At 44.3% G+C, this 72,089-nt stretch overlaps 1 protein-coding gene, 2 long non-coding RNA genes, 1 other non-coding gene and 2 pseudogenes across 6 annotated transcripts in view; 3 read left to right on the plus strand and 3 right to left on the minus strand.

Moving 5' to 3' along the window:
- Nucleotides 1–7,122: 7,122 nt before the first annotated feature.
- On the minus strand, nucleotides 7,123–7,723 carry LOC136487422 (uncharacterized). Its single transcript, XR_010767252.1, has 3 exons — nucleotides 7,583–7,723; nucleotides 7,320–7,493; nucleotides 7,123–7,235 (listed from the first exon to the last, which is right to left on the minus strand). It is a non-coding gene; the product is annotated as an uncharacterized lncRNA (long non-coding RNA).
- A 9,946-nt stretch (nucleotides 7,724–17,669) lies between these two features.
- LOC136488091 (cation-chloride cotransporter 1-like) lies at nucleotides 17,670–23,752 on the plus strand (annotated as a pseudogene).
- A 1,997-nt stretch (nucleotides 23,753–25,749) lies between these two features.
- LOC136488092 (uncharacterized) lies at nucleotides 25,750–28,993 on the plus strand (annotated as a pseudogene).
- A 719-nt stretch (nucleotides 28,994–29,712) lies between these two features.
- LOC136487461 (uncharacterized) lies at nucleotides 29,713–41,729 on the minus strand. Its single transcript, XR_010767269.1, has 3 exons — nucleotides 41,585–41,729; nucleotides 29,880–29,907; nucleotides 29,713–29,788 (listed from the first exon to the last, which is right to left on the minus strand). It is a non-coding gene; the product is annotated as an uncharacterized lncRNA (long non-coding RNA).
- An 18,387-nt stretch (nucleotides 41,730–60,116) lies between these two features.
- LOC136490408 (small nucleolar RNA R71) lies at nucleotides 60,117–60,223 on the plus strand. Its single transcript, XR_010767701.1, has one exon. It is a non-coding gene; the product is annotated as a small nucleolar RNA R71 (small nucleolar RNA).
- An 11,537-nt stretch (nucleotides 60,224–71,760) lies between these two features.
- LOC136487769 (putative F-box/FBD/LRR-repeat protein At2g05300) overlaps nucleotides 71,761–72,089 on the minus strand; it is a 4,332-nt gene continuing 4,003 nt past the window's right edge. For all 3 annotated transcript variants that reach the window (XM_066484881.1, XM_066484880.1, XM_066484879.1), the window contains one exon: nucleotides 71,761–72,089. This exon is cut by the window's right edge. The gene's annotated coding sequence lies outside the window, so the exon portion shown is untranslated.

The following is a 72,089-nucleotide window of genomic DNA, read 5'->3' on the forward strand; positions in this document are numbered from 1 at the left end:
CCCGATGGCACATTGACACGCAGCCTACACACAAGGGGACAGAGGCCGCTCTATACCCGATTCGGCAAGCTATTCTTACGCTAATAAAGGTAACCTCTAAGAAGCTAGAAAAGGTCCTCATACTGTGCTAAAGCTAGAACCATGTAGCCCTCACAGCTGTACTATAAGTCCCGGATGATCACTTACAGATAAGTCCTAAGGGAGAGGAATCTAGAGCACCATAGAACAGCCCAATGCTCTAGCCCCCTTGTTCCATGTTGCTAAAAAGAATCTTTTAGTGTTCATTGCATATACCATTAGTCAAGTTACAAGATCATGGCTTTAGTTGAGAACTAGCATCATACTATCCAATGCAATACCCCATAGGTAACAAGGCACAAGGTACAAAGTACTAGAAATTCCTTAATGGCAGTCAAGGTAAACACATGCAGTATGAATTAAATGATTAAAGGTGAATAGGTAACAAGGAAGATCCCATGCTATACTTGCCCTAAAACACCGATCCTTCGGTAAGCTTTAATCTTCAACGTTCTTCTTCTTCTTCTTGATCACCACGTATATCTCACTGACTGGACGTAATCATAAAGCACCACACAAGCATCCATACAATCATACACGAAGCAAACAATAGATCTAAATTAGAACAGTACACTAAACATAAAATCAAGATGAAAAGTTTGTAAAACGAATCTACGTCTCGCTACGTACACACAGACGCGAAAAGATACATCTACCGAAAGATTTGCTCATAGGAGAAAATATAAAACTATTAGCTTCATGTGTTTTAAATATATAAAAACATATATAAGGTATTTCATAGAGATTATAATTTAAGTCGAGTTTAGATTTGAATTATAGAACTAAAGTGAAACAAATCATATTTTATCTATAAAATCCAGTTGCTTAATTATTAATCAAGATATGATTTAAACCATGAAATTTTCAGAAATAGTGACATGGTAACCACTGTTACTAACGCGTAGATCTCATCGCAATGAATCTAACACAACTTGACTGGGCTAAAATGGAGTTAAAATGCAGAAGATATGAAATAAACAAGATTTCCTTTATTAAAGTAATTGATTAAATCTAATCTCGAATTTTAAAAGTTGAAAACACATATAATAGTAGTATGAACATGTAGATTATGAAATTATGAACCTAAGGCAAGTTGAACGGGTCAAATCAGAGTTAAAACGGAGAAGTTATGGCTACAACATAAACAGTGGCAAATCTGTAAATAACTGAAAACGTATTTTCAATCTAACCGAACCAAAGTACGCTTTCAAAAGGAGAAAACGAAGTCAGAAAAATCATTTTGGACCGTGGGTTCTAATTGGAAGAAACCGAGGGCTCTTTAATAAAACGGCCACGCGAAGGGGTACCGGTTAATCCTGACCGTTGGATCTACTTTGGATGGCCGAAAACAAAAGCAAGGGAGAGAGAGAGCTGGACGCCAGCGATGACAGGGACGGTGGCAGCGCCATGGCCGGAGCAAGGAGAGCTCGGCGGCGAACCTCGAAAACGAGCTACCGACCACAGAAAAATAAACGGGAAGCACGGGAGAGGAGAGGAGGAGATGTCGAACTCACCACAGTGGTTTTTAATGGCTAGCAGCGGACGGAGATGGCTGGTGGCTTGAAACAGCGGCGTCAAAGCAACACCTACGTGGAACAAGGAAGAATAGAGCGGGAGAGAGAGGATTAAGGGGATCTGTGCACTTTAGAATCCAATGCGAAGCTCGTAGATGCTCTTACCTTGACAGAGAACCAACTAGGCGGCTCGGCGACTCCGGCTCCTCCACGGCGGAGCTTGGACAGCGGAGCTAGCGCACGGGAAGGCATGGCGGTTGTGCTATGGCTCGGTGGAGGACGAAAGGGGCACGGAGGATCGCTATTTATGGGACGGCCTTCGTAGAGCGCAAGGCAATGGCGCGGGCACGAATTTCTTTGGCGACAGGACTCTCCGCAGCGGCAATGGAGAATCCGGCGTCGTGACGAGGTAGGAGACCGACCTGACGAGTGGGGCCAGCCTGTCGGTGAACCGAGGGAGAGAGAGAGAGGGCGCTCGGCTTGGCTTCGGCCTGGGTGGCGCGTTGGGCCTGCGGAAACAGAGAGGAGAGGGAGAGACCGAGCTGGGCTCGCGCGGGAGGGATCACTTGGGCCGGCTCGGCCCACGCGGAATAGAAAGGGAGAGGAGAGGGCAGGCCAAGGCAGGCCGGCCACTGGGCTGCGCGGGGAGCAAGAGAAGCAGGCCTTCGGGCCTAAATAGAGAAATGAGAATTTTAATTCCTTTGCCATTTCTTTTCTATTTTGTTTTCAAAGGCAATTCAAATATGACCAAAGTCAAATTCAAATGAGGTTTCAAATATACTTTTTCAGCTCAAGTAAAAATTAGGAATTTTAGTAAGTCTTCCCAAAAATTATTTTTACAACTTTTTAAATTCTTTTATTTTTTTCTAATTCTCTTTTTCCTTCTTTTCTTTTACTTCAATGCAATTTCTATTTTTTGAATGTTTTCCATTTGAATCAAATCCACACAATTCAAAGAAACAAATGCACCGGCATGTATGCACAAACATGTTGCTAAACCTTATGATGAATTTAAATTTAATAAAAAAATATTTCCCTATATTTCACGAGCACAAAAAATACAGAATTAAATCATTTCATACCTATTTTCAAAAGTGCAAATTTTAGGGTGTTACATAAGTGGTCAAATTATTAAACATTCTGGTATAAAGAAACTAGTCCCCATGGTCTTCGTCATCTTCATACCCCTTTTAGTGCTTCTGACTGAGCAACCAATCTTATTTGTCAAGGAATGCCGGCTATGTGATGAAAATGAGCACCCTATTGCGTACATCCAATCTAGTCTTCCCAAGTTTCTCCAAATAGGACACCGATGTTTTTTAGTAATGTTCTGCAGGGATTGGGCCAAATGATCTTGCGAAATTATCATGATGATCTGTCGCTCGAAGCATTATAGCCTTTGTAGCCTGCTTAGCATTTCCAATTGTATACTCCTTGTTTGGCCTATCATGATTCCATATATAATCATAAGGGACTGCTGAGCTAGCTGAGTTAGCTTTCTTTGACATCTTAGCCATACGAATAGCTTCAACCACTACGCCACACAGGGTTTGTAGGGGCGGTTTTAGAGGGTTTGTAGGGGCGGTTTGGGCAGCCGCCCCTACCAAACCGTTGCTACAAATCGATGATTTGTTGGGGCGGTTTGCTAGCCCCCCTCCCTACAAATCGGTTTTGTAAGGGCGGCTGATTATTTGTAGGGACGGCTCTATTATAAATCCGTTTCCAGAAATCACAAAACTGGGTAAAAAAATAGGGAACTTTTTTAACCCTGGTTTGCTAGCCGCCCCTACAAATCCATTTCCAGAAGTCGCGCCATTTTTCATGCAAAAACGCACGCTTCGCGGCCGCTGGGGATCGAAACCGCGACCTCCCCTCGTGTGGTACTCCTCTAACCACTGCACCTCACACTTACTTGTGGTTATATTAGATATTCTTTCTTCTCATATTATGCTCAGCCGAATTTAAATTGAGTGTTTTGGACCCTAAATGATTTCAAATGAAAAAGTTTTCAACTACAAAGTTGTATTACTTTTCGAGATCTACAACTTTCATTTTTGTTGTTTGTCCATCCAAGGTCGTTTAAAAAATTCGAATTTCAAATGTGAGAAAATCAAACATAGTTTTCTTTGACAAGATGATTTCAAATCATAAAATTGTCGGCTACAAAGTTGTATAACTTTCGTTCAGGTTGTTTCTCCATTCGAGGATGTTTGAAAAATTCAAATTTTAAATTTAAAAAGGTCAAAAGTAGTTATCCTTACTAGAGGATTTCAAATGAAAAAGTTGTCAACTACAAAGTTGTATAACTTTTGAAGATCTACAACTTTTGTTTAAATCATTTCTCCATCCGAGATCATTTAAAAATTCAATTTTCAAATTTAAGAAATTCAAACGTAATTTTCCTCGACAATGTTTTCAAATGAAAAAATTGTCAACTACAGAGTTGTATAACTTTTTGAGATCTACAGCTTTTGTTTAGGTCATTTCTTCATCCGAGAATGTTTGAAAATTTTAAATTTCAGTACATAATTTTTACTATAGTGCCATTTGTAGGGCGGCTAATAGCACCAGCAGCCCCTACAAATAGATTTGTAGAGGCGGCTCATTTGGGAACCATTTGTAGCGGCGGCTGAATATAGAGCCGCCCCTACGAAAAAGAAGACGTTGCTACAAATCCTTTTTGTAGTTGTGAACTTGTGTTAGAGTTAATTCTTGAATGTTGTGCTATTTTGGACGCGAAATGTGCATGACATTTCCCACATGTTCTTTTTCACCATGTATTCACCTCTTGAAGCACTTTAGGTAGGAATTAAGGCCACATGGTCTATGTGTAGTATGCAAGGTTCATTTCTTCAAAACATGGTAGGAATCAAATGTTTGATGGGTAATGATAAACAACGATACAACCATACATGGATTTTTTTTGACGCAAAAGACTGTGGGGGAGATCCCCACAGTGGTTTTAATATATATTAAAAAAGGCTAACATAGTTACAAACCTGAGTTAACTAAAAGCATCAAGCCAAAAACAAAAAGATGACCTAAGATCATCCCTAAATCTAACAGATTGAGACAAATATTGATGTTTAAAATTTGCTAGCCAAATACTATGCGTGGGATCCCGGCGTTGGAAGATCTTGTCGTTGCGCAATTTCCAAAGCTCCCAAGCCGCTATAATAGACGCTTCCGTGAAGAATTCCAAGCCATGTACGTCACGCGCCCTTATAAATCTTTCTGGCAGCGGCAAAGACGTGTCCCAGCTGAAGTTTATCGAAGCCCAGCACTGTACCGCAAAGGGGCACTCAAAGAACAGGTGATCAATGTCCTCCTCAATCCCGGCACAACACATGACACAGAGAGTGTCATCTTGAACATTTAGGTTCCTTCTTTTAGCATTGTCTTGGTGTTGAGACGATCCACTAGTATCAGCCATGCAAAGAATTTGACACGGGGGTGCAGTGAGACTTCCAAAGCACTTTGTAATATGGATGAGTTTCAACCCAACTGAAGGCATATGAATAGAACCGGCGAGAAGAATATTTATTGCCCCAGATCATGGTCCACGCATCTACCGCGGTGTCATCATACTGTAACTGAACCAAGCGGTCCTGAAGGTGCAGCAGCTCATCATGGGCCTGTGTAGACAGAGGGAGCATAAAACCTTCACTTAGATCCTCTTCTAGCATCATACCATGGACTGAGATGGTTTTGTTTTTGGCATAGGAGAATAGCCTAGGGTATTCACTACCGGACTCCTGGCCTTTGCTGAGAGCCCAATGCTCTCGGCAAAGACGATCTGACGCTCGGCAAACTATTTGCCGAGAGCAACTCTCGGCAAAGAGCCTTCGGCAAAACATCTACCGGCAAAGGATTTTTTACCGAGAGCCCCTCTCGGCAAAACATTTACCGAGAGTAATGGCAAGGCTCTCGGCAAACTCTAGCTCTCGGCAAACTGGCGCGCCCTAGTAACGGCCAGGCGACGGGTAACGGTGTGACAGCTTCTTTGCCGAGAGCGACTGTCGGCAAAGAACTTCTTTGCCGAGAGCGACTGTCGGCAAAGAATTGTAAAAAAAAAAGATTTGCGGCCGAGGTGGTTTAAAAAAAAAAGGTTTGCCGAGAGCCGACCACCAAGCTCTCGGCAAAGAGGAAGATTTGCCGAGAGCTAGGCTCTCGGCAAAGAGGCATATTTGCCGAGAGCCAGGCTCTCGGCAAAGAGTCCAGAGAGTTTTTTTTTTTTTTGTTTATATTTCCAGCTTCAACGACACATATTTCACAAATATAACACATCATCCACATCACATATATCACAAATATGTCATCCACATCACATGTCTCACATTATAATCCATCTAAACATCTCAAATCCAACAACACATGTCCATCTCAAAGTGCTAAGTTCATCTCACACAAGTTCATGTCACAAAGTGCTAATACATGATGAAGAACAATAGGCTCACTCCCAAGGCTCCCACCCTCCCGATGGCGGCTGCTGCGGCGGCGGACGGTGTGGATACGGCTGGTACCCCGACCCTCCCGGCGGCTGCTGATGCGGCGGAAGTTGTGGATACGGTTGGTGCCACGACCCTCCCGACGACGGCTGCTCAGGCACATCATTCGAACCCGCCGATTGATTCTGCACAAAGGAGAAGAAAAATTAGTAATTATAGTAATACTAAGGCATATAATTGTAATCTAAGCGTAGACAAGTCAAAATTTGCAGAACTAGGTATAAAATTGTAATCTAAGCCTAGACACATCAAAATTTCGGCAGCACCTCCCCTGCACGGTGGGGTTTCCAAAACCTGCAAGAAAACCAACGGCACGATGGCCGCCCACCACATATCAACGGCACGATGGCCGGCACACATATATATCAATGGCACGAAGGCCTCCCATCACATATCAACGACACGATAGCCGACATGCACAGTAAAGAGCTTTTGTTAGAGAAGTTGAACTCACGTATGAGTAAGGTGGGTATGGGTAAGGCGGTGGAGGAGCGAACAGCTCTAGTGGCGCTGGACGACCCATCGTGACGCTAAGACTTGCCACGTACTGAGCCAAGGTGTCAAACCTCGCCCGCTCGGCCTCCCACCTCTGTCGCTCGGCCTCCCGCTCCCTCTGTCGCTCTTCCTCCACCCTAGCCTTATGCTCCTCGAGCGCATGCACCTAGGCCTATAATTTTTCACCGCATTGTTACAAGCAATTTCGAGGAATGTAAAACCAATGAACGATGAATAAAACAGAAGTAACCTGTAGTGCTGCCACACGATGCGTCGAAGTGTCCTGCCTTGGGTGTATGGGCACGCTACCGCTCGTGCTGCTTGTCCGGACCTGTGAGAGAGTGGGAGTGGTGTGCGGGTCGAGCGTGCTGTTGCCGATGAGGTACCGCCCATGCTTCTTGCCTCCTCCCACCCTCATGACGATGTCGCCGTCAATGTCCGTGGTGTGCGGATCCCAGTCTGCCCCATGGACTCCCCTTGCCACCTCGGTGTACTGACTGATGCGCTCGGGGATGCTCTCGTTGGTGAACGACTCAGCTGGGTCGTCCGGGTTCCAGTTGATGTTGTCTATTGCCTTGCCCTTGTGGGCCAGAACCCATGACTTGAGCTCTCCGCATGGCTGGTTTTGATGTGCAGCCGACTGTGAGAAAAACAACAAGACGATTATAAATCATGCAGGAATACACGTCTGAAAGAATAAATGAAGCTACACCAAGTCACGTACCCATCTAGCCCCGAATTCGTGGATGTTAAGGTTGCCCTGGTGGTGTGATACACCTGGCATCAGCAAACGTCGTTCTCAGAGGACGGTGTGGTTATCCGCCCAATTGCCACTCACCCACCTGTCGACCATCATCTGCCAGGCCCGCGTTTTATTGGCGCACCAGCCAGGAGGCACCTGTACGACATCAAGTACATTGATAGATATAAGAACAATTCAAGCCTACCCAATCTCAGAAGAAATCAATATTGATGTTGTATATTTACCTTCAGGTACTGCTCTTTGGTCAGATGCATTAATCTTGCATCTTCTTTCTTTACCTTCCGATGCTCGTAGACGGCATAGTAATCGATGATGGCCTAGAGCCGCGCCTCGTAATGCATGTCTGAGATGCGACATCTAAAAGATTTGGCCGATGCCTTGGCCGCCCTCGCCTCATAGCCCTCGGCGCATTTGAAGAAGTCCTGCATATAGAAAAGATGTATCAATACACTGGTTCAAGAAACTCTAGCGAATGCAATGTATTGAGCAAAGTAGTGGGAGGAAGACTTACCCAAAACTCGCACATAACCCGCTCCGCCACGCTTTCGTACGTGCGGCCCATCTCGTCCTCCGCATCAGGGGCGGCGACGTAGTGCTCGTACGTGTAGGCCGGCTCCAGAGCTTCGGCGTAGCGAACGAAGCCTGGGAAGTGTTCCCTGTAGAGAAGACCCAGGATGCCATTGGGCAACCTTTTGTGAGCACCTAGGACCACGACCTTCCAAGACCTACGTAAGTAATTAAGAAAAAACTGTTAGTTTCCATTGTGATTCTATCATATGTAGGAGCGAAAAAATGTAAAAGTTACGTACTTTTGCCCAACGGGTCGAATGACCGGGCATAGAGCCTCAGGTATCGGCCGCTCAGGTAGGCTCGCCGGACCTCGTTGGTAGACACCCGAGGTTCCGGTGGAACTGGAACCTCCTGCCTCGGCCTCCTGCTCATCCTCCCGCTCCTCCTGCTCGTCCAGCTGCTCGGCCTCCTGCTTGGCCTCCAGCTCGTCCTCTCCCTGCTGAGCCTACTCGTCCACCTGCTCTTCCTCCCGCTCCTCCTCGGGCTCTGGTGCTGCTGCTGCTGCAGGCTGAGGCGGTGGCGCCCTAGGCCTCCTCCTGGCCGCCCTCCTCCTCCTCCCCTGAGGTGGTGCCGACCCCCAGCTTCACCTGAGGGCCCTGGTGTACTGCCCCCCATGTCGTAAAGCGACCTGACCGCCCGCAAAGCTCTGCGGCCTGCCATCTTTGCACAATCACCTACAAGACATAAACAATAAGATCGGATTAGATGGATCATAAACAAGACATTATTATAAAGAGATGCAAAATAAATAAAGCATAATTAAAAAATAACATAATATTACATGTATTAGAAATAATCATCCCCATCGGGATTAGCTGGATCATAACTCTCATCATCACTATCAGCCATGTCGAAATGTTCAACACTTTCCAAAGGAACAACTATGTCATCATTGCCATTGCCAATATGTCCCGACAGGGAGATCGTGTATCCGGAGAACAACAGGAAGGTATTGTCGAAACTCTGTCTCGGATCGGAGCAGACCATGGAAACTAACACCATCTGCGCATCCTCGGGCTGTCCAAAAAATGTGGACAATTCGAAACAGATACGGTTATTGATATGCAAAGATCTGCATATTTCTAACCGTATCTCTTTCGAACGGGAGACACCTAACTGGGTTATGTGGAGATACATGACCAGGACAAAGAAAGAGTGGTTATACCTTAGGTGGCGGTGAAGTCAGGCTAGCGGGGCCGTGGCGGGTCGGTGCAGTGGCGAGGCGACGCGGTGCGGGCAGACCTGGGGACACCGGGGTACTCCGACTTGGCTCCTGCAAAAAGAAAGAAAGAGGCAAAATAACGTCAACTCAAAAATTCGGCAGCATCTCCCCTGAACGGTGAGGTTTCCAAACCTGAAAGAAAACCACGGCACGATGGCCGACAACCACATATATATCAAGGAACCACATGCAGCTTAATTATCAACTACTACTACTCTAACTACTATAACTACTACTATCAAGCTGATAAGAAACTTATCTTTCCCATCTCATTCAGTTCCATCATTTTTTCGTTCTCAGCATTCAGAAACACTATCAAGCTTAGAAAATTGTATGACTTCGACCAGAAAGCTTACACAATTTCCACTGCCATATCTGGTGGCACAAAGGGAATTGGCAAATATGTTTGTGCATCATTTCAATCAAGTTCGCTTCTCGTGGAACAGTACATGTTTGAATTCACAAGCAATACATTCCCTGTTAATCCTATTTTGCCTTCTCATCATTTCAACCAGCAAATAATTTTCAGACACTTTGCTTGTCTATAGCAAACAATGTGACAAATGGATTTAGGATGCACAGTAATTTAGTAAATGCAGGAATTCTCCTTTTAAGAAATACAAATTTGGATATTTCTATTTTTAACATTATAATCCAGTTAGCCTCTTTTTGCTCACGGAGATAACTTAGTTTATTTGACAAGAAAACAAAGTACTACTACATGATACATTGCAACTGTGCACGAGGAAGAAGTTTTAATTAAATTCTTTAGATGTTTCATCACAGGTGCCAGCTCAGTAGCTGTTTCATCATTCCATATCAATCACCAGCCCATAGCAGCCAAGAATCATCAGTACGGAAGAAAAAGAAACTACTAGTAACTCTCGCCTGAGCTTAAACATATGAGAAACTGTCATCTGAGTTTAAACATCTGAGATAAACAAAATGTCTGAGCTTAAAACCACACTACATTACTGTCAAGCAAACGACATGCAGCAAAAGATCTTACCCTCACAGTTACCTCTAATAATAATGATAGTTATTTAAATTTAATTGCATTTTATATACATAGCATACGACATTCAAATCAAAGCAGATCAATGGATGCAGAACCGCATGCTGAAATGAAATTAGATTCGATGCGAATACAAATTCACAAAGCATAAAGGGAAGAGAAAGGGGTGGGCATACCTGTTGGGTGGCCGACGAAGACCTGACGAAGGGTACGATGAAGACGCGAGCGCCTGGCGTGCGGCGGCGGTGGCGGCAACCTTGACTCCTGGCGTGACGGAGGCACGGAGCAGGATGGGGTGGGCTGGCTTGGGCGGAGCGGCGGCGGCAGCGCGCGCGGCTGGGCGTGGCGGGCTGCGGCGGCGGCGGGGCTGCGGCCGAAACGGTTCACGCGGCTTGCGGGGCTGCGCCGAAACGTTTAAGTGGTGAAGCCACTTTGCCGAGAGCCAGATCTGGGAGGCTCTCGGCAAACCTTCCCCCTTTGCCGAGAGCCCCCAGATCCGGCTCTCGGTAAAGTTATTTTTTTTCAAATTCGGTTCGAATTTTTTAACTAGCTAACTGCACAAAAAAATATAAAAAAATAAAAATTATTATTTGCCGAGAGTAGCTCTCGGCAAACCTCTTCGCCGAGAGCCAGCTCTCGGCAAAAAATTGATCCAGGCCAGGTAAAAAAAAAGAAATCTGCGCCGAGAGCGGGACTAGTTGCTCTCGGCAAAGAGTCTTTGCCGAGAGCAATCCCCTGAAGCTCTCGGCAAATCAAATCCAAAAAAAATTTAATAAACAACAAACGGCTCCGGAAAAATACGAATTTTTGCCGCGTTACAACTTATGCTCTCTAATGGCTATACAAAAAGTTTGGAACTCCAAAACTAATTCGACCGTGACATTGTTTGAAAATCCTAATGACTCCTTCTCAACTTTATAAAACTTATTCGGAGATGTCTCAGATTATAAGAATCATACGCAACCACTTGTGCGAAACATTTTTAATTTTTTACCACAGCCTCCAAGTGTGATACCATGACTTCATTGCAAATATCACAATTTTCCGACTTCGTTTCCTTTTTTAAGAATTTTTAAATCGTTGGGCGACATATGTTCGTGGTCTTCGATTCGTAAAATAAAAGGTGAAAAAAACGTCAACAAGATGTTATTTGCCCTCAATAATGCATAAATAGCATGAATATCATTTTCTACTTAATTTTTTCCCGTGTTTAAATCAATCGCTGTTCAAATTTTAATCGATTAAAAAAACTCATAGAAATGCAATTAATTATATATAGCAAATAATTACAAAAATACACAAAATTTTAATATTGAGTACAACCTGTAGTATGTCTGTAGAGAAAAAAGTTTGGAGCATATGAAAGAAAAAATTATTTAATTGGAGAGAGTTAGGAGAAGAGAAACACATACACATGAAATATAGAAACCACATTTGCCGAGAGCCTGGGAGGGGCTCTCAGCAAATTTTTGCCGAGAGCAGCTCTCGGCAAAGAGGTTTGCCGAGAGTAGTAACGGAGGGGCTCTCGGCAAAGCGGTGACGCCGTCAGGGCAGGTTACGGCTATGGGCCCGCGGCAATGTTTTGCCGAGAGCCTTATTTTGCCGAGAGCGCGGCCTACGGCAAAGGACCGTTTTGCCGATAGGCATTTTTTGCCGAGAGCGGCTCTCGGCAAAACGGCCCACTTCGCCGAGAGCTGTTGCTTGCCGAGATGCAGGCCCACGGCGATCCTGTCACTTGCCGACAGCCGATGTTTGCTGAGAGCCGCTCTCGGCAAACGTTTTCTTTGTCGAGAGCCCGCGTTTTTGCTCTCGGCAAAAATATAGGATCTCGGCAAAGGACGTTTTCCACTACTGGAAACAGCAACGTTGCCGAGGGCAAAAGACTTTGCCGAGGGCCTTATTTCGGGCACTCGGTAAATCCTTTCTTTGCCGAGGGCCGCCCTCGGCGAAGCTTAGCCCTCGGCAAAGGCTCGTTCGCCGAGGGCCGGACCCTCGGCAATCAACGACCCACGGCAAAGGCCCACCTTTGCCGAGGGTCGGGCCGTCGGCACAGTACCGCCTCTCGGCGACCTCGGCCGAGCGTGACGGCGGCACCGGCCGTCAGCCTTTGCCGAGGGCTCGGCGTTAGGCCCTCGGCAAAGAATTTGGAAATAAAAAAATAAAACTCTTTGCCGAGGGCCCGTTGTACAGGCCCTCGGCAAATATTTTGAACGGGATGGCGCCGGCGGAAATAAAAAGAAAACATCTTTGCCGAGGGCCTTGGATTTTGGCCCTCGGCAAAGAAATTAAATAAAAAAAAATAAAAACTCTTTGCCGAGGGCTCTGGATCTAGGCCCCGGCAAAGAGGGGGACCCCATATAAAAAAGAGGGAACGGCCGGCGGGCGCCTTATTCCCAAGTCTGCGCCCGCCCAGCCGCTGGTCATCCGCCCGCCGCCGCGCACGCACCACGCCCCGCCCGAACGCACGCACGCCACGCCACCGGCGCGTCGCGCCGGCCGCCCGGACGCCGCCTGCCCGCCTCCGCCGCCACGACTCCGCCTGGCGCCGCCGCGCCGCGCCGTCCGCCGCGCACGCCGTCCCGAGGTCGCATCCTCGCGCCGCCTCTCCCGGCCCTCAGATGCGCGACCTCGCCAGGCCCGCCGCCCCGCCTCCTCTCCGACCCCTAGTCCCCCCCGTTTCCTCCTCTCCTAATCAGCTTGACCTGAGTTTCGGTGCCGTTATCATTTCATTCAGTGGTAGACCATGATGTTTACGGTTATATCCACCACAATGTCAGTCCTTTCGGAATACTTACAGGATATAACGGTTGTGCATCAGTATGTATATCTATACAAGTACGTGTCTATGTTTGTATCATGTTTTGAAATTATAAAAAAAAACTGCACCTTAATTAGTTGTAACAGTACAACTCTATATATATGCATGATTAATCTAGCTAACCGTTACAAGTAGGTGTTTGATTATTGGCATGATAATTAACGAAATGAAAGTACGCTGATGAACACATTGCACATGTGGCCAGTCTTGCATGCCAGGCAGCCCCGGAACCGTGCATGTGATGTGAGCCCTCTGCTCCGAGCTAGCTAGCAGGTCGCCCCCTTGCAATGATTCCACCGTTAGGGCTACTGACAGTTAGTCGTCGTGGACCCACCACTGACTAATCATTAAGCTACTAAGTACATACTGATTATTAATCAGCATCGATCTAGTAGAGCGTGTAAATTTAGGATTTACTGGTTCAGTACTTTTCTGCAGTTGCACTTGTTTTATTCACTGTCTAAGCGGGTCATGTTTTGAAGCAATTACTTGGGCATGCAATGCAGGTGGTTCTAGATAACGGCCTCGTCTGGACGACCTTGCCGTCACCTTCACTTCCCCATCCCTCGGTCGAGTAGAAGGTAAAACCATGGGTTGTCGGCCATCGCGCCGTTTTTTGATGTGGATGGCCTTCGTGCCTCCCATTGTTGATGTGTCGGCCTTTGTGCCGTGAATGTGGGTGTTGGCCATCGAGCCGATTTTTTTTGCAGGTTTTGGAAACCTCCCCGTACAGGGGAGGTTCTGCCGAAATTTTTAACTTATACCCTTTTTTTTGCAGAGCAAAGGACGTCAAAGGAGCTTCAGAGTAGTCGATTGTCCTCGTCGGCGCTGCGACTCTCCACTGCCCCGACTCGCCACTGCCCCACTACCCTGTCTCCACCGCCACCTTAGGTATAAACAACCTCTACTCCTGTATCTTTGTCGTAGACTGCGTAAACCAGTTAGGCGTCTCCCGTCCGAAAGAGATACGGTTGGAGGCATGCAGATCACTGTGTGTATCTGACCGTATCTGTTTCGGATTGTCCATGTTTTTTGGACAGCCCGCGTATGCGTAGATGAGGTCAGTTTCCATGCTCCGCTCCGATCCGAGCCAGAATTTCGGCAGCACCTCCCCATTGTTCTCCGAATACACAAACTTCTTTGCAGGACGTGTATTGGGAGAACATCGGAGAGGTGCTGCCGAAATTCTGTCTCGGATAGGAGCGGAGCATGGAAACTGACCTCATCTACGCATACGCGGGTGGGATTAGGATCTATCCTCACCTATTAGACAGTAGGAACACTGGCTAGGTGCAGTTGATGGTTACGTTACTCGGTGATGTATTTGTCAAAGGATGGAGGACCGTCAGTGGATGTACACGGGGCGAAGAAGTCGAAACGATTACGACGTGGATTGGGTGAAGAGGACAGATGACTTCTTGAAACATGCATTTGGCGAGGGTGTAGCTAAAGGGCATTCTCTAGTTTGGTGTCTGTGCAGCCACTGTGACAACAGGAGAAGGGTGGACAAGCAGGCCATGGGTAAACATCTTGTGTACCATGGTTATACGCCGGGCTACCACCGGTGGATCTACCATGGTGAAGCCGATCGTATCAGAGAGGAGGTGGTGAGACCACGTCTCGAGCCTTTTGATGATGATGCTGGGGTAGCAGACATGATAGATGACGCTCACCAAGCTCAGTTCGCTGAAGGACGTGACAAGGAGGAGATGGAGGCAAACGTAGAAGCCTTCTACAAAATGTTGGACTCGGCGTCTAAACCCCTTCACGAGCATACAAATATTTCTCAGCTGGATGCCATTGGGCGTGTGATGGGGCTGAAGGCCGAGTTAAACCTGAGTCGAGAAGGCTTCGATAAGATGTTGACTGTGTTTGGCACCATGCTACCGAAGAACCACATTCTGCCCCCCAACTTGTACGAGTCAGAAAAACTCCTTCGTGCGCTCAAGATGCCATATGATAAGGTACATTGTTGTCCAAAAGGGTGTGTCCTATTTTGGAAAGAACACGAGCATGCAAAGTACTGTCCGAAGTGTGGATCCTCCAGATACCTAGAGGTAGTATCTGGTGATGGCCAAAAGGTGCAGCTTACGATCCCCACGAGAGTCTTACGTCACCTTCCTTTCATAGCGAGGATCCAACGACTTTTCATGACCGAGGAAACTGCGAATTTGATGGTGACAAACCTCTTAAACCTGTCATGTTCAAATGCCATTGGTTCAATCCTCGCGAAACGAGACTGACCCCTCATCTTGGGCTAGTCGAGGTGCGAGAAGATTCCGTTTATCCGGGAAAAGACATCTACATTGTGGCTCAACAGGCCGTGCAGGTGTATTACACGAGATATGCCAACCAAGCCAAACAGGAGCTTCAGGGTTGGGCTATTGTGCACCAGGTTTCTCCACACAGCAAACTACCAACCCCTAACGATGACGATTACAACTTTAACACAAACACATATGATGGAGAGTTCTATCAGGAAGATGGGCTACCGGGGACGCTTCAGATAGTCCTACCCGAGGCCCTCGAAATGGAAGTAGACAACGAAACAGTTGATGACGAGGACGATGGAGATGTGGTGCAAAATGCCAAGGACATACAAATGCTTGAGCGATTACTTGTAGCAAGTGACGAGGACGATAACATAGAACCCTCGGATAGTGTTGCCTATTTGGATAATGTTGACAGTGATGACGAGACCTATAATCCCAATCATGAAGATTATTCGTAATACATGTAATACTATGTCTTGTTTATTTATTTTCATTTATATTTTGTTTATTTATTTTCAGTCTCTAATATGTGTACTAACAAGTCTTGTTCATTCTTCGTGCGTGCAGGTGATTGATCAAAGATGGCGAGTAGCCGGCCACGACGTGACACACCCTCGGCTTACGCGAGGAGGCCGCCGGAGGAGGGGGAGGCAGGCAAGGGACAGTTGCAGGAGGCAGCGGGAGGACGAGGGACAACGGCAAGAGGCCGCGGGAGGAGGGGGAGGCAGACGACAGGAGGCAGTGGTAGGAGGCAGCGGACTCAGCCCCCTGAGCCCGTGCCACCGACGGAGGAGGAGGAGGAGCAGGGTGCGGCGCCCGAGGACGAGGGAGGCGAGGCGTCGGGTGTCTACCAGCGAGGCCCGGCGACGCTCCCTTCGTTTCCGCTTCCTCAGAACCGTCTAGTGCTTCGCCCTATGCCGCCCAAGTAAGTAAATATAAATGATATCACAACTACTTCATATGATATGTTTGAAATCGAAAGAGAAACTGATAAATTTTCTTCTTACTTGTGTAGGGCTTGGGAGGTGTTGTCAGGTACTCCTCTGCGCTCTCCCGCGATCGTCTTGGGTGTGTTGTGTTGGAAGTGGTTCCCCGGCATTGTGGAGTTGCCGTCGGAGGCCCGAGAGCCAGCCTACACGTGGGAGAGGTACACCCTGGGCGAGGACGACCAGTACCGCAACAAGCAGGAGCGGATACTTGCTGAGTTTTGGGTAAGTTCCTCTCGCACAACATTAATCAATCCTTCACATTGAATTCTATTTTTTTCAAATAACGATTGGATATATCATCTTTTATGCAGAGGTTTTTCAGGGCCGAAGAAGGAACCGAGGGCCTCGCTGATCGTGTGGCGCATGCAGCCTGTAGGAAGTATGTCACCGACATGTTTCACGAGGCGCGCGTCCAGGCCCACATAGACTACTACGCGTCGGCTCGTAGAATGACAGTCACCAAGAGGGAGGCTCGACAGATGACGCTGACCCAGGAGCAGTACCTTGAGGTACATGAATAACATTGATATTGTTTTGTTTTTGAATTAAATATGTTCAATTTCATCTTCATATATGTCAAACACTCGTTGACATGTAGGTGATTCCCTAGTGGTGCCGAGCGCATGCCGACGCCTGGACAATGATCGTGGCTAGGTGGTTCACGCCGGCCTACATAGAGAAGCACGAGTCTCAGCGGGCACTGCGTATGCTCAGGCCAGCTGCCACTCACCATCAAGGCAGCAGGAGTCTCCCCGGATTCAAATCGGCATATGTAAGTGATTTTTCTTCTATTTAGTTTCACGCTTAACGTATGCCTGATTGCTCACCACCTGCCGCCTTTCTCGCAGGAGGCTGCGCACCCGGACGAGGATGTCTCGATGTTCACGGCATGGGCTATGTCCCACCAGACCAGGGTGGCCGGCGACGTCACCTGGGACCCGGCTGCCCCTCGCGAGGCATACTCCGACCCTAACGTGTACACTAAAGTCCAGGAGTACACGTCGGCGGTACAGCAGCGGCATGGGCCAGAGTACGACGTCCGCACCGAGCCCATTGATGCCGAGGCCATCATGAGGCTCGGTGGCGGCAGGAAGCACGGCCGGACGTGGATTGCGAACGCCGCCATCGACCCCACCACTGTTCCCACTCTGAGCCAGCTCCGAGCACAGAGCACGAGTTCCAGCCAGCCCATACGCTCACGGCCTACTCCGACACTGCAGCGGGTCGATGCGCTCGAGGTAATTCTTGTTTTACTCGTCGTAAATTAATATTCTCACACTTGAGTTAGTTTTGCATTACTAAAATATTGGAGTGCAATATTGCAGGCCCAGAACAACGAGAAGACGGCGCAGATCACGGCCCTCACTGCTCGGCTGGAGGCTGAGCAGGCCGCTCGGGAGGCCCAGGAGGTCAGGATTGCAGAAATGATGCGAATCATGCAAGCTCTTGGGCAGAAGACGGGTGTGCCTGTGCAGATGTCAGCTCCTCCGCCTCAGGTGCCGCACGCGTTTGCAGCTACTCCTGTAAGCGTTAAAGTTCACTTCTCGCTTGTGTGACATAGAAACCCAGAGAACACTAGCTACTGATTTGCTTGTATGACATAGAAACCCAGACAACACTAGCTATAAAAAATTTGATAGGTTTTTGTCTAAATACTAAAACTGTAGTCCTAGAATAATTACTGCAATCTCACATAAGCATATAATTGTTTGTGCAGCCTCAGTCGGCGGGTTCCAATAACCCCCCTCGTGCGTCACCTGATTCTGGAGGCTTCGTTATACCACCCTCGACGCAGAGGCCAGACGGTTGGGAAGGTTGGTGACGCAGAGGCCAGACGGTTGGAGAGGTTGGCCAGCCTCAGTCGGATTTGAACTTGTGGACTTGACACTTGAGTTAGATTGTGGACTTATGGAATTGTTGAATTTGGACTTGTGATGATACATGTGATATCTGTGAGATATATGTGATATTTGTGAGATATATGTGATGATTGTGATATTTGTGGGATATTTCTGCTGTTGAATATATATATATATATTTTTGTCTGCATGGAAAGCAAGAAACAGGTGGAATGTTGAAAATTTTCACTGGTCTTTGCCGAGGGCCTTGACCATAGCCCTCGGCAAAGAAAATCCCAGGAAAAATTAAAAACAGGTCTTTGCCGAGGGCCTTAACCATAGCCCTCGGCAAAGAAATTCCCAGGAAAAATTAAAAAGTAGGTCTTTGCCGAGGGTTTTGAACACAGCCCTCGGTAAAGAAATTCCGAGACAAAAATAAAAACGTAGGTCTTTGCCGAGGGCCTTCGATATAGCTCTCGGCAAAGAAATTCCGAGAAAAAAAAAGAAAATAGCTCTTTGCCGAGGGCCTCTATGTCAGCCCTCGGCAAAGACACCGTGGAAAATAACCGCGAACCTAACGACTACTTTACTTTGCCGAGGGCCGCCGTTAGCCCTCGGCAAATACTATGCCGAGTGCCCGAAAAAAGGCCCTCGGCAAAGAGTCCTTCGCCGACGTTTTTTTTCCCGAGGGTTCTTCACCGAGGGCTGCCCTCGGCAAATCCTTCGCCGACGGCTGAAGAGCCTTTGCCGAGGGCTTCAGGCCCTCGGCAAAGACCCTGCGTCCAGTAGTGTTCCCGGTAGTGATTAATTGGACAGCAAGCACTGAATCCAGCCATAGATCCTCCCAGAAAGTGATCGTGGAGCCATCTCCTAGAGTGCACCTAGCAATCCTTCGATAGATGCCATTGAGTCTCATCACATCGCGCCACCAGAAGGAGCCGAGCTCTCTGCAAGTGTGTGTGGCTTTGTCCGTGTAATAGGTATCCCAAACCAATCTCACCCAAGGCACATCCTCTTTGTTGTAGAATTTGTGGAGTTGCTTGAGTAACAACGCATCATTTTGCAATCTCAAGTTAATCACTCCCAACCCTAAACCCTAAACCATACACGGATATTATGGCTAATCAAATATTATTACTAGCTGGCGCCCTCGTTGGAAGATACACCACTGGGTCCTTTCGCTGATCGGTGCATCTCAATGTATTGGTATGCTTCTTCATTCCTATAAATTTTTTTGTGACCAAATTTTATCGAAAATGTATGTCTACATTTTATAATCTGTAAATCCGTAAATAATATTGCAATAACATCTTTAGAAGCCTGTGATTGAAGACTGAATCAGAAAACAAGTGTACAGAATTTGAAATTTATGTTCATGGAACTGTTTATCATTTTTTTCTTCAATTTGAGTTTAATGACAAATAATTTTCCCCTTAATATACAGTTATCATGTTTATGATCTCATGGACTTTTACCGTGGTCTCCCTAACCTCTCAAGCCTTATCTACTACTACGTCAGCTTAAAAGGAAAGGCTGGTGACTGGGGAGATGGATTTAAAACTGCATACTTTCAACTGGCTCTGCGAAGCCTCCGATCACCCGGAGGTAGAATATTTTTACATGGAAAATAAACATTATTTAGCTGAGCTACAAGTGCACTAGTACACAGAACATTAGTACTGGCGGTTCTAAACGTATTTTTATTGGCGTTTGTATCAACCGCTAGTGCCTAAAGGCCAGTGAAAATCGTGAAGTTCACAGGCGTCTTCTAGAGAACCACCACTACAATTGATTTACACTGGCTGTTTTCTTAAGAAAACCGCCACTACAAATTATTTTCAAAAATTACAAATTGGCCTAAAAATAGCAAATTTTTTTATTTGAGGAGGCTGGCGCACAAGGCATCCGTACACGGTTCTGATTGTTTTCATTCGAACTCAGCACCCTCAAGCCTCATACGTTACGCCCCTTACCATTGCACCCCAAAGTCACTTTTTGTGACTAAAGAGCAGAAATATACTCCATTAGTATTCACTACCGTAGATTTTAAAATTGAGATTTAAAGTCCTAAATGGATTCAAATGAAAAAAAGTTTCAACTACAAACTTTTAAATCTCGTCGAGATCTAAAACTTGCATTTTGATCGTTTTCCCATCGGAGGCCATTTGAGAAATTCAAAAAAAATATAAATTTTAAAATTATTAATGTTAAAACAAAATTTATGCATCCTAAATGATTTTAAATGAAAAAGTTGTCAACTACAAAGTTGTAGATCTTTTTTAATCCTACAATTTTTATTTAGACCATTTCTCCATCTGAGATCATTTGAAAAACTCAAAAAATTAATTTCAAATTATTTGTAGTGGCGCTAGGTTATGAAAACCGCCACTATAAATATATTTTTACTGGTTGTTTTCTTAAGGCTACCGCCAGTAGAAATCATATATTTTTACTAGCGGTAATCTTAAGAAAATAGCCAGTAAAAATGAATTTACATTGGCGGTTCATGACCTAGACCCACAGTTTTGTTTCTAGTGGCTCCTATACATTACGAACCTCCACTGAAAAAATGGCCACCACCAAGAGAAATCGTTGTTGTACTAGCTCCATGTTATATAACTATCATTATTTTCGTGCAGCAAATAACGTGCATCCAAAAAATTGGTACCCCATTCTCTTATATTTTGCTGCCCTTGGGGTAAGCTTCCAAAAAAATGTAACACGTGCCATCCAAAACTTGCAGATTTTGCCAATTGCATGAAGAAAAAGGGCCGTGGCATGTCGATTTTTGTCTCAGTCATTGATGGTGATTACCATGAATAATCAGCTGAGGAAGCAAATACAGCTTATCGTCAACTTAGTGACGACTGTAAGCATTGTGAGGGTGTCGCTGAGCTCAATATCTGACGGTTTCAGCAGCATTGTTCAGATAATGGGCCTAGGCAACTTGAAACCAAATATTGTTGTCATGCAATCTCCTGAGATATGGCGTCGCGAGAATCTAACACAGATACACTGTCATCATTTATCAGCATCATAAATGTCTGCATTATTGCTAACAAGGCTATTGTTATTGTGAAAGGACTTGATGAGTGGCCTAACACCACTGCAGACGCCCTCTTTGCCGAGTGCTGGGGGCACTCGGCAAAGCCAGCCAAGCACTCGGCAAAGGCTTTGCCGAGTGCCGCACTCGCCAAAGGTCTCTCGGCAAATATTTTATCGGCAAAAATTTCTTTGCCGAGTGCCAAAAATCGACACTCGGCAAAGTCTTTGCCGAGTGCCAAGCCCGCACTCGGCAAAAAAATAACTGCCGTCAACATTTGACGCCGGCTTTGCCGAGAGCCAGGGCTCAGCACTCGGCAAAGAAACCATTTTTTTAAAAAAATCTTTTTAAAAATAGTCTTTGCCGAGTGGTACCACCTGACACTCGGCAAAATTGACCTCTTTGCCGAGTGCCAGGCTGTGGCACTCGGCAAAACTGGGGAAGTGGCTGTTTTTGCAGCATTTTTTTCCAGCTTTGCCGAGTGCCACACCCCTGGCACTCGGCAAAGACTTCTTTGTCCAGTGTTGGCACTCGGCAAAGCTGGGAAATTTGCTATTTTTTTTGTTTGTTGCTTTCCTTCAAAAGCAAACACGCAAAACTCATATATAATACATGAGACAGCACACAGGCATTTAGCATCACACAAAACGCATACATAATCCATCACATACATCCATAATACATCACAAGCACATCCAACATCCATCACAAGCACATCCTCCTGCATAATCCATCACACGCATATCCAATGTGCAAATCCATGACAACATCTAAGAAGTCTTCATCCAACACAAGTCCTAGATCAAGAAAAGTCAATGAAACATGAAGGACCCGCGCAAGTACGGTACCGATGAGGTGCTCGAAGTGGAACCCCCCGCCACCCCCCAGAGGAAGTGTCACCCCCTCCTGTCTGGGGGGCCAGCTGCTGGTCCTCGTCGTTAGTGGTCGTCGTCCGGTCCTCCTCGGGCGGGGGCACGGCAGACGACTGCACCGCCCTCCTCGGACGGCCGCGGGGGCGGCGGGCCAGACGGCTCCTCGCCGACGCCTCCGCCTCCTGAGTCGTCCTCGCGTAGAGCGAGTTGCAGGTCCGGGTCCGCCTTCCGCCTGGCATTTTGTCGAGTGCCTGCAAATACAAAGAGTAAACCAGTTAGCACAATATAGACAAATATAGAGATGCAAAATGAACGAAACATAACTAGAAAATAATAATAGTATAGTATTACATGAATTAGAAATAATCTTCAGGATCGGCAGCGGCCGGATCATAAGTGATGACGTCCTCCAAACGTTTTCAAATTTTTACCACCGCATATGCATGTGATATCACGACATCTCGCCAAGTTTCATGATTTTCGGGATTCGTTTGAATTTTATAGAATTAAATAACCACTCGCACGCAAGTTCGCGACGTTGCCCCGTGAGCACGTTGATCGAAATTTGGAGACAGTTCCTAGATTTAGCATAAAGTGACACTAACAAACAAGAATAACATTTTTGGAATGGATCAAAACTATTATTCGATGCACCTGCAGTTTAAACCTACATTTTCTGGAAAATTGCAAGAAAACGAAATAAAGTGAAGAAATATAGCAAACAGCAATGAAATTGTGCCAAATTTGAACATGTTGTTCATGGTACAAATACAAATCTAAGAAAAAAAGTTGGTGGCAAAAAACAAAAAAAAATTATTTTGCCGAGTGCCAAGGTTTGGCACTCGGCAAAGTGAATATTTTGCCGAGTGCTAACCCTAGGCACTCGGCAAAGCCAATATTTTGCCGAGTGCCAAACAGAAGGCACTCGGCAAAGAGGACGGCGTTGGGTACCGTTATCCCCGGGCGCCTCTTTGCCGAGTGCCCAACTTTGCCGAGTGTCTGGCACTGGGCAAAGTTTGGCTTTGCCGAGTGCCTTATTTTGCCGAGTGCCAGACACTCGGCAAAGCCCTATTTGCCGAGTGCCAAGTTTCGCCGAGTGCGGCACTCGGCAAAGGTGGCCTTTGCCGAGTGCCCAATATTTGGCACTCGGCAAAGATTTGAGCACTGGGCAAAGTCCCGGTTTCCTGTAGTGTAATGAGTACCAGAGACTGTATGGGACCATTGACCAATATACTAGATGGATTGTGAGGGATGGAGGACTAATGCTTCTGCTGTCTCAGCTCCTACTCGCCAGAGATGGTTTTGAAAGCTGTAAGATTCAGGTATTCTGCATAGCAGAAGAGGGCACATAAGCCGAGGAGCTAAAGGCTGGTGTGAAAAAGTATCTGTATGATCTGCGGATGCAAGCTGAGGTTATTGTTGCGACCATGATGTCAATGAAGCGCATTCTGAGATCAGCACTAATGCTAAGAAGAATACGCAAGCGCTCAGGATAGAATCAGAGCATACCTTTCTCTGATAAAGGAGACTGCACAAAGAGAAGGGCGGCCACTGATGGAGGATGGCAGGCAAGTCGTGGTCAATGAAGAGAAGGTTGAGAAGTTCCTCTATATGATGCTAAAGCTGAATATAACTATCGTCAAGTACTCCATATGATGGCAGGCGTGGTGCTGGTGAGCCTCCCACCACCTCCTCTGGAATATATGGATATGCTTGTCGTGAACGTACCACGTATGCTGATAGTTAGGGGATAAAGAGATGTTGTCACACTTTCACATGATTGGATTTGATACACATTTATAAGCTAGCTAGTTCCTTTTGGAGGTTATATATACGGTTTGTGTGATGGTGGTTGCTCTCATGCTTAGCTAGCTGCATGGATTTTACTGTTGAGTTTATAATTTTGTAGATGAATACTTGCATAGGATTTAGTTACATTCTTTAGACTGAAGACATTTGCACGGATAGAAAATACATAGTCTAGAGATTATTTTTTATATAGAGAAGAAGCTCCAATGATGTGTCTATTGTTTTATTTTGTATTCCACCTTCGGTAAAATATAAAAATAGATTTTCTTTCTTATATTATTGAGAGAAAGCATGTAACTATTGATGTACATATTTGGAACTATTTGTTACTATTTGAGTAATGTAATCATATAAATAAATATTGAGAAGTTCTAGATTGAAGACCCATTTTTCATTCTCCTCGTAACATGAAGGCTGGGTCATTGTTTTAATTAACATTGAAGTTATGTAACTATTGATATTTGGAACTACTTGTTATTACAATTGCTTTCTTGTAATTGAAGTTCATTGTCGCAATCCATTGTTTCTCAATGGCTGGGCAGCATCAGCATTGCTGTGCATGTTGAATCCCAGAAGGCTAGTGGCGGCCAGTAGAGTTAACTTGCTTGGCTTTCGCGTAGCAGCAACCAATATGGATCGAATTTTTTTTCCAATTAGTCATAGAGATTTAAATACAAACTAATTAGTCATAGACACAATAGAAAGCCTGAGTGGCTAGAGTTTTTTTTTAAATTAAATAATTAAAGTGCACCATTTTTTGACCAAGTAAAAGTGTAAAACTAGACATTACCTATATATAAAATATAGCATACAAGAGACATAAGTTGTGATGATCCAGGTGCACGATTAGAAGCGGAACGAAACAACGAAATCGGCCTAACAAGGAAAATGCGATCCAGATGTTGCCAACGCGTGAGCATGCGATCGATGCGTGATTGGAACCAGCATCCTACGTTGTCTTCCTCATGGCAACTGTACAAGTTAGTGTTTCGGGGAGGCGGTGGGGAACCTCTAGTGTTCTCTGGGCTTAGAAGGAGGAGTATGTACGTCTTCAATTTTTAGTATTTAGTGATTCACACATTCAGTTATATTGTAGGGCATTAGAATGGAAAAATATTTTGGTAAGAAAGATGCACTTTGAGTCAATACATTGTTTAAGCTTTGTATTGTTTTAGCCCACCTCTTGGTCGGTTTCTGGATCCTCCACTAGCGGGACCAGCAGTGGTGGTGGTTCTAATAGCGGCGAGCGAGGCGATAGGGGGCCACAGAGTGGGCGGCGGAGGACATCCGGTATGGGGCGGGGGCAGAGTAGGTGGAGGGGGCGAGGGGTCAGCATTTTGCTCCAAATGAGATAGAGAGGAGGGCGGAGGCCGACTAGTGGAGGTGGTTGGTGGGTAGTGGGATCGGCGACTGGTCGCTGTTGGTGGGTGAGGCTGGCGGCAGGGCAGGGGCGGTGGTGCCGAATCCTCCGATTTCGATTAGAGGAGGGTGGGGGAAAGAGTGGTGGGGATGGGCGGCGGAGGACGGGGGTGAGAGCTGGAGTGGTTTTAGCAAGAAGAAGAAAGGCAAATTTTGGGCTGGCACACTGGGGAAACGTTGTTTTGGCTGCGGCACACCGCCAACTGTGTTATTGGCTGAGACACATTGCGAATTCGGGTTCCTTTGTTGTAACACACCGCGCGCAGTAAACAATCATTTTCCCTGGTTTTGGACAGAGAACTTTTTGGAAATGACAATGGGTGCCCCTGGGTCGACTTGACTTGCCTGGTTGACCTAGCTGCTCTTGCAATTCCCCATCCCTGGCCGCCATCAGTCTCACCACCGCCACCAGTTTAGCCGTTGCCCTCCTCTCCGCACCCGCGCTCCCTCCTTGTCCATAATCGGCGCCACCTTCCTCTCCGCAGCTATGTGTCCATAGATCCAAGCAGAGGAGTTGGACGAGATGGCACCAGAGAAACGTAGGAATCGCTTGGGACCGAGGAATGAATGGCAATCGAAGGGCCTAAATCTTGGTTGGGTTCCAGAAGGGTAATCATTTTTGGCCATTTGATGTGCAAGTTGTTCAATTAACTATTTCAGTGTATCTCCATCAAGTGATTTGGTTCTATTTGGCGTTATCAATATGCGTTAAAGCCTCGGTCGATTTAGGGTCGATTTAGGTTTTCAATTATGAATCACTTTTCATTGTTCTCTACCATTTTTTTCATTTGTTTTAGGATGGATAGTAGTTCGGCGTGCAGAATTGCTGCGCGCGTTCCAAATTATGTCGAGGTTTGCGATGATGGTAGTCATGTAGTGCACCCAGATTCAAATCTTGAGCTTGTTGTTGATCGTGATTCAACCAACTTGATGGACCTAAAAGATGAAATAGCAAAGAGAGTGAAGCATGGTTCGAATCAAGGAATATCAGTTTGCTATTGGAACAGGACTGTGTCCGCTTTCACCAATGTAACTTCTGATGCCAGCTTGATGGATGCAATGGACCTGTATTGGGAGATGAGGAGGTTGCCTCTGTTTGTGGCAGTTTATGACACAGTGACAGTTGAGCACAGCCAAAGTGTATCTGTTGAACCTTCTACACATCATGTCGGCAGTGCTAGTGTTGCCACAGAGCCCCTCCCTCTGGCTTTGATTGAGTATGTTGCTGAGGATGAGACAGAAGATGTCGTAGCTAACAATGCAGAGACAGGGACTACCAAAACCAAGGCTAAGTCTAAGAGAGGTAAGGGAAGGAAAAGGGATCTCTCAGATGATGAGGAACCATGGGATGAGGATGAGGTAGAATATGTGGGTCTAAATGATGAGCATCCATATTTATCTGATGTTGAAGAACAGCTAGAACATGAGGGGCAATCAACTGATGGTGACTGTAGTGAGTTGGATGACCTTTTTGTTGATGATGAAGCTGGATGTGAGATTGTTGAACATGTGACTGACCTAGAGAACCCAACCATTGCTCTTGGTGTCACATTTGAAGATGGAGATACTTTTAAGAGGGCAATTAGGCAGTTTGTTGTTCTTAATGAGTTTGAAATTGATGCACATTATAGTGAGGCTAAAAGGTACAGAGGGTTCTGCAAGGGCAGAAGTAGCAAAAAGAAGAAGTGTAGGTGGAGGATTCATGCTTCTGAGCTGCAGGATGGCAAGACATGGCAGGTCACCATACCTACTTTTAACTATGTAATTTATAGTTATATGTGGTGTATTGTTTGTTTCATGCCCTTGTAAGCTGATTTAGCCCTTCTTTTTTGTTGCAGATAAAAAAGCTCCATGCTAAGCATAACTGTGCTAGCACTTCCAAGCTTGACCAGAACTGCATGGCTACCAACAAATGGGTCAGAGACAGAGTCATTGACATTCTTAGGGATCAACCAAATACTGGAGCTGCAGAACTAAAGAAAGATCTGGAGAAGAAGTTCAAGATCATGCTATCTTACTACGTGGTTTGGGATGGGAGAAGGTTGGCTCTAGAGCAAATAATGGGAAAGTGGAATGACAATTTTGCTAATGCTTTTAGTTTCAAAGCAGATGTAGGGAGGACCAACCCTGGAAGCATAGTGGAGATAGAGTATGCTCCTGGTGGTAAAAAGATGAGGTTTACGAGGATGTTTATTGCATTGAAGGCTTGTGTAGATGGGTTTCTCAATGGTTGCAGACCATTTTTAGGTGTTGACTCCACTGTTTTGATAGGAAGGTGGAGGGGTCAATTGGCATCAGCTTCAGCAGTTGATGGTCACGGCTGGCTATTTCCAGTTGCATATGGGGTGTTTGAGTCAGAGTCCGCAGATAGCTGGAAGTGGTTTTTTGAAAAGCTTCAGACTGCAATAGGCTCACCTCCTAGACTTGTGATATCCACAGATGCAGGCAAGGGTATAGATAGTGCAGTTACAGCTGTGTTTTCAAATGGAGTGGAACATAGAGAGTGTATGAGGCATCTAGTGAAGAACTTTCAGAAGAGGTATAGAGGGGCTGTTTTCAAGAAACACCTTTGGCCTGCATGTAGAGCTTTTAACAAGAAGCACTATGAGCATCACTACAAGACCATGCAGAAAGCTTCTCCAAATGCAATAAAATGGATAGAGGAGAACCACAAACATTTGTGGAACAGGTGGAGATTCTCACCGGATAGCAAGTGTGACTATGTCACAAACAATATTGCAGAGACATTTAATAGTTGGATCAGAAAGGAGAAAGCACAACCAGTCATCCCACTGATGGACAGGATAAGGCAGATGATCATGGAGAAGCATGACCTTAGAAGAAGGTTATCCAACAAGATGATAGACAAGATCCTTCCTCATGTAACTAAAGATCTGAATGCAAAAAGCAGAAACCTAAACTATGTCATTCATAGAGGACACAACAACACAGCTGAGATTCAAGGCACAACTAAAGAGCTAAAGACCTGGAGACACACTATTGATCTAGATAACAGAACATGTAGCTGTAATAGGTGGCAGATCACTGGGCTCCCCTGCACTCATGCCCTTTGCTTCATTAACTCACTGAGAAACAAGAGTGCAGAGGACTATATTGATGACTACTACTCTGTTGATGTGTTCAAGAAGGCATATGCCAGAATTGTAATGCCTATGACAGATAGGAACCAATAGCCCAAGGTAGACATGGGTTTCAAACTATGGCCACCAATCCTAAAGAGGGCAGCTGGCAGACCTAGAACAAGAAGGATAAAGGGTGCAGAAGGAGGGAGAACCAGTGGAATGAGACAGTGCAAGAGGTGTGGACAATTTGGTCACATGATGAAGACTTGCAATGAGACAGTGTATGACAGTGATGCTCCACCTCCAGCCGCACCTAAGCCAAAAAAGAGAGGAACAAAAAAACAAAGGCTACAAGCACTGCATCAACCCAACAATCCCAAACTGGAGCATGTTCCATCACCATTACAGCCCCACTACTAACCAACAGTCCTGCAGGCAACACTAGGAGGCTACATATCTCACTACCCTTGAACTTGTAACAATTTGCTTCTACTGTACTAATGTCTTTCATTTGTTAACAGTCGCAAGAGGAAGATGGAAAGAGATGGTGCAGAATCCACTGATGGACAGAGTACGAAGGGAGTGAATGGAAAAAAAGGCAAAACAATGCAAGGGAGACAAGGTGCAGCCGAAGAAAGATCTGGGCAAGGCCAAGAAGCAGCTGGTGATGGATGTGCTTGTTGAGTGAAATAATTGCAAGTGTAGTGTTTGCAACCTGCTGATGATGCTTTTGGAAGATGACTTCTAATGTTGTCTAGAACTATGCTTTTGTAGCCTTTGTAATGTAATCAGCCATAATTGGCCTAAATTCAGACTTTTCGTTGTTATGTGACTTGGCTATAAGCCAAACTTGAAGGCTTAAATTCAGACTTGTCGCTGTTATGTAACTTGGCTCGAAGCCAAACTTGATGGCTTGTAATGTTAAGACTAGATTGACTTGCAGTTGATCTATTTTGTAGTTGCCATGCACTAAAACACATACACTTCATTGACAACCAAATTAGAACATCAGAACATACAATAGCATTCATTGACACATAAGGGAGACATAAGTGATAGACATCAACTAAAAGTTCACACAGGATGCCTACATTAACTCTAACAAATCAATGCTCACTTCACTAACACCACCAAGAGAAGTAGCACTACAATGAACATGATTGCTAGACCTAAAACAAGCAAACGATCGCCTATCTTGTCGATGTTGCTCCCTATTGACTGATTGCCATCAACAATTTTCTTCAAAGCGGCATGTGCATCCTTCATAGATGCGGTTGTGCTTTCTAACAGGGTAGTGCATCCTCCAATTGATTCCTTCAAAGACTCCATGGCTTGAATCAGCTCTTGAGAGGACATCCTTGGATCCATGGCTTGAGTCAACCCCAGAGATGGCGACCCTCTACCGATCTTTGAGAAACATCGTGGAAGCTTGGATTTGCCGATGAGGTACTCAACGTATTGGTCCTCCCACATGTAGAACTAACAAAAGAAGATGAGGAACAATGCTCAGATGAAATCGGCCATACAACTACATCAATAGGCGGATAAAATTGCAGATCTACCAACGTACATGGTTAATTAGAGGACACTTGTAGAACCTGTTGACACCGTTTTTTGCACGTGTCAAAATGATCAGAGTGGGCTAATCGGCAGAAGGAAAGTTACTGTATATGCTGACAGCTGATGAAAATCAGCTTGTAAAGATGGTTGCCGATGAATGGTGGTGATCGATGGAAAGGTTGATTTAGACTCGGGCGTTGCCGATAAGGTTGGAGATGTTATTGTCGATGCCGATGAAGGGAGGCTTGAAAGCTACTGCCGATGAAACAGGAAGTATGCCGATGGAAAGGAGGTCGATGAGAATTCCATCGTAATTGAGGCGGACAGGGAAATAGATAGGGGTTGATTTCCTTTTCTATATTTGTTAGAGTATGATTCATGTAAGAGTCACGTGTTTCCTTAGATATGGACTTGGTGTCCTAGTCGTATTTGGTTATGTCTCTTTAGATCAGGGTATAAATATAGATTGAAGGGCAATGTAATCAAAGAATATATAAAAAATCAATATCAAAACCAATTTTTACTCCTATTTGCATCTACTTACTTTTCGGCGACTTCGTCAATTTGCATATTTTTTCTTTTTACGAGTTCTCATTGATTCGGCGAGTTGCATCGCTTCAGTGCAACCTTCGGCGATTCTCGAGTTCCGTGTGAGTACCTCTTGGCCGTGACTTCCGGGCGTATCGCTGTTGTCAGGACCAAAGTGCTTGTATCTTCATCCTTATCGATTAACAGGTCAAATCGACTGGCACGCTTTGGATATCGATTCGGGTATTAGCCCTTTGTGTTTGCAGATCCACTTTTGCATCAACACATCTTTTGGCACGCCCTGTGGGACCAATCAATCCGATCAATATGTTCAATTCTGAGATCGATTCAGGGAACATTATCGCGGTATCAAAAGAAGATGTTAAGGAAGAGCAGAGGCAGGCTATGGAAAAGGCTGTAGAAGAATACAAGCAGCTTTGTCTGAAATTGTTTAGCCTGAACAAGAGTGGACAAGTTATCCAGAAGCAAGATTTGTCGTTGCCTCGGCAGGTTACTTTTGACTCCAATCCTGGTAAACTTCAAGAGATGGTTAATTCTACAGTAAATCATGCTTTGATTAATCATTCCAATGTGCTGTCCAATACTGTTCATAATGTTGTGGTTCGAACTCTCAAAGAAGGACAAGCGTCACCGCATTACGTTGGGCCTGCCTATCACCAACCAGAGCCGGCATCTGTCAATACTCCATCGGCTCCCTCGGCCGTTGTGGGTACAGAAGTTACTTCTCCTCCAGTATCGGCAGGTTTACCTAATATTCAATCTACACCAATACGATCAGATTCGGTACTACCAGGAGGACGAGTTCAGCTTAATACAGATCTATCGGCATCAGCTATGTCCGCCCCTATGTCTAAGAATAGCCAGATTCCTGCTAATTGGTGGGGATATGGTATGCCTCCGGAGTCATCTGCTTTCAATCCTGGGTTACCTCAAGTGTTTGATGCAGTAGGGAAAGCTCCTATACCATCGGCTGTTTCGCCGATGACTCAAGTGCCTCAATATGCCACAGCAACTACTGTGGAACCAACTCCAGGAGGTTTCCAGATGCCTTTGGTTCAAACACCCAATTCAAGTCCATTGGCAAGCTTATGGCCGATGTAGCAGAAAGCCCCTGCTATGAGTCAAACTGGGGTTCATTTCATGCCTCAAGCTGGTTATAATTATCCAATAATGTCAGCAAATTACCAGCCATCGGTAAGTTTTGTACCGATGAGTTCTAATAATGGTTGGTCAGGACAGTTACCTGTTCAACATACAGTTCAACAAAATCAGCAGGTTGCAGGGATTCAACAAGGTCATATGCAAGCTGGTTTCCAGAATCAAGCATCGGCAGCTCAGTCGATGAATCCTTTCCAGCAGGTTAATGGACCACAAGTAACGGCAAATATGCCTATTGCTGGAGATTGTGGGCCGCAAAGATATGTGGAGGGATATCAGCAGGTACCTCCTGTAGAAATTCAGCCAGTTCGTCAGCAGGAGGCTGATGCTTTTTGGGCCGATAAGATAGCAGAAATTATGAAGGATCAGTTTGGGATAAAGCCCAAGGTCAATACTTATTCTCATCGGACTCCATACCCTCGTGCATATGATTTAATTCCTCTCCCAAATCGGTACAAGGTACCAGATTTCACTAAATTCTCTGGGCAAGATGATACATCAACAATGGAACATGTCAATCGCTTCATTATTCAATGTGGAGAGGCAGCTAGCAGAAATAAATTAAGAGTTCGGCTATTTTCATCATCTTTGTCTGGATCAGCATTTACATTGTTCATTTCATTACCACCAAATTCTATTATTACTTGGGTTGATCTTGAAAAACAATTTCATAAGTATTTCTTTGCTGGAATCTATAAAAAGAAGCTTACCGATTTAGTAAAATTGAGACAGCGTAATAATGAATCGGTAGAAAGCTTTGTGCAAAGGCTACGAGATGTAAAAAATAAGTGCTACAGCCTGGTGCTGGATGACCGGCAGCTTGCCGATCTGGCTTTCCAAGGGTTATTGCCACATCTTAAAGACAGATATGCTTCTCAGGAGTTTGAAAGCCTCAGTCATCTTGTGCAAAGGATCTCTGATCAAGATACTAGGGTTTTTGAACCTAAAAAGAATTGGAGTAAAAAAGTATCATTTGTTGAAGAAGTAGGAGATTCTGATTCTGATGAAGAACCAGTTATCGGCTTAGCTGAGTGGGTTAAGAACAAAAAGCCGATATCCTGTCCCTTTGGTCAGAAAGAGCCAGAAAAGTTTACCTTTGATATCACCAAGGCCGACAAGATATTTGATCTTCTGCTTCAAGAGGGCCAAATTAAGCTGTCACCTAATCATGTGATCCCATCGGCAGAAGAGTTGAAGAAGATCTTGTACTGCAAATGGCACAATGCAACTTCACACAGTACAAATGAGTGCAAGGTGTTCAGGCAACAGTTACAATCGGCTATTGAATCTGGGAGAATTAAGTTTGGTACTTCCAAGGCCCAGAAGCCGATGAAAATTGATCAACACCCTTTTCCAGCAAATATGTTGGAGGCCAAAGGGAAGACCAAGGTATTGACGTCAGAAGCTGCTGAGAAAAACACATCAGTGGATCCCCAACATCGGATAACTACCGATGATGCAAAAAGTAAGGGTTTGCTGGGAGAAAGCAGTAGTTCCAAAAATCCTCCTCGACCTGGCATTGTGATTACTCATCGAAGGCAGCAGGAGGGTTGGAGACAGCATCTTAAGGCTTTGTTTGTGAAAGGCAGAGTTGATGGGCAGCCTGTATCTAAGATACTTATCGATGGAGGGGCTGCGATTAATATTATGCCTTATGTGATGTATCGGAAACTTGGTAAGGGAGATCAAGACTTGACCAAAACCGATATGATGCTGAAGGATTTTGAAGGCAATGTGTCACCGGCTAAAGGGGCAGTATGCGTTGAATTGACCATCGGCAGCAAAACCTTGCCGACAACATTCTTTGTTATTAATGGCAAGGGTGCATATAATCTGCTTCTAGGGAGGGATTGGATTCATGCTAATTGTTGTGTTCCTTCTACAATGCATCAATGCCTCGTACAGTGGATTGGGGATAAGATTGAGGTTGTCCCTGGTGATTCTTCTTATATCATCGCATCAGCAGAATCAGATACTTATTAGCGAATTAAATGCATATCAGGAGAAGTTTGGGAAAAAGAGTTACTTAGAGTTGCTGATTATGAAATTCCACCGATCCAAGCAGTCGGTTCTGAAGAAGAGTTTTAATGGATAGGTTTGCCGATGATGGAAAATTAGGTCAAGGGTTCACATCGGCAGATGATTTAGTAGAAGTAGATATTGATGATGGCGATAGGCCAAGACCTACTTTTATTAGTGATAAGTTAGATTCCAAGTGTAAGCAGCAAATAACTGATTTGTTAAAAGAGTATAAAGATTGTTTTGCTTGGGATTATACTGAGATGCCTGGATTAGACCGATCGATAGTTGAACATCGGTTACCTATCAAATCTGGATTTCGGCCACATCAGCAGCCAGCGCGTCGATGCAACCCTAATATACTTCCTGATATTAAGGCTGAAATAACTAAATTAATTGAGGCAAAGTTTATTCAGCAGTGTCGATATGCAGAGTGGATCTCTAATGTGGTTCCTGTTTATAAGAAGAATGGAAAACTTCGTGTTTGTATTGATTTCAGGAATCTCAACAAAGCCACACCGATGGATGGCTATCCAATGCCGATTACTGATTTGTTGATTGATGCTGCAGCCGGACATCAAATTATCAGCTTCATGGATGGTAATGCAGGTTACAATCAAATATTCATGGCTGAAGAGGATATTCCCAAGACTGCTTTCAGATGTCCAGGTCATGTAGGGTTGTTTGAGTGGATAGTCATGACGTTTGGTTTGAAAAATGCCGGCGCTACTTATCAAAGAGCTATGAACTTTATTTTTCATGAATACATCGGCACATTAGTGGAGATTTACATTGATGATGTAGTGATTAAGTCTGGAGATATCACAAAACATCTAGCCGATCTACGAAAGATACTGGAGTGCACAAGGAAGCATGGATTGAAGATGAATCCTAATAAATGTGCATTTGGTGTATTGGCAGGTCAATTCTTGGGTTTTATGGTGCATCAGCGGGGCATCGAAATCAGTAGGAAGTCTATTGATGCAATTAACAAGGTGGTTGCTCCTGCCAATAAAACTGGATTGCAATCTTTGATCGGTAAGATTAATTTCATTAGAAGATTCATATATAATCTGTCGGGTAAGATCAAGGCTTTTAGTCCATTACTTAAATTGAAAGCCGATCAGGAATTTGTATGGGGAGCTAAGCAGCAGTTAGCCCTAGATGAAATTAAGAAATATTTAACAAATCCTCCAGTGCTAGTTCTGCCTCAACACGGGAAACCTTTCAGGTTGTATTTGTCAACTGATGATACCGTTATTGGTTCAGCTCTTATTCAAGAATTTGAAGGGAAAGAATGTGTTATTTATTATTTGAGCAGAAGATTAGTGGATGCTGAGACAAGGTATTCGGCCATCGAAAAATTATGTCTATGTTTATACTTTTCTTGTGTCAAATTAAGACATTATTTGTTATCTGCCGAATGTACGGTCATATGCAAAGACGACGTAGTCAAGTATATGCTGTCGATGCCGATATTAAGTGGTAGAATCGGCAAGTGGATTTTAGCATTATCAGAATTTGAACTACGTTACGAATCGACTAAGGCAGTTAAGGGGCAAGTTATGGCTGATTTTGTCACTCAGCATTGTAATACAGTGGACTCTCTGGAGGTTGCTCCTTGGACACTTTTCTTCGATGGGTCCACATGTGGTGAAGGAGCAGGTATCGGCATTGTGTTGATTTCACCTCAAGGAAGGAAGTATGAGTTTTCATGGCCGATTGTTGCTACATCAACAAACAATCAGGCTGAATACCAAGCCTTGATAAAAGGGTTAGAATTGCTGAAGGAGATACGTGCCAATGCTGTTGAAATCTTTGGTGATTCTATGCTAGTTATAAATCAATTGGCTGGGATTTATGAATGCCGAAGTGAAGTTTTAATTTCGTATTATGAAAGATGCTTGCAATTGTTGAAAGGGTTTAGAGATTTTCATCTTGAACATATTTCTCGACTGCATAATGAGGAGGCTAATCGACTAGCTCAGCATGCTTCAGGGTATCAGCCTATTCAGGAAGTGCTAACATCGGCAGTCGATACCGATGACTGGAGAAAGGAGATTGTCGATTATTTGAAGGACCCATATAAAAAGGTTGAAAGACGTATAAGGTTCCAAGCTACCAAGTATGTGCTCCTCGATGATGAATTATATTATCGAACTATAGATGGAGTTTTACTCAGATGTGTTAGCAGTGATGAATCAAAAACTTTGATGGGTGAAATTCATGAAGGAGTGTGTGGAGCGCATCAATCGGCTTTCAAGATGAAGTGGATGATCAGAAGGAATGGATACTATTGGCCGACTATTCTTGAAGATTGTTTTAAATATTTTAAAGGATGTCAGGGATGTCAAAAATTTGGTAATATTCAAAGAGCACCTGCATCGGCTATGAACCCTATAATTAAACCTTGGCCGTTCTGGGGGTGGGCTATCGATCTCATCGGTCAGATTTATCCGCCATCGAGCAAAGGACATAAATTTATTCTGGTTGCTACCGATTATTTCACAAAATGGGTTGAGGCAATTCCTTTAAAAAAGGTGACATCGGCTAATATGATTGATTTTGTGAAAGAGCATATTGTTTACCGATTGGTATTCCTCAAACTATCACTACCGATCAGGGTACTATGTTTACATCGGGAGAATTTGATGAGTTTGTTGTGGATATGGGAATTAAAGTTTTAAATTCTTCTCCATATTATGCTCAAGCTAACGGTCAGGCTGAGGCTTCTAACAAAGGGATCATCAAACTCATTAAGCGCAAAATTAAAGAAAATCCTAAGAGGTGGCATACAGTATTAAATGAAGCCTTGTGGTCATATCGGATGTCATGTCATGGTACAACCAAGGTAACGCCTTATCAGTTAGTATATGGACACGACGCAGTATTGCCTTGGGAAATTAAAATTGGCTCTAGGCGAATACGTTCTCAAAATCAGCTGACAGCCGATGATTATGATACTCTTATGAAGGATGAGTTGGAAGATGTGGCGGGTCATCGGTTAAGGGCTTTAGCTAGCATCGAAGAAAATAAGAAAAGAGTAGCCAGATGGTATGACAAGAAGGTGAAGGTAAAGGAGTTTGCCGATGGAGATCTGGTCTGGAAATTGATTTTACCGATTGGGACTAAAAGTTCAAAGTTTGGAAAGTGGTCTCCTAATTGGGAAGGTCCATATCGGGTAAATCAGTCTGTTCCTGGTAACGCCTATATTCTAGAAACCCTCGAAGGGGTTATGTTTCCCAGAGCATTAAATGGAAAATATTTAAAGAAATATTACCCTAGTATCTGGATGGATGCATAAAAGTATAAGTGCCGATAACGGTCCTATCGGCTAAAATTATACAAGGATGTCAATGTCTCATAAAGTGCCGATGCAATAGACAAGATTTACAAGTTTAACAAGGATTGGATAGCCAATATCGCACGCAGGCGAATCTGGTCGGCTTCCTTCATTTCTTTGATGTCTTCATCGGCAGCACCCTCCACAGGCTTGAGTTTTTTCTTCATGGCCAAGGCTTTGCGAGCCTGGATGTCTCTTTCTTGCTGAAGGGCCTTGATGGCATCGGGTAGCTGGTTTTCTTCTTGTTGGGCATGAGTTAAGGCTGCCTCGACTTCTTTCAATTCAGCCAATAGAGCCATCCTCTTTGCCGATAAATCTAAGATTTTCTGCTTAAGTTCAGCGCCCGAAGTCTGCAAGCTGCCGATGCCCTTGTGCTTCTCATCGGCAATCTGTTTCAATTGTAGCATCTCTTCTTTGAGTTGAGCCTGAGCTGCTCTATCGGCAATGCGTTGAGCAGCCCGTTGATATTGCAGTTGGCGGCTTTCTAAATGGGCTGCTGGGAAGAGTGCTTCTTCAACATCGGCAGGGACCTGGCCACGGATTGTTTTGAAAATTGCCTTTGCGGGGTCCGAGTCATCTACCAGTTGGGCGGTATCCTACTGTAACAAGTCCAGGAGAGCTTCCAACTTGGACTTAATTTCTGCCGATATTGTTCCCAGTGCAAGGGAAGAACTTGTTTCCTCTCCATCATCGTCAGAAACGTCAATGGCAAAGGAAAATAGGCTATTTGGGGAGTCTTGTTCCTGAGAAAAAGAGAAAGAGGTCAGTTGAGGATAAGTATGAATGTTATAAATCGACTAGGTCAATTGGCTTACCTGTTTCAAGGCAATTTCCTGTACTTGGCTGGAGGAAGCAGCCTGGAGTATGCCATGTGGAGGATCGGCTGAGCTTGCCGATGGGATATCCTCTGTGGCCTCATCGGTGGTTGGCCCTTGGGGAATGATGACCGATGGTATGTCCTGTACAGGAGGATTGACTGTTTGCTTAGTTGCATCGGCTGATTCTGGCCGGCTTGCAGACGTTGGGGCAGATGTGGGGATCGACATGGACTTTTGTCGTTTTGGCTGTGCCTCGGCATCTGTTAAGGCTTTGCGCTTTGCTTGGTCCTCAGCAACAGTTGGCTGGGGGGCATCGGCACTTGTTGGTTGTGGAGCTTAAACATCTAGTACACTTGCCGATGTACCCATTTGTTGCTGCAAAACAAGTGTAAGGTATGATATTTAACAGATAAAATGTGAAATTAAAGGAATACCTCTGAAGGTTTGTCAGAGGTAGTGGTGCTTGATGTTGGAGGAATTGCCGATGATGATCCAGCAGCGGCTCTTACACCCTGATGATTAATGTTAATACAGTTTGTGATTGGCATGGGTAGAAATAAACAGGGTTGTTACCTTGAATGCCTTGATCAGGGTTGTAGCAGCAGCCAATGGAGTGGCCCTAGCTGTAGCCAATTTGGACTTGGAGGTGATGGTCTTGGCACGGGTCTTCTGGTGAGTCAAAGCAGCTAAGGTGGGGGCATTGTAGCCGATCGGTGATATCGGGGAAACAGGCCGAAGATCGAAGGGTTTCCCACTTTTGCTCATAGATGGTGCTGGGTTGTTAACCTGTCACGAGAAAGTTAGTTACCGATATATGAAAGGAAAAAGCAGAGGGGAGTTAAAAGAAACTTACTGCGTCATCGGGAATGGCGTATTCAGGGTCGATCATGTGCCGATATGTGTGAGCAGATGTTGCAAACAGTTGTTCCCTCCACTCTCGCCACCATTGCTTATATGATTCGGTGATGAAAGATACTGGCGTCCAGATGGATAGATCGACATCTGTAGTATCGACATCGGGGGAGAGTTGCACTACCCTACTCCAATCTGTTCCGCAGGTGATTGTTTCTCTAGGTTTGATCACATCGGCAAAACAAAGTTTGATTGGCAGTTGCCCAAAAGCTAATTGACGGGATACTGCCGATGGATTGTAAAATTCATACATGATATTGGTGTTTTTCCCGCTACCGAATGTGTTTACTGGGATTGCCCTGGGAGTAATGATGGCCATCATGAGTTCATTATCCTGGTTCAGAGTGTCATCGGCAAAATTGAAAAGAATGGGGAATCTGTTTTCTTCGTCAAGATAAGGTACCCAGGCCCTATGATCACAAGAAAGACCATTGTAGAAGCTTTGGAAGAATCTGCCGATCTGGTCTTCATTGGCCTCTGTTCCAGGGAGAACAATTATGGCTTCACCAAAATTGAGGGGTGAGCGTGTTGCCGATTCCTCATCCCCAAGCACGTGGTCTTCGGCAATTTCTCGTGGGAATTGTTGGGCAAAGAAGTCCCATTGCAAATGTTTGTGCATATGGGCATTCAGCCACATGTTGATAAACCACCACGGGCCTCCTAAGTTGCCGATGGGTTCGCCAAGCAAAAGTTTTTGAGATACTTGATGAAGAAGATGATAAGTGGAGCTCAGAAGGTATCGGCCAAGAGGGAACCTTACACCATTGGCCAAAAGTTCAGCCGCGGGGAGGAAGGCATTGGTTGGTCCTACTGATCGACCACAGAAGATAAATTTTTCTAACCACATATTCAAGAATGTGGCATGTTCCCTCTGGTTAACTGTCCCAGTCCTCTGGCATTCTTGAATATATCCTGTCCAACCGCCGATGTTGCGGGTATTCACCCTATATTCAGATTTTCTGCCATAGATGGAGCCTTCATCGGCAGTTGAAATGTCCAAGCCAGTGAGCATGTAGACATCGGCAAGTGTGGGAGTAGCTGGGCCATGTCCAAACATAAAAGTGTTTGTTGTGTCTGACCAGAAGTAAGCAGCTGCAATCATCATTGACTCGTTCTTTTGCATATCGGCAATGGATAGCCTAATGCATTGGTCTAGCTTCCGTTCTGCCCAGTGTACTTGCATTGATCTGTTGACCCTCAAGTACCAATCTTTCCACCCTTTGGTGGTTTTGGGCCAAGATCGGAATGTATCTTTCCATAAATTCAGAGAGAAATTTTGGGCTCTAAAAGGGATTCTGTTAACCTCTGCATTAATCAGATCAGTTGGATCTGGGTTGCCCATTGGTCCTAGGCATTGGACATGCGGCTGATCGGTTGGAATAACTAATTTATTGTGAAGTTCCTAAGTTTAGAGGATTCGAAGAACAAAGAAAAAGAGAAAAATTACCAACTGTATGAACTCGCAAAGACCAGAGGAATCAAGGTAAAAAGTAACGGAAGTGGAACGAACCGCAGGGACGTCAAAGTTGATTGCCATTATCTTGAGGTAGATGGGGGCACGAGCTGGAGACTCGAGGTTGACGCTGGAGAAAAGTTCTTGTTGGTTGAGGCCGCGCGGTTGTTCGTCGGAGTCGCCGCCGGAAAGAGAGAGTGCCAAAGATTGGAGTCTGAGGGTAGAAAACGAGGGTTCCGGAGAAATCTATTTATAAGCCGCTTGGAGTAGGGGTATTCTAGACTTATCTCTATGCCGCGCGCATGTAGGTCGAGGTGGTTCAGATGGATATGGTAACTGTTCGCACGATAATCAAGGGATTGTGCAGATGATTTGATGGCAAGTAATCATGATTTGGAAGAGATCTCGGTACAGGATATTTTAATTCTGAAAATGGCGGCATTATTATGTTAGGATCTTGCCGATGGATTATTGTTTCGGTATCTTAACCATAATCAGGGCAAGAGTGGTTGGAAATTGTGCGATATTTACTGAGGTGCGTGAATCAGGACTAGATTTGATTAGATTTGATAACAGATCAAGTTTTGGTTTGGAGGATGAGTTACGGTAATTGGGCGAAGGCAAACGTTATCTGGAGTAAATTTCGGAGCATTAATGGTTTTATACTCCAAAATTGGGGGGCATGTGTTGACACCGTTTTTTGCACGTGTCAAAATGATCAGAGTGGGCTAATCGGCAGAAGGAAAGTTACTGTATATGCTGACAGCCGATGAAAATCAGCTTGTAAAGATGGTTGTCGATGAATGGTGGTGATCGATGGAAAGGTTGATTTAGACTCGGGCGTTGCCGATAAGGTTGGAGATGTTATTGTCGATGCCGATGAAGGAAGGCTTGAAAGCTACTGCCGATGAAACAGGAAGTATGCCGATGGAAAGGAGGTCGGTGAGAATTCCATCGTAATTGAGGCGGACAGGGAAATAGATAGGGGTTGATTTCCTTTTCTATATTTGTTAGAGTATGATTCATGTAAGAGTCACGTGTTTCCTTAGATATGGACTTGGTGTCCTAGTCGTATTTGGTTATGTCTCTTTAGATCAGGGTATAAATATAGATTGAAGGGCAATGTAATCAAAGAATATATAAAAAATCAATATCAAAACCAATTTTTACTCCTATTTGCATCTACTTACTTTTCGGCGACTTCGTCAATTTGCATATTTTTTCTTTTTACGAGTTCTCATTGATTCGGCGAGTTGCATCGCTTCAGTGCAACCTTCGGCGATTCTCGAGTTCCGTGTGAGTACCTCTTGGCCGTGACTTCCGGGCGTATCGCTGTTGTCAGGACCAAAGTGCTTGTATCTTCATCCTTGTCGATTAACAGGTCAAATCGACTGGCACGCTTTGGATATCGATTCGGGTATTAGCCCTTTGTGTTTGCAGATCCACTTTTGCATCAACAGAACCTCTGCCCAAAGCTCTTGTCCTGCTTCGACACTAGGCCAATCAACTGAGCTCCACACTTGCTGCAATCGACCAGGGGAAGGTTGCTTGTGCCATCCCTAAACGCGTCCAAAGATGGCGCGCTCGAGGCAGCCTCTGTCTTCGAGCTCGAAGCCATCTTCCCCTCCTGTCGATGCATCGAGTGCTAGGGTTTCATGCGACAAGAGCGAGAGAGAGAAGAGAGGAAGCCGACCGACTGGGGAAGAAGAAGACGGTGTGGGGGATGAGGCAGCGACCGGGTGGGGCTTATTGGGTTGGGTCGCACCACTTGACTCAGCTAGGGGCAAACTCGTACAGTCACCTAATGTTCTCTGTCCAAAACCAGGGAAAATGATTGTTTACTGCGCGTGGTGTGTTACAACAAAGAAACCTGAATTCGCAATGTGTCTCAGCCAATAACGCAGTTGGCGGTGTGCCACAGCCAAAACAACGTTTCCCCAGTGTGCCAGCCCAAAATTTGCCAAGAAGAAACGGAAGGAGAAGAAAAGAAATCCACGCATCGCTACAGTTTGGGGCACACTCATGTTGATTAAGGGTGTTAGCGTGTGGGGGTGAGATTTTGTTACACTTGTGGGAATGAGAAAAACTGACTATATATATATATATATATATATATATATATATATATATATATATATATATATATATATATATAGCATGCATATAATGTTAACGTAACACACATCTACATACACTTTTCTTGCAGTTTTTACTATTAGTGATCTATGACTAGACTTTCCATCTCCTAGTCTCCCTATAACATGTAGGTCCACGCCATATAGACTCTTTGCTCGACTTCCTCCTTCCAAGCTCGTGGCCACTAAGGCACGCCGTTAAATTTTGGCTTAATATATTCTTAGAAGGTAATCTTGGACTTAGGATTTAACCTTTGGACTGTTGACATGCTTTGCACCATCACTGACAACATTTTTCTCATTCCGTTAGCCCGTTAGGCGTCGCCGGCAAGGAAGAAGAAAGCAATATTTCTTCTCTCACGCGCTTGCCCTGACATCAACGGTTTTGTGTGCCAACAAAAAAAGAAAGAAAACTATCCCGAAAATTTGAAGGAAGCGAAATCCTTTTCCTCATTCTGCTTTGGTCACATTCCTCCCCAAACCCTAGGACACCACCCATCCCCAATTCCTAGCCCCCGGTGACACTGCTCGCGTGGGTGCCGCTTCAAGAGGTGAGCTCATCTCATCGCCGTAGTCCACGCCATCGATCGCCCCATCACAGTGAGTTCCTCACTCCGTCCCTCGCTCCAAGCCTCTTTCATTTTCATCGTCGAAGCAGCGGAGGCATTGTTTGACCGGTTTGGCTCCGGGTAGGATGTTGAAACTGTGCTCGGCGACTTGCCTCGGGATTCCTGGCATGTCGGAGGGTTTCCATGCAAAGATGTCCCGATTTCGGAGCAAGAAGTCAACGAGAGCCCGCAACCGACCCGGACGATTTTGTTGGCGTCGTCGGGGTCGACCTGCACCCCCTTGGTATCTTCTGTGCGTTTGGAGGTTCCTGATGATTGTTTTCTCGCGCTGGATTTCGGGTGCAACCTCGGTCACAGTGGCCTAGATGGCCCGAAGCTTCGGGGCTCGTCTTGCGTCTGTCGTGATATTGAGGTTTTCCTCCTCGCAGGAGTGTGCCTGGTGCAGGTCGCCACTCACGGTGATGGTCCCTCGAGGGCCAGGAAGCTTGAGCTTAAGGTAAGCGTAGTTAGGGACGTCCATTAATTCCACGTAGCATGGTCGGCCTATGATGGCTTGGTAGGCAATCGGGAGGTCCATTACTTCGAAGACGATTGTTTTCGTGCGGAAGTTCGCCCGTCCTCCAAATGTGATGGACAAAGCAACCTGTCCGAGAGGAGAGGCTCGTATCCTAGGCACAACCCCGTAGATGGGGGCACTCGTCGGCTGTATTGCCGCTCTGGGGAGGCCCATAGCATCGTACGTCCACGCATATAGGATGTTGAGTCCGCTCCTACCGTCCATCAGCACCTTAGTTAGGCGTGTTTCGTCGACTATTGCGCTGATGACGAGGGGGGACCGCCCCGGCTGCTGAATGTGGTTGGCATGATCGGACCTATAGAAGGTGATTGTTGTCTCTGACCATTTTAGATAGGCCGGGGTGGCTTCGGCTTGGGATGTGGCCATATTGATCTCTCTCACCACCGGGTTCTTCTTACGTTTTGGCTCATCGGCAGGACCAGGCCGTGACCTACGACGAGGGAGGAGGTTGGCCCTCCCATCAGGATGACCTCTTGGATGCGGCCACCGGGGGGCGTTCTGCAAGCCTGTTCGCCGTGGGCCACGGGGTCCAGGTCTCTGGAACGGAGGACCAGGCCATGACCTACGGTGAGGGAGGGTGCTGGCCCTCCCATTGTGATGAGCTCTTGGATGCGGCCACCGAGGGCCGTTCCGCGAGCCTGTTCACCATGGACCATGGGGTCCGGGTCTCTAGAATGGAGGACCCGGTCATGACCTACGGCGGGGGAGGCTGCTGGTCCTCCCGTCATGATGAGCTCTTGGATGCGGCCACCAGGGGCCATTCTGTGAGCCTGTTCGCCGCGGGCCACGGGGTCCGAGTCTCTGGAACGGAGGACCCGGCCGTGACCTATGGCGGGGGAGGCTGCTGGCCCTCCGTCATGATGAGCTCTTGGATGCGGCCATCGGGGGCCGTTCCGTGAACCTGCTCGCTGTGGGCCACAGTGTCTGGGTCTTCGGAATGGAGGACCCGGTCGTGACCTACAGCATGGGAGGGCGTTGGCCCTCCCGTTGTGATGAGCTCTTGGATGCGGCCACCAGGGGCTGTTTCGCGAGCCTGCTCGTCGTGGGCCACGAGGTCTGGGTCTCCAGAACAGAGGACCCAGCCGTGACCTACGGCGGGGGAGGGTACTGGCCCTCCTATCATGATGAGCTCTTGGATGCAGCCATCAGGGGGCCATTTCGCAAGCCTACTCGCCGTGGGCCATGGGGTCCGGGTCTCTGAAATAAAAGACTCGGCTATGACCATCGATGAACGAGGGCGTTGGCCCATCGACGCCGATGAACTCAGGGTTCGTTCGATGGATGCGGTCGCTAGGGGCCATTCCATAGGTGAATCCATCGTTGGTGTGAGGAGCCATTGTTTCCTTCTCAACAATGAGAGTGTGTGACTGCCCCCTACCTGGTGCACCAACTGTTGGTGTTTTGTTGATCGACTAGTGAATTTATATGAATGTCGCACTGCTCGAGGATGACGATGGTAGCTTCTAAAAGACACGAGGAGTTAACTGGTATAGGCTGGAGCCCTACGTCCAGTCTTAGAGATGATCAAGTGCGTGTTCCTCGCTTGAATGCTCTGAAGTTCTTACAATGGCGGGTGCAAGAATGGTGGAAGAGGTAGGAGATGGACTGCCCGAATGAGAGCTTTGGGGTCTGAAGGCTTGGAAGGGTGCCCTAGCTGCCCTTATATAGAGTTTAGGGGGAGCCACCATGGCCATGACTGCGCCACTCGCAGACACCATGGCCTTGCACTCACCTGGATCTAAGTGGAAACAAACGAACAAATGAGGAGCAAGGTTTTGACCAAACAATTGTGAAGATGAATAAGGCTCTCTAACAAAGTTACTTGAGGGGTTACCCCGATCGGGTTGTGTGGTATGTATGTTTATTTTGTTTGGGCATCTATGCATATGCGTAAGCTTGAAACTACAATAATGTTCATCAAGTAGGTGATATTGTGGTCTACCGATGCTATATTTGTTTGAATATTATTGATTTTCCCGGTGTAGACATTTGATTATAGGGCGATTTCTTGGTGTAATGAACTGATTAATATTTTGTATAAAAAAATAAACTGTTTAATATTGAGATAATTTGCTATTCTTTGCTATCTTTGAACTTGTCTCATTACATTCTCCTGACAGGTCCCATAAAGAAACCTCTGGGTGTCATGTTGTATTACACACATATGTGTGTTGTACACACCTTGTGATACAAGACAATATGTACAACACACACATACATGTCTAATAGAAAGAACATACACATAAAGGAACAAAAGTAAACTTAATTAACTGCCTATTTCTGCTTACACCTTCAACTGGCACAGTAGACTCACATCATTATATACAGAATGTTAATAAGGCCGACAGGGCATATACAACTGAAAGGGCCAAGCGAGCTAGAAAAGCAAATGCTTCGAGTGGCCAGATTTTTGTGACAACTGCACCAGATTATTTTGGATCAATCCTCCCCGAACATGACCCTAGGCAGAAAACTAGTGTGCGAGTTGGAGGAGCATGGGACGATACACTTGAATGTAGGCGATGGGGTGCTCATTTGCCTCATATAGCTGGAATTACTGGCTAGAGTATATTTGGTGCTCAGTCAGTCACCCTATCCGGAGGCTATGAAGATGATGAATGTTGGCATTTCTTAGCATCACTACCAAGGTTGGAGTTTTAAGTCCATCCCCGGTAACGGCACCAGAAATGTTTGTTGGCTTTCTTAGCGTCACTACCAAGTTTGGAGTTAGAGTCCATCCCTAGTAGTGGCGCTAGAAATGCCTATTGGTATTTCTTAGCACCATCACTTAAATTAAGTAAACATTAGCGACGCCGCCAAGAAATACCAACCACGATAATTCTTAATGATTATAGAAATAATATCCACAAGTGTACGGATCTATCATTGTAGCATTTCACCCGGAAGTGTTTAGGGTATCGTTATTTATATTTTCTCAAAGGAGGGCAAGGTGTAAAGAGTCTAGCATGGATACGAACAAGATTTACATACTTGCATAGTGAACCAATAGTTGATGATAGGGGTAAAAATGGTAAATTTAGGATAGTGGGCACACACTTGGGCCAAGCACAAGGATGAAAGGAAAACAGAGAATAAAAGAATGTTCCTAAGCGAAGCATGCATGTTCTAATATAGCCGTGCAAAAAATAGTTGATGATCATACAAGATACATGACTAGAGTTATAACTAAGTGTAAGATGGACGGGGAGATCTCCGCGCACTGGTCAACCAGCAAGCTTGAGAGACTTTAAGACTCCTACGTAGTACCCGAACGTGGGGGATTACAAGGGACGGACAGGGCTGTCACCACTTGTCGCCTACCTCTCAACCGGGGGCACCATCATATCCAAAGGTTCCCGTGCACCACGCTTGTGTACAAGGAAACTACCCATATCCCCCTGGGACTCCAACCCTATGGATCGACAAGCATAGGACATGGGCAAACCCGAAGGAACGACGAACCGCCACCTCAACTTAGCTCTACTTCTACTCATACAAGTCATATGAATGGTTAAGCATAAAGTTGCACATGTTAATACCATAACACACAAATTATATACTAGTTCATATGTCAAGATTATAGCATGAGAACTATAGTCTAGTTCATATGCACTACTATAATAAAATGAGAGCAAGGGTTTGGAAGAAATTCTCTTTGTATTCATACCAAGATTTCCCTCTTTCTTCCAAGGAGCCAAGCCCTCCTTGATAGCTTTGCTAGCTCCAAATATTACTAAAAAGTAAAAGTACAAGAGAGGGTAGTGAGGTGTGTAAACCCCAAATGGTGTGTGTTGAAAGGTGAGCACTACCCTCCTACTTATACTAATCCTTGGTCAGTTTGGCATAGGTATTTTTGGAAACCACCAGGAACCGACCAAGCATGCTGCCATGCAACCGCGAGAGCAAGCTAGGCCCGAGCAGAGCTGGGGGTGGTGCAGGCGCACCCAGGGTGCGGCCGCACCCTAGGCTGTCCCACTCTCCACCGTCTTGCTCTAGTGGGCTACTGGCTGGGCCTGGATGGCTGCCACGTCGGTGCTCGGCCTAGATTTGATGATTGGATGGGCCTTTGCTTGGTCCTTTGATGTAGGATCGACATTACTCTTTCTAGATTACGCATTTTGACCATATTTCCCATGTATTTTATGTTTATGACCTACAAAACACTAAGTCTCCAATACATGTGGAAATATGTCAATAGTAAATGCATGTGTCAAAAGTTTGTTTGTTTCTCCTATTTTCGATTTTAATTGGCGGTTGGATTTGATCGATAAGGACCGCCAACAAATCCCCCAAGCTTAACCTTTGCTCGTCTTGAGCAAATAGTTATGTACTTGGTTGTTGATCAGGAGTTGCTACTATGCCAAATACATTTCATAAGTGTCATGCCTATAACAAAGTATTCTTCCGCAATTTAAAGAAGTCAGCATTTTTATCCACCCTTTACCTTGATCCCTGTGGGGCATATAGCTTTTCCAAGTTCTTGGGAGGTTGCAAGATAGAATCATTATAACAGAATCACCAATCATTCATTACTCGATTAACCATCTATCCGGAGGTTTTATGAATTTTGTAAAATAAATGTAAGTTTCTCAAATGATTCTCTCGATTGCTCAATGTGTATGAAATCTCACCAAGGCATTTGATGTTTTGCCTTTTTTCACCCTACCACTAAAGGCTTTTGAGTGGAGTTTTGGGTAGGTATAAAATTGAGGCATACTTGCATCACATATTTTTCTAAGTAAAAAACCAGACCTCAAGGAGCTGCAAGTCATACACTATTGATCAAGACGTGCATGTGTGTGGAATTTTTCATATTGTTCCTAAGTCTAAATATTTTTTTGGTACTCCTTTGACCATGAATCTCTCTTTTTGAAGAAATGCCTTTTATTTGAAAGTATGGGCTATCTTTATTTCTTTTTCTATTCTTTTCTTCATGCTCTTTGGCATGCATATTTTCTCTCATGCCTTTTGGCATGGATTTTTTTCTTTTTCTTTTTTCTCTTTTTTTAGCACAGCCCATACTATTCTTTTTGGCATATGAAACTTTAGAGTAATAGAGATTCATGACAAATGAATGGAGTAATTATTGGGTGGATGGAAAGACATGTTTTTGCGTAACTCTCAGTGTAAGAGTCAGCAGTTTATTTGTGGGTGTATGTGTGTCGTGATCATGGGTGCATGACGAGAATCTCTACAAGGGTCACATCAATTTGACAAAGCTCAATGCTCAAACAAGTAGCATTTGAATGTATATCATATCATATGGCCTTGGTAGGTATTCATAATCATTGAGGAACTTTGAATTTTAGCACTTTTAAAATTAAAAACTCCAGATGTCTAGTTTCTCTTAGAACAAAGTCATAGTAAATTCTATTTGTACCATATTATAACATGCAATAACTTAGAAAAGGATCATGCTTTTGCAACCCACAAGTTTTGCAAGTTTTTAGGATGAGACATTTTTCGCCAACCAACTTAAATTTTTGGGAATACTAAGTTAAAGCCTAGGCACAAATGAATTATAGATAAAGCAACTATTCATCATTTCGACATAGGAGAAACTAAACATTCTTAAAACACTTATGAGAGTGGAATAAATATTTTTGTGGTTTTTTTATCATATTTCATTTTTTTGGTATTTTTAATTTTCATATTTTTTTTAATTGCTTATAATTAAATAACTCTAGAAAATAAATGTGAAAATTAAAAATGTTAAAAAGATACAAGGTACCTCTGCGGGGGTGCTCCCCCAAGCTAGCTCGAGGCCTATGCACTGGTGCAGCAAGGCTTTTTGCTCCCGGTTGGGAAACCCCTTTAGTCCCGGTTTCCCAACTGGGAGCACCAATCCGGGACTAAAGGTACTCTCCTTTAGTCCCGGCTTGACGCCCGGGACTAAAGGGGACCTTTAGTCCCAGTTGAAAACACCAACCGGGAGTAAAGGGGGCCTCTAGGCCTGGCTAGGGACCGCCACGGGGCAGGACATTGAGTCCCGGTTGGTGTTACCAACCGGGACTAAATGTCCCTCTTTTTTTTTCCTTTTTCTGGTTTCTATTTTTGGTTTGTTTTTCATTTAATGATTAGTTTTGATATTAAAATACATTTTCGAATACGCTGCTAATAGTAATATATATGTGTACTTTGCACGCGTAAGTTTTCGTTCGAACTTTGTACATAAATAACAAACGAATATACGCGTACATGCATATATATATGATGATCATATATATACACACGTTATTTTATGTACATATAATATGTGCATATACATATATATATATATATATATATATATATATATATATATATATATATATATATATATATTACAAAGGTTTGATATATAAATTGTTTATGGCCTTAGCAATTCACTCCTCCAGATTTGGCATCCACGTTTCGTTCGGGTCATTGTAGAACTCGCCGTTGGGTTGATGACCTGGTCATTTAGAAATCCTGCTATAGTCTCTCGAATTGCTTTAAGTTGGTCAAGTCGTATGACTCTTTCCCTCAACCATTCAGTCTTCAATAAAAGTTAAAGGAAAAAGTGTTAATATATATATATATATATATGTATGTGTATTGCTCATGTAATTACTTATACAAATGAGAGCAATAAAGAAATTGTAAATATATGATCGAAATAATATAAAGGAAAAAGTATTTATATACGTACTTTGAGTTACTCTTCAGGAGTTCTCTTTGAGTACGCCATGATGAACTCGCAAACATAGTATCCACAGTAGTTGTTACCCTGCTCTGCCTTAGAACCCACTTTTACGACAAAAAAATCAATTATGGTGAATTGAAATCATCATATGGTGTTAATTGAATATAAATGTGTAGTTATAGTACTTACTTTGTGTGCGATTACACCCAGTGGCGCTTTGCAATGTTTCATTTTTTGTTCCTCAATGAACATTTTTCAAACCCTGCTCCCAATAAAATACTAAAATAATTTAACCTTTAATAATTGTTGAGAGATCGGCGCCATTATATATATATGTTGTTGTAGAGAAACTAAATTAATTACCCTTGTATAATATCTATCATGTCTTGATACTCCGTTTGCGGTTTTCTCAACGAGTCTAAGATTTTCAATCTACTATTGGCCATATCGATGACCATCAATATCCAGTGATTGCTGCATAAACATATATATATATATATATATATATATATATATATATATATATATATATATATATATATATATATATATAGTGTGTGTGTGTGTGTGTGTGTGTGTGTGTGTGTGTGAGAGAGAGAGAGAGAGAGAGAGAGGTAACTAGCTAGTAAGGAAATATTGATGTCCCATATATATGATCGACATTAATTACTTATAATAACACTCACTTGAAGTTGTAGGAGAAGAGTATCTCCTTCTTGTCGTGTTGGTTCACTAAGAAATTCATGAGATTTCTCTCAGGTTGAGACTTATAATCCTTCGGGGGGTTAGGGTGTTTGTATACGACATACGGATCAACGAACCCAACATCATTATCCTTTCTCTTTCTAAGTTCTGTCATCTCATATCTACATACATGAAAATTGTTAATATATAATAAAGAAATTGTGAATATAGTAGAAAATAATCACACTTACAGATAGTAGCAGCTAATGAGACTTTTGTCGAGAGAGCCCAGGTGGCATATATATACAATAAGTCATATATATACAATAAGTCATATACAAATTTATCTAAGTCACATATATATAAACAAGTCATATATGTAAACAAGTCATATATGTACAATAAGTCATAAACAAAATAAATCTAAGTCACATATATAAACAAGTCATATAAACAAGTCATATATATAAACAATTCATATATGTAAACAAGTCATATATGTACAATAAGTCATATACAAAATAAATCTAAGTCACATATATAAACAAGTCATATAAACAAGTCATATATATATAAACAATTCATATATGTAAACAATCATATATGTCAACAAGTCATATATGTAAACAAGTCATATAAACGACGAATTCGCCCTAGCGAGAACGACGAATTCACCCTAGCGAGAACGACAATTCGCTCTAGCGAGAACGACAGGGCGAATTCGTCATTCTCGCTAGGGCGAGTTCGTCGTTCTCGTTAGGGCGAATCATCGTTCTCGCTAGGGTGAATCGTTGTTCTCGCTAGGGCGAATCGCCGTTCTCGCTAGGGTATACAACAACGGGGCGGCGTTGCTCCGCATATACAACAACGGGGTGGCGTTGCTCCGCATACAACACAACGAGGTGGCGTTGCTCCGCATACAACACAACGAGGTGGCGTTGCTCCGCATACAACACAACGAGGCGGCGTTGCTCCGCATACAACACAACGACGGCGTTGCTCCGCATACAACACAACGAGGCGGCGTTGCTCCGCATACAACACAACGACGGCGTTGCTCTGCATACAACACAACGAGGCGTTCCTCTGCATATATCACATACAAACACATATCGACGTATGTAGGGGTCGGCGGTGACGATCGACGTACGTAGGGGTTGGCGGTGATGGGCGTCCGGAGGCGGTGATGACGAGGGTGGTGTCGGTGGTTGGGCCGGGTGGTGTCGGTGGCGGCGCGAGCGTCGTGGCCAGCCAGGCCGGGGTGGAGTCGTTAGGGCCACGCGCGCGGCATCAGTGGCGACGTGGCGTCGGGCGCCAGGGGCAGTGTGGCGTCAGGGGCGGCGTGGCGTCGGGCATCAGGGGCCGCGTGCATTAGGGGCGGCGTTAGGGGTGTGGTGCGGCGTCAGGGGCGGCGTGGCATCGGGCCAGGCCATAGTGTGGCGTCGGGGCTGAGCGTTGGGGCGGTGGGGCATCGGGGCACCAGGCCGGGGTGGTCGGGGGGTGGCGCGTCGGCGAGCGCGCTTAGTCAGGGCATGCGACGTCGGGGCGGTGGTGCACCGGTGTGCGTGCGGGCGCTCGCGAGGTGCGACGTCGGCGACGGATCGGACGAGCGGCGACGGGTCTGTTAGGGCTTGGCTCGGCAATGGGGAGGAGGAAGAAGAGGGGCCGGGGCGAGCGCAGAGGCTATATAAGGGAGAGGACCTTTAGTCCCGGGCGCCACCACCAGCCGGGACTAAAGGCCCTTTAGTCCCGGGCCCTATTAACGCCCGGGACTAAAGGTCGCACCTTTAGTCCTGGCTGGTGGTGGTGCCCGGGACTAAAGGTGCTAGTGGTGGCGCCCGGGACTAAAGGTTTTTGGCGAGCAGCTAAACTACAGTTTCGCTGCCCACCAATTCATTAGGATTTTCATATATTTCTTTTTACACAAATGATAAAAGGATAGTTAATTGCACAGAAAATTAAATAAAAGACATAAAAATATTTAAAAAATATATAGATTCTATTTTACTTTATTGCACATAGGAAAATTATGTGACCTAAAGTTTTAATTTTTTTAACAAGTTTTAAAAATATAGTGTTTAATTAAATTCAGAAAAACTCTTGTGTTTCGACTGGAAATTTGTTTTCACATCATTTGAACGTGACATAATCCCACCATCAAACATAAATTTGTTTTCACATCATTTCAACGTGACATAATCCCAACATCAAACATAAATTTGTTTTCACATCATTTCAACGTGACATAATTCAACATCAAACATAAATTCACAATTATTACATAATATCTCTAATACACACTATTGAACATCAATATATATATCAAGCGGGCACAGTAGTGAACTTCTTCTTGACGTATGTCCCTTGGTTATGATCGCGCCATAACCATGGAGTGTCCTCATCGTTTAGCTGGATGCTAGGGTCTTTGTTCACTGTGAAGGGTGAAATTCGGTCATCCTTTTCATAATCTTCTGACATGTCTGACTTGTCTTCGATTCCGACGATGTTTCTTTTTCCTGAAAGAACTATGTGGCGCTTTGGCTTATCATTGATTGGGTGGTTGTCGTTTTTCTCTCTCTTCAGTTCTGTAGACATGTCCTTGACATAGAACACCTGAGTCACATCCTTCGCAAGGACAAATGGTTCGCCTTTGTACCCAATATTGTTGAGGTCCACTGTTGTTATTCCATACTAGTTGTCGACTGCTACGCCGCCTCCAGTCGTCTTTACCCACTGGCACTTGAACAAAGGTACCTTAAAATGAGATGCATAGTCTAGTTCCCATATCTCCTCTATGCGGCCATAGTATGTTTGCTTGTTCCCACTAGGGTCGGTGGCATCTATGCGGACACCACTGTTCTGGTTGGTGCTCCTTTTATCTTGTGCTACTGTGTAAAATGTATTCCCATTTATCTTGTACCCTTTGTATGTGAGGATATGCCACGTTGGCTGCCTAGCCAACAAATACAACTCCTCATCAATACTCTCATCACCCTGACATTCTTTTCGCAACCAGTCGCTGAAAGTTTCCATGTGCTGACGCGTAATCCATGCTTCAGACTTCCCTGAGAACTCAGATCGGAGGAGGTTCTTGTGTGTCTTGATATACGGATATACCAAGGAGGAGTTCTGTAGAACTATATAGTGTGCTTTATTGAAATAATCATCACCCTTACCAATATATGTTTTCTTCCCTAGTGTCCCCTTTCCACTTAGTCTCCCCTCGTGTCGCGATTTAGGAACACCAATCAGGTTAATATCGGGAATGAAGTCAACACAGAACTCAATGACCTCCTCTGTTCCATAGCCCTTAACAATGCTTCCTTCTGGCCGAGCACAGTTGTGAACATATTTCTTTAGAATTCCCATAAACCTCTCAAAGGGGAACATATTGTGTAGAAACATAGGACCGAGAATAGTAATCTCCTTGACCAGATGAACTAGGAGGTGTGTCATGATATCAAAGAAGGAAGGAGGGAGCACCAACTCAAAGCTAACAAGACATTGAACCACATCATTCTATAGTTTCGCTAGATCCGTTGGATCGATTGCCTTCTAAGAAATTGCATTGAGGAATGCACATAGCTTCATGGTGGCTAGATGTACATTTGGCGGTAGAATTCCTCTTAATGCAACTAGAAGCAATTAAGTCATGAGCACATGGCAGTCATGGGACTTTAAGTGTCCAAATTTCTTCTCTGGCATATTTATTATACCCTTTATATTCGAGGAAAATCCAGACGATACCTTAATGCTATCTAGGCATTCAAACAAGATGTCCTTCTCTTCTTTGCTAAGAGTGTAGCTGGCAGGACTTAAGTACTGACGTCCATCATCTGTCTTCTCTGGATGCAGGTTGTCTCGTTCTTTCAAACACCGCAGGTCCTATCATGCTTCAATTGTGTCCTTAGGCTTCCCATACACGCCCATGATGCCTAGCAGGTTCACACAAAGATTCTTCATCAGGTGCATCACATCGATCGCGCTGCGGACCTCTAGGACTTGCCAATAGGGTAGCTCCCAAAATATGGACTTCTTCTTCCACATGGGTGCGTGACCATTGGCGTCCTTTGAGATAGGTTGGCTGCCAGGTCCCTTTCCAAATATTACTTTCACATCATTGACCATATCGAGGATGTCCTCACCAGTTCGGTTGCGAGGCTTGGTCTGGTGGTCTGCCTTACCTTTAAAATGCTTGCCTTTCTTTCTTACGGGGTGATTTGCAGGAAGAAATCGTCGATGCCCAAGGTACATGACCTTGCGACACTTTTTCAAGAATATACCTCTCATGTCACCGAAACAGTGCGTGCATGCATTATATCCCTTGTTTGATTGTCCTGAAAGATTACTTAGAGCTGGCCAATCATTGATTGTTACGAACAACAATGCTTGCAGGTCAAAGTGCTCCTGCTTGTGCTCATCCCACATGCGTACACCTAGCTTGTTCCACAAAAGTAGAAGTTCTTCAACTAGTGGCCTCAGGTACACATCGATGTCGTTGCTAGGTTGCTTTGGGCCTTGGATGAGCACCGGCATCATAATAAACTTACGCTTCATGCATAACCAGGGAGGAAGGTTGTAGATACATAGAGTAATAGGCCAAGTGCTGTGACTACTGCTCTGCTCCCCGAAAGGATTCATACCATCCGTACTTAAAGCAAACCTTAAGTTTCTTGCGTCACTTGCAAACTCGGGGAATTCTATCGATTGCTCTCCACTTAGACCCATCAGCAGGGTGTCTCAACATATTGTCTACCTTACGGTCTTCTTTGTGCCATCGCAACAACTTTGCATGGTCTCTGTTTCTAAAAAGACATTTCAAGCGTGGTATTATAGGAGCATACCACATAACCTTGGCAGGGATTTTCTTCTTGGGACGTTCGCCCTCAACATCACCAGGGTCATCTCGCCTGATCTTATACCGCGACGCGTGACATACAGGGCATGCATCCAACTTCTCGTACTCCGTGCCACGGTAGAGGATGCAGTCATTAGGACATGCATGTATCTTCTAGATTTCTAATCCTAAAGGGCAGACTACCTGTTTTGCTTCATACGTAGTGCTGGGCAATTCGTTATCCTTCGGAATCATCTTCTTTTGGATTTTTAGTAACTCCGCGAATCCCTTGTCAGATACACCATTCTTTGCCTTCCATTGCAGCAATTCCAATGTGGTACCTAACTTTTTCTGCCCCGCATCATAAGTTGGGTATAGCAATTTCTTGTGATCCTCTAGCATGCGGTCGAACTTGATCTTCTCCTTTTCACTTTCGCATTCTCTTTGCGCGTCATGAATGGCCAGACCAAGATCGTCAGCGGGCTCCTCCTCTGCCCCTACCTCTTCTTCAGCGGGCTTCTCCTCTGCCCCCACCTCTTCTTCAGCTTCCCCCATTGCAGTATCATTGAAGGCACCATATTCAGCAAAAATGTCATCATCGCCCCATTGTTCTTCTTCACCTTCTTCCATTACAACTCCGGTTTCTCCGTGCTTCATCCAACAAATATAGTTTGGCATGAAACCCGACTTGAACAAGTGTGAATGAAGAATCTTTGAGTTAGCATATTCCATCGTATTCTTACATACGGCACATGGGCAGCACATGAAACCATCGCGTTTGTTTGCCTCGGCCACACGTAACAAAGAATGAATGCCGTCCATGAACTCTTGGGAGCGACGATCAGTATTGTACATCCAATGCCGACCCATCTGCATTACATGACATAGATACCGTATTAAAACCTAGAACATAATTAGTTAATTATACAACATGCATACCACCACAAAAGCTATAAATTTAAGAAAGCCTCGCTACAATGTAGACAATCCCAACTACCACTAAAAACACTAAAGCTAAAATGCACTTCAGCAGCACAAGGATTTCGCGACCAATCCCAACTAAAACAGATAGATCCCCCGTTTGTTCAACATCTTTGGGCTTCTTCGGCTGGATCACTGCCTCATTAGCCACCATATCTACCTATTGTGCAAGATATTTTTGCACGAGTTCAACATACTCTTCCTCCCAGTAGAAGCCTGAACATCCAGTGCCATCCCACTAAAATTAAAACAAAAAATTAGAACTTTAATCACAACCATCATGAAAATAGGTATAAACTAACCATAGTCATTAAATACGATAAAATAACTCGCATTGCGATCCGGATACTTGTAGAAAATGCGACCCTTGTTGGGACCCTCCTTCTTCACTCGGTACTCCATCACAATTTTCGTCTCATCACAACACTTGCCGCATGCAATGAGTGGGAGGCCCGGCCTAAGTCGCTTTGGAAACCCATGAGAGGCCGAGGACCCGGAAGCAGTTGTCAGCTACTCTCTATACTCATTTTTTAATACACTATAAATTTCTTATTTTATAAACAAATAAAATTAAAAAAAACTCTAAAATTCTCAATATCTCTAAACAATGAAGTGTGCTATGCATGCTACAAATGAATGGTGAATACTAGTTTTTAATAGCTACTTTAACCTTCCTTCATGTAAATATGCAAGCTTGAAGTGATTTTGAGCTCAAATTGCTTACAAATAAAAAAACCACAATAAAGAACCATATATATATAGTCAACAAAATGAGATAAGACAATGGTGAAACATGAGAGTATGAAGTTGGTAACCTTTAGAACCGAAGAATCAATAGAGGAATCGAAGAATGGATGGAGAAAGAGCAAGAACACTGCTTAAATTTGAACTGAAGCTCTCGGGCGGGCTCGGAGAGGAAGAAGACGGCCAGCAGGATTTATAGGGGGGACCTTTAGTCCCGGTTGATGGATCCAACCAGAACTAAAGGTCACTTTCCAGTCCCAGGCCACGCCACTAGCCGGGACAAGAGCTTTACTCCTGGTTGGAGCCACCAACCGGGAGTAAAGGTCGACCTTTAGTCCCGGTTGGTGGCTCCAACCGGGACTAAAGGTCCCCTGCCACAACAGCCTGGCGCAGGAGCCGTTGGGCAGGGACCTTTAGTCCCGGTTGGAGCCACCAACCGGGACTAAAGGTCCCTCTAGTCCCAGGCGCAATATTTCCCAGGACTAGAGCCTGGTTTGGCCCTTGGATCAAAGGTCTGTTCTCTACTAGTGATGGTCCGAGATTGCTTGGTGATGACTCTGAAGTAGCTTTATTGCATTTATTTTATTTATTGGTTTATACTTTTTGTTTATCCCACCCATGTCTATACTCAAAAGTTTTGGTTCAATGACCAAACAAGACATTAAGTTTAATTTGATCAAGGTAGGCTAGATAATCTAAGCACCATGCTTAAATTAAACAACTTATGAAAGCACGATCGCGCAAGAGCCATGCCCAAACCAAAACATGTTTATATAGAACATGGTGAGTTTTATTCTAGATATATGAAAGGTGAACTAATTGTTTTTATTTTAGCATAGTTTAAAGCATAGTCTATAGTTTTATTATATAGGAATTTTAAGCGACTTGTAGATTATAATAGATATAAGATAACTACCGATTTACCTTCGGCAAGGGCTCACCGTTTAAAGTCCAATGAGCAGGACTCTCCTCCTTTCACTTTTTGCTTGATGAAGGTACATCCGTGCCTAGAGAAGTGGACGTGGATAACTATACTTTCTTTGGTCTCCACACCATTTTGTTTGATTTGGGTGGTGTGGAGGTGGACTTCGGATCTTCTTCCTTTTGTTTCCACACCTTTTTGTCATTTTTGGGTGGTGTGGGAACAACCTTTGGAGTTTCTTCTTTTTGCTTTGGGTTGATCTTCGGCTCTGGTCTCTTTTTGTTTCCTTTATTTTTCTTGATGAGGTTGTCCACCAATTGAGGTTGTATATCAACCTCTTTTATGCCTTGTGGATTCGTCCCATACTTGATACGAAGTCAAACTTCTCTTCTTTGTCATTGATGTTGAAGTGGATTTCTCTGGCTCCAACATCAATTTGTGCTCCTGCGGTGTTGAGGAAAGGCCGCCCAAGAATGAGGGGCAATTCCTTGATTGTTTCCATATCTAGCACCATGAGGTCGACAGGGACAAAGTAACCCTGGATTTTCACCAGAATATCTTCGGCAATCCCTACCGGATAGCAGACTATTGAGTCTGCCAGTTGGAGCATCATTGGCGTGGGTGCTAAATGTGTGAAGTTTAACTTATCAAACACGACTTTGGGCATCACACTGACGCTAGCCCCTAAGTCACACAAGGCATGATCAAATTGTTGGGTGCCAATGGAGCATGTGATGGTCAGGCACCCAAGGTCCTTCTTCTTAGGTAGACGGTTGAGTATAGCTGCGCTACACTCTTCTGTCAGGTTTACAACTTCCGTGGATGGCAAAGGTCGTTTGTTGTTGATGATGTCTTTGATGTACTTTGCATAGGAAGGTACATGGAAGACGTTCATTAATGGGACACTCACATGTATCTTCTCTATCATCTCAACAAAGCAAGCAAATTGCTCGTCCATGGCTTGCTTTCTCTTCCTTGTTAGAAACGGCAAGTTGCTAGTGTCGACAAAGTCTTGCGGTGCCGTTTCCTCTTCTTCTTGATCTTTTTGTGTTTTTGTTGAAGAAGATCCCTCCTCCTATTGCCCTTGTGCTTTCCTTGCTTTATTGTTAGGGTTTGGTGGATCATGAGTGGACTTACCACCCCTCGTGGTTGCCGCATTAACTTTTTCAAGAGAATTCTTGGGTTGCCCCGGGAATTTCTCTTTATTATTAATAGTAATAGCGGCAGCAATATGAGCTAATTGTGTTTCTATCATTTTATTAAAGCTCAATTGATTTTTAACAGAGGAAGATAAATCTTCTATTTTTTAGTTAATATTTTTCTAGCATTTTGTCGTTATAAGTTAGCTTTTTAGTAAGGCTTTCATTTATTTCGCTTGGCCTAAGACCAAGTCTTTCAAGGAAGGTTGATTCGAATTGAAATTTGAATTGTAGTTCGAATTACCTCCTTGTGGGCGAGACTAGATGTTCCACCCATTATCATTTTGTTGGCGGAACCTGTTGTTGAGATATGGAACTTCCTCACTAGTCTCAGGGCAGTCGTTCCCTGAGTGGCCAACCTCTCCACAGACTTCTCAAGTCATTTGTGGGTCCATGACCTTGATGGTACCCTTCATTGCCTCCTTGTCGGTTGCACACTTGTCAAGTCTTTTCAATAATAAGTCCATTTTGCAGCAAGAATATCCGTCTCCTTTATGGTATGCATGCCTTTTTGTTGTTTTCTTTCTTCCCCCCAACTTTGATTGGCCAACATATTTTTAATGACAGCCATGGCTCCATTGATGGTGAGGGAAAGAAATGCTCCTCTAGCAGCGGCATCTACGTGCCCCTTCGACATGGGCATAAGCCCCTCGTAGAAGTTTTGGAGCATGAGCCAGTTCTCCATCCTGTGGTGTGGGCATGCCTGGATGTAATCCTGCAGCCTCTCCTATGCCTCGGGGATGGATTCCATTGAAGTCTACTGGAAATTTGAAATTTTTTCCCTCGGGGCATTGGTTTTGCCCATGGGGAAAAACTTCACGAGGAACGCCGCTGAACATTTGTCCCACGTGTTGACTACTTCCTTTTCCGTGTAAAACCACTATTTTGCCTTCCCCACGAGGGAGAAGGGAAACAGACGGATCCTAATGCTAGCTGGTGCGACATCTTTTATGATGATGGTGTCGCATAGCTCTAGGAAGTGTTGCAAGTGTGCACTTGCGTCCTCGCTTGGCAAACCACAGAACTGGTTTGCCTGCACCATCGTGTTTAGGCCAGTGTGCAACTCGAAGTTTCCATTACCCGTGTTGACAGCGGGCCCAACGGGCACGTTGGCAACAACGGGGGTGGAGTAGTCACGGAGTGACTTGGCCATAGTGGTAGTAACGGATGGTGCGGGGGTGACTGGTTCGTTTGTTAGAGGAGTAGCGAAGGAATAAGCGGTACGGGACCTGTTCTTCCTTAGGAGCGCCTTCGGATTATTGGTGTAGTTTTCCGGCAAGACGAAACCAGTCATACACTATCATGTTTTCATCCATAACAGGAAGAAAACAAGCAGAGTTAGCCTGCATAAACTATGGCTACCATTACATGCATGTGATCATGATCATGTCCTACTAGATTCTTTTCACCTATGCTCTCCCCGGCAACGGCGCCAGAAATGCTTGTTGGTATTTCTTAGCGTCACTACCAAGGTTGAAGTTTTAAGTCCATCCCCGGCAACGGCGTCAGAAATGATTGTTTAGCACCATCAGATTGAGTAAACCTTAGTGACGCCGTCAAGAAACACCAACCATGATAGTTCTTAACGATTACAAAAATAATATTCGCAAGCGCACGGATCAATCGTTGTAGCATTTCACCCAGAAGTATTCAGGGTATCGGTATTTATATTTTCCCAAAGGAGGGCAAGGTGTAAAGAGTCTAGCATGGATATGAACAAGATTTACATACTTGCATAGTGAACCAATAGTTGATGACAAGGGTAAAAATGGTAAATTTAGGATAGTGGATACACACTTGGGCCAACCTCATGTATAAAAGGAAAACAAAGAATAAAAGAATGTTCCTAAGCAGAGCAGGCATGTTCTAATATAGCCGTGCAAAGAACAGTTGATGGTCATACAAGATACATCACTAGGGTTAGAACTAAGTGTAAGATGAACGGGAAGATCTCCGAGCACTGGTCTGCCAGCAAGCTTGAGAGACTTTAAGACTCCTACACAATACCCGAACGTGGGGGATTACAAGGGACAGATAGGGCTATCACCACCAGCCGCCTACCCCTCAACCAGGGGGCACCATCATATCTGAAGGTTCCCGTGCACCACGCTCTTGTACAAGGAAACTACCCATATCCCCCGGGACTTCGACCCCACGGATCGACAAGCATAGGACATGGGCAAACCCAAAGGAACGATGAACCGCCACCCCAACTTAGCTCTACTTCTACTCATACAAGTCATATGAATGGTTAAGCATAAAGTTGCACATGCTAAGACCATAACACACAAACTATATACTAGTTCATATGTCAAGATTATAACATGAGAACTATAATCTAGTTCATATGCACTACAATAACAAAATGAGAGCAAGACTTTGGAAGAAATTCTCTTTGTATTCATACCAAGATTTCCCTCTTTCTTCCAAGGAGCCAAGCCCTCCTTGATAGCTTTGCTAGCTCCAAAAACTACTAAAAAGTAAAAGTACAAGAGAGGGTAGTGAGGTGTGTAGACTCCAAATGGTGTGTGTGTTGAAAGGTGAGCACTACCCTCCTACTTATACTAATCCATGGTTGGTTTGGCGCAGGTATTTTTGGAAACCACCAGGAACCGACCAAGCATGCCGCCATGCAACTGCCAGAGCAAGCTAGGCCCGAGCGGAGCTAGGGCGGTGCGGGCGTACCTAGGGTGTGGCCACACCCTAAGCTAGCCCACTCGCCACTGCCTTGCTCTGGTATGCTGCTGGCTAGACCTAGATGCCTGCCACGTTGGTGCTCAGTCCAGATTTGATGATTGGATGGGCCCTTGCATGGTTCTTTGATGTAGGATCTGCATTATGCTTTCTGGATTGCGCATTTTTACCATACTTCCCATGTATTTTATGTTTATGACTTGCAAAACACTAAGTCTCAAATACATGTGGAAATATGTCAATTGTAAAAGCATGTGTCAAAAGTTTGTTTGTTTCTCCTATTTTGGATATTAATTGGCGGTTGGATTTGATCGATAAGGACCGCCAACAATAAAGACCACGGGGATTGCTTTCTTTATACCGGAAGGTTTGATAATTTGACGACAAATCACTCCTCTACTGTTTTCTTCTATCTAGTCATAGACATGTTTCACCATATTAAAATGTGTATAAAATAACAATTTATACTAATGCAGTGGCGGTAGGGATCTAAGTGGAAACAAATGAACTAATAAGGAGCAAGGTTTTGACAACACATTTGTTAAGATGAATGAGGCTATCCGACAAAGCTGCTTGATGGGTTACCCTGTTCAGATTGTGCGGTATGTATGTTTATTTTCATTGGGCATGCATATGCGTATGCTTGAAACAACAATCATGTTCATCAAGTACGTGATACTATGGTCTACCGATGCTGCATTTGTTTGAATATTATTGATTTTGCCAGTGTAGACATTTGATTGTAGGACCCTTTCTTCGTGTTATGTACTGTTTAATATTTTGTCTAAAAAATAAATTGTTTAATATTGAGATAATTTGTGCTTCTTTGCTATCTTTGAACTTGTGTCTCATTACACTCTCTTGACAGGTCCAATAAAGAAACCTCTGGGTGTAATGTTGTATTAGACACATATATGTCTTGTACACACCTTGCGATACAAGAAAATATGTACAACACACACATACATGTTTAATAGAAAGAGCATACACAAAAAGGAACAAAAGTAAACTTAACTGCCTATTTCTGCTTAGACCTTCAACTAGCTCAGTAGACTCACATCTTTATATACAAATGTTGATAAGCCTGATAGGGCATATACAACTAAAAGGACCAAGCGAGCTGGAAAAGCAAATGCTTCGAGCGGCCAGATTTTTGTGACAACTGCACCAGATTGTTTTGGACCAATCCTTCCCGAACATGACCCTAGGAGGAAAACTGGTGTGTGACTTGGAGAATCAAGGGACGATAGACTTGAATGTAGACGATGGGGTGCTCATTTGCCTCATATAGCTAGAATTGCAGGCCTGAGTAGATTTGGTGCTTAGTTAGTCACCCTATCCGGAGGCTATGAAGATGATGAAGACCATGGGGATTGGTTTCTTTGTACCGGAAGGTTTGATAATTTGACTACAAATCACTCCTCTACTATTTTCTTTGGTCTAGTCACATATATGTTTCTATATTAAAATGTGCATAAAATATCAATTTATACAAATGCAATGGTGTGAGGGATCTAAGTGGAAACAAACGAACCAATAAGGTGCAATGTTTTGACCAAACATTTGTTAAGATGAATGAGGCTCTCTGACAAAGCTGCTTGAGGGGTTACCCCGTTCGGGTTGTGCGGTATGTATTGTTTATTTTCTTTGGGCATGCATATGCATATGCTTGAAACTTCAATAATGTTCATCTAGTAGGTGATACTGTGGTCTACCGATTCTGTATTTGTTTGAATATTATTGATTTTGTCGGTGTAGACATTTTATTGTAGGTCCCTTTCTTGGTGTTATGAACTGTTTAATATTTTGTCTAAAAAATAAAGTGTTTAATATTGAGATAATTTGCTATTCTTTGCTATCTTTGAACTTGTGTCTCATTACATTCTCTTGACAGGTCCAATAAAGAAACAATAAAGAAACCTCTGGGTGTCATGTTGTATTAGACACATGTGTGTGTTGTACACACCTTGTGATACAAGACAATATGTACAACACACACATACATGTCTAATAGAAAGAACATACACATAAAGGAACAAAAGTAAACTTAACAGCCTATATCTATTTAGACCTTCAACGGGCTCAGTAGACTCACATCACTATATACAGAATGTTGATAAGCCCGATAGGGCATATACAACTAAAAGGGCTAAGCGATATGGAAAAGCAAATGCTTCGAGCTGGCAGATTTTTGTGACAGCTGCACTAGATTATTTTGGACCAATCCTTCCCGAGCATGACCCCAGGAGGAAAACTGGTGTGCAAGTTGGAGAGATATGGGACCATAGACTTGAATGTAGACAATGGGGTTCTCATTTGCCTCATATAGCTGGAATTGCTGTCCGGAGTAGATTTGGTGCTCAGTCAGTCGCCCTATCTGAAGGCTATGAAGATGATGAAGACCACGAGGATTGGTTTCTTTATACCGGAAGGTTTGACAATTTGACTACAAATCACTCCTCTACTGTTTTCTTCTGTCTAGTCACAAATTTGTTTCACTCTATTAAAATGTGCATAAAGTAACAATTTATACAAATGCAGTGGCGGGAGGGATCTAAGTGGAAACAAACGAACAAATAAGGAGCAAGGGTTTGACCAAACATTTGTTAAGATGAATGAGGCTCTCCGACGAAGCTGCTTGAGGGGCTACCCTGTTCGGGTTGTGCGATACGTATGTTTATTTTCTTTGGGCATGCATATGTGTATGCTTGAAACTACAATAATGTTCATCAAGTAGGTGATATTGTGGTCTACCGATGCTGTAATTGTTTGAATATTATTGATTTTGCCAGTGTAGACACATTTGATTGTAGGGCCATTTCTTAGTGTTATGAACTGATTAATATTTTGTATAAAAATAAACTATTTAATATTTAGATAATTTGCTATTCTTTGCTATCTTTGAAATTGTGTCTCATTACATTCTCTTGACAAGTCCCATAAAGAAACCTCTGGGTGACGTGTTGTATTAGACACATATGTGTTGTACACACCTTGTCATACAAGACAATATGTATAACACACACATACATGTCTAATAGAAAGAGCATACAAATAAAGGAACAAAAGTAAACTCAACTGCCTATTTCTGCTTAGGCCTTCAACTGGCTCAGTAGACTCACATCTTTATATACAGAATGTTGATAAGTCCGACAGGGCATATACAACTGAAAGAGCCAAGCGAGCTGGAAAAGCAAATGCTTCGAGCGGCCTGATTTTTGTGACAACTGCACCAGATTATTTTGGACCAATCCTTCCCGAACATGACCCTAGGAGGAAACTGGTGTACGAGTTGGATAATCATGGGACGATAGACTTGAATGTAGACGATGGGGTGCTCATTTGCCTCATATAGCTAGAATTGCTGGCTAGAGTAGATTTGTTGCTCAGTCAATCGCCCTATCCAGAGGCTATGAAGATAATGAAGACCACGGGAATTGGTTTCTTTATACTGGAAGGTTTGATAATTTGACTACAAATCGCTCGTCTACTGTTTTCTTCTATCTAGTCATAGACTTGTTTCACTATATTAAAATGTGCATAAAATAACAATTTATACTAATGCAGTGGCGGGAGGGATCTAAGTGGAAACAAACAAACAAATAAGGAGCAAGGGTTTGACCAAACATTTGTTAAGATGAATGAGGCTCTCTGACAAAGGTACTTGAGGGGTTACCCTGCTCGGGTTGTGCCATACGTATGTTTATTTTCTTTGGGCATGCATATGCATATGGTTGGAACTACAACAATGTTCATCAAGTAGGTGATACTGTGGCCTGCCGATGTTGTATTTGTTTGAATACCATTGATTTTGTCAGTGTAGACATTTGATTGTAGGGCCATTTCTTGGTGTTATGATCTGTTTAATGTTTTGTCTAAAAAATAAACTATTTAATATTGAGATAATTTGCTATTCTTTGCTATCTTTGAACTTGTGTCGCATTACATTGTCTTGATAGGTCCCATAAAGAAACCTCTGGGTGTCGTGCTGTATTAGACACATAAATGTGTTGTACACACTTTGTGATACAAGACAGTATGTACAACACACACATACATGTCTAATTGAAAGAACATACACATAAAGGAACAAAAGTAAACTTAACGGCCTATTTCTACTTAGACCTTCAACTGGCTCAGAAGACTCACATCATTATATACAGAATGTTGGTAAGCGCGAAGGCAAATCTGTTTGGTTCAGATTCAATCAATAATCTTAGTCAAAGTCTAGCTTGACGCCGATAGAGAATTTGCCCAACATCGACAAAAACAAATCTACTATTTTATGTTTTTACTTTTTTGAAAGGACGACAAAAACTTTACCACAAATATTATTAGAAGAACAAAAACAAAAAAAAATTAGTCTAGTTTTTTAAGAAAAAAAATCAGCCCTAAAAAACCTTACAACTAAGTGGTGCAAGTGCATTTACCACTAACGACTTCGGTATAGGAACAAACATAACTCACCATTCATCACAATGCTAACTTGGCCAAGCTAAAAAACAACTATAAACCTCTTACATACTCTTACATACAAAAACTACTCACATGGTCTTGACCAAGGTACTCATCAAACAAAAAACTAAACACAACTCACTCATGAAAGCCACACTAAACCTAAACGGCACACACAGGACACACCAACAGACAACGTCTACCATAACTCACCTAGGGAGGAAAACATCGGGGATAACTAACAACGGGAGGTCAACAACGCTACAAACTTTAACTCACAGAACCTCAGGGACATGGAGTACTTAGCCATGGAAGAAACATCCCATCAAGCTACTATTTATTCTTGAATACTTCTGGCTGCCACTTTTCTGTTGCCCATTTCAACTAGCACTTTGAGAGCATCCATTTTTACTTGTGAGTGGATGGTCAAAATGTGCAAAAACATTCAAATTGATTGGTGCATGTCTGTCCCGTGGGTGGGGGTATCCCCAAACTTTTTGGCTACTAAGGGTTGTTTGGTTGGGCTTGTGCCATGTGCTTCTGCTTTTGAAAAGTTAAAGGTCAAACAAAGAGATGAAACCTAAAGTTGTTTCTTTAGAAGCAACTGCTTTTCCGTAATACAATTTTGGAACCACTTTAGACCCTCCTTTTGGCTTTTGGCTTTTTGTAAAAAACAATCCCCTTATCTATCCCACGCTAAAGCACGGGTCTAAGGTCCGGCCCAGTCTCACGTGGGCTGAGGAGCCACTGTGTATGGTTGGGATAGGGGTTCGGGGGTTTTCTCAATCTGCTTGAGAAGGTCATGTTCTTAAGTGAAATGCCGGGGGAACCATCTGCCCCCTCTGGATTGAGTTTTTTTATAGTTGTTTCAAGGAAGATAGAGAGAGGAGGTAAGTTTTATACTTATTTTAACCAAACAGCTTACAGTTTTTCACAGCACATAGCTCACAATAGCTTTTCTATACCTCATAGTTCACAGTAGCTTTTTCACAGCTCATAGCTCAACCAAACATACCCTAAATCTTTTGCAACCAAGATAGCTACTTTCCCTTGTTTGTGGTTGGCTTTGTTTGTCAGTCTACTGCGTTTGCATCGAGGGGTACTAGTTGGGGCTCTCGGTTCACTACTACAAATCAATTAGGCGACAAGCTATTTTATTTACATAGGCATTCAAGTGTGCTTGTCTCCCAAAATGCATAGTGATTGTTGGAGGTGGACAGACCATTTTTGGAGACACCTAGTAAAGGATTATTGAGTGTCAAGTATATGGGTAGATTAAACCCATGGATTAGCATCATGATAGCCCGATTAACCCCCTGACAGATTTTCCTAATTAGCCAGGGGCTACACCCGTCATGTACGCTTGCACGTACACACCGGGCCATTAGGGAATAGCTTTGTGGGCCTCGGAGGGCCCACTCTGGGAAAAGACCATGATGCCTGGGGAACAAGCCGAGAGGCCAATTCCCCCATTTGAATCGTGCACGCCTACGAGCTCAGGGGCTTGTCCAGGCTAAAGTAGCTCTCGACCCCGAGGGATGACTGCCGAGCAAACGCCGCCACACGCAACTCGGCCTTGGATCCAGAGAGAATCCAACCCTGACCAACATCAAGAATATACCCTAAAATCTATCAAGCGTCCATAGCCTGAAAGGAGGGCACAACAGTAGGGCGTTAGACCCTATTGGGGGCCTGGTTTCTTCGTGCCTACGAGGCCATGTTGGCCATTCCTAGCGCAGGATCACACCCGGGGCATGACGCATCACAACGAGGACTTCTATGCGCCAGCTGTGTGCATGACTCTAGGCCTGCATGGTAGCCTCCCTCTGCATGCGTGTTGGATCCAGGAGTATGAAGGAAGCCATGAGAAGGCGACCTCGGGGAAGGCATAATGGTAACAGACACCACCTGACGGTTAGCACCTGGCAGTAGCATCATATGTCAAGGGACAGTTAGGGTGTTGTTGGCCCCCTCGCTACAAGACGAAGGATGGCACACGACGCCACTAGAGTAACTGAAGCTTATGACTCAAAACCCTAGGGAAACCCCTGCTACCATGTAACTTGTACCCACATCCCCCTCTGGTATAGAAGGATGGGCATGGGCTCCTGTAAAAGGAATGGAAAACAATCCCCAATGTATCAAACCATAGTCTAGCGAATCAAGACATTTAGTCTTCGGTCGACTCCTCGCCCGAGCAACCAAAACCCTAGAATAGTAGCATAGCACTCCCCTACACCTCTCTCTCTGTTTAAAGAAATCGATTGAGCATTCTAACACAAAAGAACACCTTTGCTAGAAGTAGGGCTCAGACGCCCGAACTAGGATTAATCTCTTGTGTTTTGAGTGCTTAAGCCATCAGAGACTCATGCATAAACACATAAAACAACTCGATTACTGCCGCAGAATTGAACCCATGTCAAGCACCATCTTTGTAAATCAATTAACAAAGATGGGCCTCTTAATGGGCCTACCTCTGAAAATGGTGGCCATTTTTAGAGGTGGGCCTCTTAAAAGGCCCACCTTTGTTAATCGAAGTCTAGCCCAAGTGCCCAACAGCCCATTCAACAAGCTCCTCAGATATGTAAAGAAGGGAGGTAACCCTAGCCCGAAAGCCCATCTCTCCATTAGCCCATCTCTCTCTCCTACAAGCATGCCTCCCTCACTCCTCTTCACCACAGCCGCCCTCCACCCCTCTCTTTTCTCTGCCTTCGACGATGAGGTGTGTGCTAGGCACGACAACGCAATTGAGAGCTATCGAGGCGTGAGGCGGCGATGTGTGGCTAGGGCACGAGTCGTCAGTGCGCGATGGCGGTGTACTACCTCCCCACGTTGCCTACTTCACCACCATGCTTGCCACATTTAGATCCAAGGTTTAGGACATGAGATCCAGTGGCCACGGCCAGATCTGTCAAGGATGACGTGGGATCTAGTGGCCACGACCAAATCATCGACTCCGTGGCGGGCATAGGTGAATCCCTAATCTCTTTCTCCCTCTTCATTCGATCTCTATGTCAGGATTCTCATCTCTCTCTTCCTCAATAGTGTGTGGCTAGTTTACAGGCAAAGTAGCAAAGCATAGCTACTATTAACCTAGATGCGAAAAAGTAGAATGAAGAAAGTAAAGAACATCGAATTGGAGTACATATCAGTCCTATTTGGTACAACTTATAAGCTGCTTGTGGCCAAAATAAGCTGAAACCAATAGCCAAAACAACACGCTTTTTTGCAGCTTATTCCAGTCACACGCTCATATGTGTACTAAAAAAGCAAACGCTAGATGAGACGAGCTTATTTTGACCATATTTTTACTCTGTTTATGCAGCATATATGGGAAGCGTTTTATAGATAAGTTATACCAAACAGGGCCATCATTTGCTTTTCTTGCATGTAACATAGCTGGTTCATTACTGTAATCGAGAATTGTTTTTGCTAGTTTGCTTGAAAACTAATCATGTGTGCTTCTTCGGAAGTGAAGCAATCTTGTCATTAAGGACCCCTTTGGTAGGACTCCCAACCCACTTCAACCCGCGCACCAACTCTAGCTCCCCACTGCTCCTACTCCCTTGTGCAACTAGCTTGAAACAGCATCGTTTGTTAGAGCTCTCACAACAACTTCAGCTCCCAATCCGGTAGAGAAAGAGGATGACAAGCTAGATCTTAGCGATGGCAGGCTCGGAGGCGACGACGACGCTAGGAATGGGCTCGGAGGTGACAGTGACCACGGCCTCCGAGGTCACGATGAGGGGAAGAGGACATCTCGGCAGCGGTGGAGGACGAGATCGGGCTCGATCTCGACGATGGTAGCTGGATCTTAGCGAAGGCAAGCTTGGATGGGAGGGTGAGCACAGGCTCGGAGGCGATGGCGGGCGAGGACAGAGGGGGCGCGGGCAGAGGGATGAGGGAAGCGAAGTGAATCGGTGGGGAGCGGGTTTTTCTGCTCCCCATCTGCAGTGCAAAAACGGTGGAGCGGTGGGAGCGATTCATGGACGAAGCACCACGCGCTAGGGGCGTTTGGTAGCGCTCCATCGATTGTCAGGTGGAGCAGAGCCGCGGGAGCGCTCCCAAAGGGGCTCTAACAACTTCCGTGTAGATTTTCGACGTCAACACCATGGAAAGCTCTACGGTCTTACTAGCTACCAGGAACTTTTTGCTCATGAGATCGTCGTCAACGGAGATGGATGAAGTAGCCATTGCAGCCCACACCATCAAGCAATGTGACGAGAGCACAGCCACCAGCAATGAAACCTGAAGAGCACAACCCTATTTTTATAATAAGAACCTCGTTGCGTCGCGTCACATGACAAGCTGATCATGGTGAAATGGAGTTCTTCTGATCATACATGGGTCACAACGGAAGCAACGCAACAACGAAGCTGAAGGTATTTGAGGCAGATATTGAGACGGGTCGTCAATGGTTGGAGATGAACGACTTGGATGGCCAAGCCTTATTTGTCAGTAAACGGTGCTCCGACCTCCTAGACTGCCGGGCAATGATCGAAGGTTTCAGCGGGATCATGTGTATACTTACCGGGCGCTGATTTTCCCGGGAATTTGATGAGAACTGCTGTGGTTATATATTCTCTGATATGGTTATATACTTTCCAGGCTCGTCGGGGTTTGACTCCACTGAATTTAATTAACGTCCAATCTATGTATAAAGAGGATTACCTACTTAGCTGTTTAGCCTACTAAACCGTGCGCCCGGGCTTTGAAAAAGCTCTGGGTCCGCTACTGTTTTCATATGAATGAAAATTTCACAAGCATTGATTTTTTTTTTTTACTAATTACTAGCTTTTTTTTAACCAGCCAGTTTTATTTGATGTCTCAGTAATAGCATGTAAATATAAGGGATGCAAGTTTATCATAAGTCAAACTATGTTAACTTTGATCAAAATTTTAGAAAAGAAGAATAATAGTTATAACATCAAATTAACATCTGGATACATTATGAAATATATTTTTATAATTTACATCTTTAATGTGATATATGTTAATAGCATATAAATATAAGGTATTAACTATAGTTTGGGATTGGACCTAGCCCATGTTTACAGCCACACCTTTGCTATTAGCTTGCAAAATATATACCGTATCATGCAACGGCAGAAAAAAATCATCACCTCCTCCTAACCCAATAAACACCGGACAAAAATTTAGATGATAAATTGATTTGTGATCTACATCAATTATTGCCAAAATGGGCTTTTGTGAAATCATCAAATGTAAAATCCACATGTCATACAAATTTAGCCCATGCTTCGCTTCAGTTACTATGGCGCAACAATATTAGAGCATCTATAAATAATATTACTTAAAACTCATCTTCAAAGCAGCTCTCATCTCCCTCCCATGTTTGTTGAGTTCTAAAAACTGGGTCCCTCATTTTTCTGAAAAAAAAGACACTCAAAAGAGTGCTTTATATCAGGAAATCCCTTCCACGGAACCCAAAATATTTATCCAATTATCCTAGAAATTAAAACCCCACACTGCCACTGTCCAAGCTG

This window comes from Miscanthus floridulus, chromosome 10 (genome assembly GCF_019320115.1).
Source record: "Miscanthus floridulus cultivar M001 chromosome 10, ASM1932011v1, whole genome shotgun sequence".
Classification (NCBI taxonomy): domain Eukaryota; kingdom Viridiplantae; phylum Streptophyta; class Magnoliopsida; order Poales; family Poaceae; genus Miscanthus; species Miscanthus floridulus.